This window comes from Bufo bufo, chromosome 5, assembly GCF_905171765.1.
Source record: "Bufo bufo chromosome 5, aBufBuf1.1, whole genome shotgun sequence".
Classification (NCBI taxonomy): Eukaryota; Metazoa; Chordata; class Amphibia; order Anura; family Bufonidae; genus Bufo; species Bufo bufo.
Genome location: NC_053393.1, coordinates 72,158,815 through 72,230,903, shown reverse-complemented (window position 1 = coordinate 72,230,903; position 72,089 = coordinate 72,158,815). Strand labels below are relative to the sequence as shown.

The 72,089-nt window shown below is 44.6% G+C and overlaps 1 protein-coding gene across 1 annotated transcript; it reads right to left on the bottom strand.

Annotated features, from left to right (window-relative positions):
• Window positions 1-26,965: 26,965 nt before the first annotated feature.
• Window positions 26,966-67,583, bottom strand: CTHRC1 (collagen triple helix repeat containing 1). Its single transcript, XM_040432449.1, has 4 exons — window positions 67,345-67,583; window positions 39,820-40,041; window positions 31,799-32,015; window positions 26,966-27,411 (listed from the first exon to the last, which is right to left on the bottom strand). The coding sequence occupies exons 1-4, from the start codon at window positions 67,465-67,467 to the stop codon at window positions 27,269-27,271; spliced, it is 705 nt and encodes a 234-aa protein (XP_040288383.1). The 5' UTR covers window positions 67,468-67,583; the 3' UTR covers window positions 26,966-27,268.
• Window positions 67,584-72,089: the final 4,506 nt, after the last annotated feature.

Below are 72,089 nucleotides of genomic sequence, written 5' to 3'. Positions count from 1 at the left end.
CCTAAAAGGAGTTTTTGGTCAGGTGACCGTGGTTTGATTTTTGTTCCAGAGTCCCCACCCTGAATGTACTGTAGAGTTAGTACGCATGTTGTGCAAAAGAATGTATGAAGCCCTGTACGCCATTGTGTCACATGCCATTTTTTGCGCAAAACATTTGTGCCTTTTTGTGATTTTATACCCAAAGTTGGTGGGATACTGGGTGTGGTTAGCTAGGCAAATAGGTGTATGCCAGATTTACATATTAAATGTTACTTTTTAAAAAGCTGGAAAATAGCTCAATTTCAGTCCAGTAGGGGATAGAGAAAAAAATTTGAGTACGATCTGTACAAATTTTAAAATGTTGGTGCAAGTTATGGAAACTCTCCTCCCAATTTTTTAGTATTGAACGGCCTTTTATTTCCAGGACACACGGTGAGGGTCAATGATAATTCACCGCCAGATGGACTATACCAGGGGTGGCCAACCTGCGGCTCTCCAGCTGTTGCAAAACTACAACTCCCAGCATGCGCAGATGTGGCGTGCCGGAACCGCAGGGGCTACACGTGAGGTGCACGGTGGGCCAATGAGGGGCCAATAATAATACAGTTCATCGGTTTACTCACGGTTAGCAGAAAGCCTCCCTGGGCCAGCAGCACAGTGATGAGGAAGACAGCACGAAATCCTCCGGGACACGCTCTGTGATAGGGAAGCACCAGCCTAGATGGAGGTTGAGGTGCCCTTAAAGGCAGTGGTGTTTAGGGTGCTTGTGGCGGCTGGGTCCCTTGGTGGTATTTGTCGTGACGCCAGTACCGTTAATGGTGGTACAACCAGTTGTAGTAATATTAAAGAATGCAGTAGACAGTGGTAGGATACAACTCACAACTTTTACTGTGGCTGGTTTTAGTTGCGGCATATACATCCAAACAGAATACAGTCTTTTGTTCTTTAGAGGAATTCTGTTGATCCACTGTTAATAGGTTTGGCTAGGTTTTGACTCAGGCTGTGGTTCTGTAGAGGTATTTCTGGTATACTTAGTCCTATTATTTCTGTATCTTCCAAGCCCATCAACAGGTAGCTAATCTGTCTTCTAATATGTATGGTGAGGCTGCCTGTAGCTAGATCTTCCTCCACCATGTGCAAAGGTGCCCATTAAGCCTTAGGTAGTGGCTGTTATCACCGATGTCTCTCGTTTAGCTTGGTTTTCTTCCAGGGACGCAACACTATCCTCTGGTTGTAGCATGTAAGGAACTAAGAGGATCACAGGAGGAAAATGCTCTCCTGCCCCTCATACATTGGCTCTACCTCATTGCTGCTTCAGACTTCACCCACTAACATGTGGAGTGTAGCCTCAGCTGAACTGAATCACTTCACTAGCAACCACAACAACCTCAACAACTACTCCTCACACTAGGCCTGACTAAAGTATATGGACTAAGTGCTATCCCCATCTAGTGGTGGGATGTATAAAATACACCTAACCAGCCTATGAACAGGGATACAACAGAATGACATGCAACACCGTAATGCAGTTTTACAGTAATTTTGCAGTTCCCACATGTCCTGAGTGGGACGCTGCACAGACAGCCTACAGCAAGGCATGGTGGGAATTGTAGTTTTACAACAGCTGGAGAGCCGCAGGTTGGCCAGCCCTGGACTATACACCAAGCAAAAGATGCAGACCAGTAAGGCCTCTTTCACACAAGCAAGTTTTCCGTAGGGATGTGATGTGTGTAGTGAACATGTAGCATCCGGACTAAGGCCTGACCCATTCATTTCCATGGTCTCTGACTTATGAGCGTCTTTCATGCACCCTCTCTGCGTTCAGAAGAAATCGCGGCATGTTCTATATTATGCTTTTTTCTTACAGCTCTGGCTCCTTACAAGTGAATGGGGTTTGTGTGAAAAACGGAAGGCATCCGGATGCAATGCGTTTTTCACTGAAGATGTAGATGGTTATTCAGTTTTTCTTCATACGCATAAAAAACACATGCAATCCGGATACAATCCGGACAGACAGAATACACACACTGAACGCAACGATTGAACTTATTTTTCCCTGACTCTATCTGTATCACTCGTGTGAAAGAGGCCTTAAAGGGGTTGTCTCACCTGCTGATTTCTGCTCTCCCAGGCAGCTCCCTAGGCGCACTCTCTGAGCTGCAGGGAGCGGTGCTTCTTGCTTCGAATAATTGCACAGGGAATCGGCGCTGGGATAATGTAATCCCTATCCCGCCCCTTGCCTGTGTGCGTGTGCTCCTGTGGCTTCACATGCCTTCAAATTGGTGCGATTTCTTCTCTTGTGGCTGCTTTTACTTCTCTTGAACAGTTCCCAGGCTACTGCAGCCCAAGACAGCATATACAAGGTGGCTGGAATGGGAGTGAACCAAACAGACCAGCACTTTACTACCCAGTGAGCAGACGCGGCCACCGCTGCTGGATTGCAACGGTGGCCGTAACCCCTGACAACGAGTATTCTCTAAGGGACTACAGGATGGCAATTATCCAGGAGAGGAGGCAGTATTGCAACATGGACTATATTAGTAAGTTCTTCATTATAGCAATATATTTAACATAGCATTGTGCCAAGTGAGACAACCCCTTTAATATTCACTTTGGCCTAAAAATAAGGTAGTTCCCGATAACATTAATGTTCTTGTATGATTCCGCTGTACAATATACGTAATAACCGGTTCCACAATTTGTGCCCATTACGGGGAATTCAATATAGGATATTAAAATTAAATTAAATTACTCAGTTACTAAAATAAGCTCATTATATCCAATGTACAAAGGAATTCAGGCAGATCATGTCTAGCAAATAGGATTATGAATGTCAAAATGGCAGGGATGATGACAGCAGCAGGCACATTAGTGGAGAAATGGAAGTATTGGCCATGAAGACGCGACCCGATGATAAGTGCTATGTTAGTGACTACGACTTACACTCCCAACCACACGAGCACTGAATATGGAGCCGTCTCAGGAAAGGAACCTGCATTTTTTTTTAAAACAAGCAGAATAACAGATCTCTCCATAGATCACAAGTTGTGGCCCTGCAAGAGCGGAAATAAGACCATGGGACTCAACTATGCACAAAAACATAGGAATTGGGGCACCCTAAAGCTAAAGGGGTTTTCCAGTTTGCATCAACATCCTGTAAAATAATGACTTATGAACACGCCTGTTATTTTGTAATGTATTCCTTTTACCTTCCATTCTGGGCTGTGGTCACATGACGTTGGGCATTGTTATGGTCGGAGTTGGAGTTGTGGCAGAGCAAGAAGAATTGCATCATGGGTTTGGTTGGATACAGCAAGTTCTACATACAGGATGGATACAAACCAGAGGGATTGGTTTACATGGTGAAAATGGGTCAGCAGTATGATTTTTTTTTTTTAAAAAGCATGGGGAAGATGTACATGAGGTAAACAACTACATGAGCATATACAGTATGTTAGAAAACAGTAATCCCAGAAAACCCCCTTAATTGGCATATATCGTCGTATTACATCTAGAACAGCAAAAGGTTTAATAAGGAGATCCCTGGTGGTATAGGGCAACAAGGGGATTCATAGGGGCATTCCTGTTGGTATAAGGCAGTAAGGTGTTTAAAAGGGTTTTTAGATATTATCTGCAATGTACCGTCCACCCAGGGCCGATCGGGTTCCAGGTCTATAAAAATGTCGAGTGGTGTGATGCGGCCCTAATAGTCTCTGTGTGTCACGGTGCTCCTACCTGTATATAGCCGATCCCCAGTGTTAGGCTACGAAGCAATAAAGGGGAGAGTAGAAGTAGGAGGTGGAGAATAAGTTGAGTCCAGACCTTTATAAAGTTCAACAGCTTTACTTGCATCAACCTGTATCCAGACAATATTCAGGATTCCTCTTGGTCCCAGCAGGTTTTGGCATGAACTCACAGGCAAACTTGAGTACTATGCTTTCTCTTTCTGCTGGGCTAAACTCGTCTCTATTCTGGCAGCTGGACTTTCGGTCTGTTCTCTATCTGTGGAGCGGGGTGCCTTTAGCTGTTGACCCCCTTGTGACCCCCTGCATGGAGTCAAGGTGCTCTATGAGCTGCTTCCCTCTGGAGAGACTCTGGATGCAGCAGGGGGCCTCCCCTAGCTGATACATCATGGCATGTCTGGCTCTGACAGTGCCCTGGCTTAGACTGACTATACTCTTCCTGCTGCCCCTCCCTTGGTAGGAAATGGGACTATCCCACTTCTGACCAAAAGGGGGAGAATGGAATTCTGTCTAAAGATATCTCTGCCATACATCCGCTGCCACCTACTGGTGAACCAGGCATATACATGTAATACAAGAAATAACAGTTTCATAGCAATATTAGGAATGAACAATGTAGGAGGACCTGGAATCAATACACAGATGACATTATTGATAGGTTTTCAAAGATAGTAGTGGGGTGTAGGAATGGTAATACCACTCTGGGGTATTACATATGCTCTGGATAGTCATCAGTATCTGATCGGTGGGGGTCCGACACCAGTGACCCCCCTCGATCAGCTGTTTGAGAAGGCACCTGCGGGGCTGAGTAGAAGAGCGCACTGTCCGAAGATAATTTTTTGGCCTGTCCTTGACCCGTACTCTCTCTCAGTCCAGCAGCTACGAAGACCTCACTGCAATGTGGCTGCTGGGGACAGGGAAATGTACTCCATGCATCAGGGGAACATCGCGAGATGAGTATTCATGTTTATTTTATTTACACCACAGGGCCAGATCTAATGTAAGGATTGTGGCACTAAAGGGGCAAAACCACTGTGTGGGGGCACTAAGGGGGTCAAAAGTACTGTGAAGGGAGCACTAAGGGAACATGCTACTGTGAGGCGGCATTAAGGAGACACAACTACTGTGTGGGGTCTCTAAAAGGCATAACTACTGAATGATTGGGGAGTTGTATAGCAAGCGTGGGTGGTCTTGACCAGCCACGAGAGATCGGGTTGCTGGAGGGGGAAAGCCCATTCAAATATTTGCTATATGGCCCAGCCTTTTCTAATTACGCCCCTGCCTGCACAGTATTTTTGCATATGTTTTTGTAACAACCAGCCCAGAAGAAGTGGCGCAGAGGATGGGAGTGGTAATGGCTCTGGCTGTAAAGGGTGTATTCGATTTTCTGGCAGATGATATGCTTAAAAATCATAATGGTGCCGGCGGCAGATCACACTGTGTAATAGCAATCTGCTGCCGGCACACTGCTGCCCTGCATGGGGACGAGCGATGGCATAGTGATCACTCCTCTCCATGCCACAGACGACATCGCTGCATGTTATAGCAGCTGTGTCCTCCACTAGCTATCTGACGATTTCCTTCCGACAATCGTCTGTGGAATCGGGGTGTCTAATACACACTTAACAGTCAATCACAGTGGCAATCCTCTCATTGATGCTCCCTAGGGCCAGGACTGTGATAGTAGGGTGCACCTTTTCTTCTCTTAGGGCCCACCCTGATGTTGAGACTCCTGTCTGACGGTAGTCGGGGTGCCCTTGATGTTGTAGGTTTAGTACGGGTGCAAGATAGGAGATGTAGGTGCAATGACCGACGTATGGTTCTGGAGTTAGTCAGGCCAGAGGTAGAAAACAAACATCTCTCTATACTAAAGTGCCGAATGGTAGCTGTAGTACATCCAACTGTATCAAAACACAGTTCCAGACAATTCACAGTGCAAAATCTGTATTTTCCAACTTAGGGATACAGAATTAAGATTGGACTGGCCAGGTCGTGTCCCAGTGTGAAGGCTGTACCAGCAATGTCCTTCTCACAGCAGTAAAGTCTAGCAGCTTTGATCAGCAAATGCCTTTCTGGCGGACTCCAATGCTTGGCCATGCAGACTCTGGACCTTCTTGGCTCTTTCGTTTTTCTCTCACTCTTCCTTGAGTACTGCAGAAATGTTGAGGTCTTTCAATCGGTACATGATCTTCAGAGAAGGTAATTCTCTGTTAATTTGGTACAGACCTATGAGGAGTGTAGGACATGTAGCAGCTTCCTCCCACTGCCTCTGCTCCTCAACTAACTAGACTGAGCTAGGGGTGGATCCAGGGGCTGTGCACGAGTTTCTTAACTCCATCATAACTATACTCGGAACTTACATTGCATAAAATAACATAACATTAAATAACAAAGCGACTTTGTGAGTACCCAGGTCTGGGGTAATGCATATGTACAATAAATAAAATATGTCAATCTGCAGATGCAATTTAACATAGGGGGCAGAAAACTTTACCTTGATACTTCTTCTCATGGAAAAGATAGGGAATTAACTTTGTGAGCTCCATTATTGACAGGGATTGATGTAAATGGTGACAATCTCTGTACAGTGCTGCAGAATAGGTTGCCGCTATATAAGGGGAAATAAGTTTGCATTGATGAAAGAAGATAGGAAGGATATTGTGGATTGTTTGTGGTGTTCTTTGGTTATATAGGGTACGGCAGAATAACATGTCCAATATCTTAACACCACTGGACTAAAATGATTGTCAGAAATCAATCTAGTCATTAACCGCTGCTGCTTCTGTCTGGTCACTTATTATCAACCAGTGTTTAATTTGCAGGTCGTACTCCATAATGAAGGATCCGTGATGAACGTGCCAGTCGTATCTTACAAGTGATTTACAGGTAGAGTATTTTCAGCAAAAACTCCCTGGCACCTAAATATGTAGCAGTGCTGAAGTTGTCATGTAACTCTATGCGTCATGGTTTGTGCATTGTAGATGTGTTAGGATTACCTGCAGCCCTACATCAAATCACAGATTACGAGGTCTGCTCTGCTACATTATATGACTGATGTCTTTGGTGGGAGGCCTCAAAACCGGTGCAAAATAAAGTTTTTTGGCCGGAGAAAATACAGCAGCATGCTGCGCTTTTTGCTTCGGTCAAAAATCCTGAACACTTGCCGCATCAACGGATCTGGAATAATAGCCCATTGAAATGTATTATTCCGGATCCGTCCTAACATCTTCAGTTGTTACGACGCAACGATGAATCCGGAAGTTGCGTCTGCGCCAGGAAGTAGGAAGGGCTTGGCTGGCGCGAAAAGAGACTGATCCGGAGATCCTGAAGCCAACATCAACGTTTTTTCCCCGGATCCGGCGTGTAATTCCGGCAAATGGAGTACACGACGGATCCGGACAACGCAAGTGTGAAAGAGTCCTAAGGCCCCATTTCCAGCTGAAGAAAAACAGCCCCTTGGCATGATGCTGCCACCACCATGCTTCACTGTGGGTATGGAGTTCTTTTGGTGATATGCAGTGTTGTTTTTGCGCCAAACATATCTTTTGGAATTATGGCCAAAAAGTTCAACCTTGGTTTCATCAGACCATAACACCTTTACCCACATGCTTTTGGGAGACTTCAGATGTGTTTTTGCAAAATGTAGCCTGGCTTGGATGTTTTTCTTCGTAAGAAAAGGCTTTCGTCTTGCCACTCTACCCCATAGCCCAGACATATGAGGAATACGGGAGATTGTTGTCACATGTACCACACAGCCAGTACTTGCCAGATATTCCTGCAGCTCCTTTAATGTTGCTGTAGGCCTCTTGGTCGCCTCCCCGACCAGTTTTCATCTCGTCTTTTCATCAATTTTGGAGGGACGTCCAGTTCTTGGTAATGTCACTGTTGTGCCATATTTTCTCCACTTGATGATGACTGTCTTCACTGTGTTCCATGGTATATCTAATGCCTTGGAAATTCTTTTGTACCTTCTCCTGACTGATACCTTTTAACAATGAGATCCCTCTGATGCTTTGGAAGCTCTCTGTGGACCATGGCTTTTGCTGTGGGATGCGACTAAGAAAATTTCAAGAAAGACCAACTAGAGCAGCTGAACTTTATTTGGGGTTAATCAGAGGCACTTTAAATGATGGCAGGTGTGTGCTGACTCCTATTTAACAGGATTGTGAATGTGATTGCTTAATTCTGAACACAGCTACATCCCCAGTTATAAGAGGGTGTGCACACTTATGCAACCACATTATTTTAGTTTTTTTGTTTTCTTCCCTCCACCTAAAAGATTTCAGTTTGTTTTTCAATTGAGTGGTACAGTTCATAGGTCACATTAAAGGTGGAAAAAGTTCTGAAATGATTTATCTTTGTCTAATTTTTTTACAGCACAGAAACCTGACATTTTAACAGGGGTGTGTAGACTTTTTATATTCTCTGTAGCTTCCGCCTCTCATTTTCCAGGGACATCTCAAACTGTAAGCAGTGGCCTGATTGATTACTATGGGCAACTGCTCCACTTATTCTTTGCATCAGTGTTCTTAACCCCTTAAGGACGTAGGACGTACCGGTACGCCCTGTTTCCCGAGTCCTTAAGGACTCAGGACGTACCGGTACGTCCTAAGTTTAAAAAAAGATTGCGGCTCAGCGGGGGTTAATTGTGACAGGATGCCCGCTGAAATCATTTAGTGGGCATCCTGTCACAACGCCGGGGGGGGGTCATGTGACCTCCCCGTATCAATTCAGACCTGCGGTTTGCGGCGGCGATCGGGCGGTGCCATCGGGTCCCCATGCGGCTGTAGGGGGGACCCGATGGCATGGAAGGCAGCGCGATGTCTAAGGAAGGCATCGTGCTGCCTTCCGGTGAAGAGCCTGTGAGATCCAGCCCCCTGGATCTCACAGGCCCCGGAAGCTGTATGAGTAATACACTGTCACGGCCTATGGTGTGTTTTGTGACACTTTCCTTCACTTGCGGTTGCCCGTGCCAGCGTGTGGTGTTGTGTGCATGTGGTGGCAGTGTCTCGGCCTTGTGGCTGTTTCCCAGGACATGGTTGCCTCGCATGCCGTTGCCGGCGGTAACAGGTGGAGTGTGATGTTTGTGTGTACACTTCACCTTTAAGTGCCTTTTTCCCTTGCCTGGTGTTGGAAGGGTTAATTCCCTTCCTAGTGAGTGAACACTGGGTGTGTCTGTGTGTGGGTGTGGCTACTTGGGCAATTTAGCCTCTGCTGGATGCCTGTAGCTGAGGGGTACTTCAGCCATGTTTATGCTGGAGTCATCCTCCTGGTATTATTCCATCTATCCAGTGAGGGCCACCCTTGTGGTCATAAGTTATGTTTAGACATAGAGGTTTTCCCCACCCTCCGTGACATACACACTGTATTACTTAACCGCCTCCGGACCGCCTAACGCAGGATCACGTTCCGGAGGCGGCAGCGCTGCGCAGAGTCACGCATATACGCGTCATCTCGCGAGACGCGAGATTTCGCTCAAAGCCGGCCCGCACATGCGCATCACGGGCCGGCAAAAGTTAAAGGACAATTTCGTCACCAGCCTGCCAGCAATGATCATTGGCTGGCAGGCTGGCGATTTTCAAAAAAAACGAATCACAAGCCATATAACAGATCATATTAGTAAATATGATCTGTTATATGGCTTGTCTGCTCCTCTGCTGGTCCTTTTCGTCGGTTGGATCCAGCAGAGGAGCAGGCTTCACAGTGAGTAGCACCAACACCACACTTTAACCCCAGATCACCCCCTGCACCCCAATTAACCCTTTGATCACCCCTTTGATCGCCCCTGTCAATCACTAGTGAAAGGAAAAAAGTGATCAGTGTAAACTGACACTTTTTTTTTTCACTAGTATTGGCTGTTAGGTTTTAGGATAGTTTAGGCCCCTTGGTTAGGTAGTTAGCGATCGGTTAGCGCCCAGCCCACCGCACAGCAGTCACTGATTCGCTGATTAGCGTATCGCTAATCAGAATTTGTACTTTTATAGTATCTGTAAGTGATCAAAACTGATCACGGTCAGATCTATAATAGTATTAGTGTCACTTTAGTTCGCCCTCCACCCAAAACGCAGTGTTTGCCCGATCAGGCCTGATCGGTCGCCCACACGTGCGTTCACCCACGCCCGCCCCACCGCAGTGCCAAAAAATATATATTTTTTGATCACTGCACATTCACTTTACAAGCACTGCGGCGATAAAAAAATCTGTTTTGATATTTTTTATCAACCGCAGCGGCCTCCGGTACTTCGCTAGCCTCTCCTTTGTAAGACAGGCTTGCTTTTTTTCTTGGGTAGTCTCAGGGAATACCCCTAAATTTAGTAGTCCAAATGGCAAACAGGGGGTATTCTTCTGAAGAGGCCTACAGGATTCTGACCCAGTCGGATGAGGAATGGGAACCCTCATCTGACGAATCTAGCGGGTCAGAATATGAACCTGTAGAAAGCAGTGGCTCTCTGACCCAAAGTTCGGACGAGGAGGTGGAGGTCCCTGAACCAGGCGTACCCGGCCCCGTGTCGCTAGACCACAGGTTGCGCAGGATCCGCTTCAAGAGCAACAGAGTGGGGCTGGCGCTGTCGGATCACATGGTGAGGCATACACCAGCAGCGCAGCCCTCCCTGGACCTAGTACCAGCACTGCAGTACAACATGGTGAAGTGGCGAGCACCAGAAGGGCAGTTGAAGCTGGTACGGTGGCACGTGCAGTAGTTACCCCGTCGCAGCCACCGCACAGACAGGCCCGTAGAGCCCCTAGAATCCCTGAGGTGCTGGCAAACCCTGATTGGCAGTCACCAACTTCAGCCGCACCTGTAGTTCCCCCTTTCACCGCCCAGTCTGGAGTTCGGGTTGAGACGGCTCAGATCGGTTCGGCCCTGGGATTTTTTGAGCTGTTCTTGACTGCGGAGCTCTTGGACTTGGCAGAGCTCTTGGACTTGTGTGGCAGAGACAAACCGGTATGCCACACAATTTATATCCGCCAACCCAGGAAGCTATTATGCCCAGCCTTTCCGGTGGAAACCAGTCCAAGTTTCCGAAATTAAAATTTTTCGGGGCCTTCTCCTCAACATGGGTCTAACTAAAAAGCATGAATTGCGGTCATATTGGTCCACGAACCCTGCTATGTCCAGGGCACGATTTGAGGCCATCCTCCGTTTCCTGCATTTTAGCGACAACACCACCTCCCGTCCCAGAGGACACCCAGCTTTTGACCGGCTCCACAAAATTCGGCCCCACCACTTCAACCAGAAATTTGCAGATTTGTATACCCCCGAGCAAAACATCTGCGTAGACGAGTCCCTAATACATTTTACCGGGCGCTTTGGCTTCAAACAATATATCCCAAGCAAGCGTGCCCGGTATGGGGTCAAATTGTATAAGCTCTGTGAAAGGGCCACAGGCTATACCCACAAATTTCGGATCTATGAGGGAAAAGATCAGACCCTGGAGCCGGTCGGTTGCCCTGACTACCTGGGGAGCAGTGGGAAGACAGTCTGGGACTTGGTGTCACCCTTATTTGGCAAGGGGTACCATCTTTATGTGGACAATTTCTACACAAGTGTGGCCCTCTTTAGGCATTTGTTTCTAGAACAGATTTGCGCCTGTGGCACCGCGCGAACTAGTCGCGTGGGCTTCCCCCAACGGCTCGTTACCACCCGTCTTGCAAGGGGGGAGAGGGCTGCCTTGTGTAACAAAGAACTGCTCGCGGTGAAATGGAGAGACAAGCGTGACGTTTACATGCTCTCCTCCATTCACGCAGACACGACAATACAAATTGAGCGAGCAACCCGTGTCATTGAAAAGCCCCTCTCAGTCCACGACTATAATTTGCTCATGGGAGGGGTGGACTTCAATGACCAGATGTTGTCTCCGTATTTAGTTTCCCGACGCACCAGACGCTGGTATAAGAAGGTGTCTGTATATTTAATTCAATTGGCTCTGAATAATAGTTTTGTTCTCTACAGTAAGGCTGGGAGAACAGGATCCTTCCTCAAATTCCAGGAAGAGATCATCGAGAACCTCCTGTATCCAGAAGGTTCCGTGGCCCCATCCACCAGTGTAGTTAGCCGTCTACACGAGCGACATTTCCCCAGTGTCGTTCCTGGTACCTCAACCCAACCGTCACCCCGAAAAAGATGTCGTGTCTGTAGCAGGAGTGGAATAAGGCGTGACACCCGCTATTTCTGTCCTGACTGTCCTGACCACCCTGCCCTATGCTTTGGAGAGTGTTTCCGGAAGTACCACACCCAGGTACACTTAGCATAGGGATTGCATCTCACAGGACAGGCACACAGGGCTATTAGGGCCCTTTTACTCACAGCTGCTGCAAACCTCTCCTTTCACCTGGGATAAAGTGCATAACGTACTTCGCCACATCTTTGGGCGATTTGCGCTTTGCACATTGTCCAATGGGGAAGGAGAGGTTTGTTCTATAAAGGTAAAAAAAAACTAAACAAAAAAAAAATTACCGGTAAGTAAAAAAGTTAACGTTCAGTTAAAAAAGTTAAAAAAAGTTTATATGTTCTGTTCAAAAGTTAATAAATTTATTGCGTTGCGGCCTGGTTTTTTCTTTTTTGTTTTGTTTTTTTTACCTTCCAGGTGGACCAACCGATCGACTAGCTGCAGCACTGATGTGCATTCTGACAGAAGCATTGCGCTGCTGTCAGATTACACGCAAGTCGGTGTATGCGGCGCTGCAAGACGAGATTTCTCCTCTGCAGTAAAAGATACGTTTGCCGAGGCATATGAGCTGAGGAGGTGGCGGTGTTCATATACTTTGGCAAACACTTTGTATATATATAAAAAAAAAAATCCCGGCAAGGATTTATTCATCCACATCGATTGATGTGAATGGAGAAATCTGGTTTGCCAGGGCATACGAGCTAAGTGGGTATGGATGTTGGGCGGAGCTCCTATGTCCTGGCAGACGCCTTTCCCCTCCTTTTTTTTTTTTGGCAGAGATTTTTTCATCCACATTGATCGATGCGAATGAAGAAATCTGTGCCATTCATTTTTTTCTTTCAGCCCAGAGGCTGAACGGAAAAAAAAAATCTCATTACTCGTATGCTCAATATAAGGAGAATAGCAGAAACTCCTAATGCTGGGCATACATGTAATGATTGCGGAGACCCTCAAATGCCAGGGCAGTACAAACACCCCACAAATAACACCATTTTGGAAAGAAGACACCCCAAGGTATTCGCTGAGGGGCATATTGAGTCCATGAAAGATTGAAATTTTTGTCCCAAGTTAGCGGAAAGGGAGACTTTGTGAGAAAAAAAACAAAAAAATCTATTTCCGCTAACTTGTGCCAATTTTTTGTTTTTCTATGAACTCGCCATGCCCCTCATTGAATACCTTGGGGTGTCTTCTTTCCAAAATGGGGTCACATGTGGGGTATTTATACTGCCCTGGCATTTTAGGGGCCCCAAAGCGTGAGAAGAAGTCTGGTATCCAAATGTCTAAAAATGCCCTCCTAAAAGGAATTTGGGCACCTTTGCGCATCTAGGCTGCAAAAAAGTGTCACACATGTGGTATCGCCGTACTCAGGAGAAGTTGGGGAATGTGTTTTGGGGTGTCATTTTACATATACCCATGCTGGGTGAGAGAAATATCTTGGTCAAATGCCAACTTTGTATAAAAAAATGGGAAAAGTTGTCTTTTGCCGAGATATTTCTCTCACCCAGCATGGGTATATGTAAAATGACACCCCAAAACACATTCCCCAACTTCTCCTGAGTACGGAGATACTGCATGTGTGACACTTTTTTGCAGCCTAGGTGGGCAAAGGGGCCCATATTCCAAAGAGCACCTTTCGGATTTCACCGGCCATTTTTTACAGATTTTGATTTCAAACAACTTACCACACATTTGGGCCCCTAGAATTCCAGGGCAGTATAACTACCCCACAAGTGACCCCATTTTGGAAAGAAGACACCCCAAGGTATTCCGTGAGAGGCATGGCGAGTTCCTAGAACTTTTTATTTTTTGTCACAAGCTAGTGGAAAATGATGATTTTTTTTTTTTCTTTCAAAGTCTCATATTCCACTAACTTGTGACAAAAAATAAAAACTTCCATGAACTCACTATGCCCATCACGAAATACCTTGGGGTGTCTTCTTTCCAAAATGGGGTCACTTGTGGGGTAGTTATACTGTCCTGGCATTCTAGGGGCCCAAATGTGTGGTAAGAAGTTTGAAATCAAAATGTGTAAATAATGACCGGTGAAATCCGAAAGGTGCTCTTTGGAATATGGGCCCCTTTGCCCACCTAGGCTGCAAAAAGGTGTCACACATGTGGTATCTCCGTACTCAAGAGAAGTTGGGGAATGTGTTTTGGGGTGTCATTTTACATATACCCATGCTGGGTGAGAAAAGCATATTAAGGTATATATATGACCGTACAGGTCTTATAAAGTGTATAAGAATCATGTAAGTATCCCCCCTGTTCACCTTATAACTACAGTAATGTGAAGTTTTATAACCTGCTGGAATCGGGTTCAATCTGCCCAAGGGGCGGTGTTTCACCTCAGCTTGCGCCCAGCCAGCCTCGCCACAACTGCCGTTTGAAGCGCCGCCCAGCTCATCAATATTCACTTCGCTGGGCGGCGCTGGGCGGCTAACTAGTGTCCCCGGCTATCTTCAGCGCATGCGCCCGGCACCCTCACTGGCCGGGATCGCATCGCGCCTGCGCACAGTCTCATTCTCATAGCTGGGGACACTAGTTAGCCGCCCAGCAAAGTGAATATTGATGAGCTGGGCGGCGCTTCAAACGGCAGGTTATAAAACTTCACATTACTGTAGTTATAAGGTGGACAGGGGGGATACTTACATGATTCTTATACACTTTATAAGACCTGTACGGTCATATATATACCTTAATATGCTTTTTGGCCCTGTCAGTGTCCCTTTAAGCTATGGGGGCTGAGGTGGTTAAACAGCCAATGCATTCCAATACAGAAGTATTGGAATGCATTGTAAAGGATTAGACCCCCAAAAGTTCAAGTCCCAAAGTGGGACAAAAAATAAAGTGAAAAAAAAAGTTGAAAAAATAAAGTTTTCCCCCCAAAAAATTAAAAGTTTCAAGTAAAAATAAACAAAAACGTCATTTTCCCCAAATAAAGTTAAAAAAAAATTGGTAAAAAATAGGGGGGGGGGGGGAAGTATACACATTAGGTATCGCCGTGTCCATATCGACCGGCTCTATAAACATATCACATGACCTAACCCCTCAGATGAACACCGTAAAAAATAAAAAATAAAAACTGTGATAAATAAACCATTTTTTTGTCACCTTATATCCCAAAAAGTACAACAGCAAGCGATCAAAAAGGCGTTTGCCCACCAAAATAGTGCCAATCTAACCGTCACCTCATCCCGCAAAAAATGAGCCCCTACCTGAGACAATCGCCCAAAAAAAAAAAAAATTTGGCTCAGAATATGGAGACACTAAAACATCTTTTTTTTTGTTTTAAAAAAGCTGTTACTGTGTAAAACTTACATAAATAAAAAAAAAGTATACATATTTGGTATCTCCACGTTCGTATCGACTGGCTCTATAAAAATATCACATGAACTAACCCCTCTGATCAACACCGTAAAAAATAAAAAATAAAAACTGTGCTAAATAAAAAAAAATTGTCACCTTACATCGCATAAAGTGGAATATCAAGCGATCAAAAAGTCATATGCACCCCAAAATAATGCCAATAAAACCGTCATCTCATCCCGCAAAAAATTAGACCCTACCTAAGATAATCGCCCAAAAAGTGAAAAAACTATGGCTCTCAGAATATGGAGACACTAAAACATGATTTTTTTTTTTTCACAAATGATATTATTGTGTAAAACTTACATAAATAAAAAAAATTTATACATTTTAGGTATCGCCGCGTCCGTATCGACCGGCTCTATAAAATTATCACATGGCCTAACCTCTCAGATGAACACCGTAAAAAATAAAAAATAAAAACTGTGCTAAATAAACAATTTTTTTGTCACCTTACATCACAAAAAGTGTAATAGCAAGCGATCAAAAAGTCACACACACCCCAAAATAGTGCCAATAAAACCGTCATCGCTATCCCGCAAAAATCATACCCTACCCAAGGTAATCGCCCAAAAACTGAAAAAACTATGGCTCTCAGAATATGGAGACACTAAAACATGATTCTTTTTTTTGTTTCAAAAATTATATTATTGTGTCAAACTTACATAAATAAAAAAAAGTATACATATTAGGTATCGCCGCATCCGTGACAACCTGGTCTATAAAAATATCACATGATCTAACCTGTCAGATGAATGTTGTAAATAACCAAAAAATAAAAAGTGCCAAAACAGCTATTTCTTGTTATCTTGCCTGTAAGTGTAATATAGAGCAACCAAAAATCATATGTACCCTAAACTAGTACCAACAATACTGCCACCCTATCCCGTACTTTCTAAAATGGGGCCACTTTTTTTGAGTTTCTACTCTAGGGGTGCATCAAGGGGGCTTCAAATGGGACATGGTGTCAAAAAAACCAGTCCAGCAAAATCTGCCTTCCAAAAACCGTATGGCATTCCTTTCCTTCTGTGCCCTGCCGTGTGCCGGTACAGCTGTTTACGACCACATATGGGGTGTTTATGTAAACTACAGAATCAGGGCCATAAATATTGAGTTTTGTTTGGCTGTTAACCCTTGCTTTGTTACTGGGAAAAATGGATTATAATGGAAAATTTGCCAAAAAATTGAAATTCTGAAATTTCATCTCCATTTGCCAATAACTCTTGTGGAACACCTAAAGGGTTAACGACGTTTGTAAAATCAGTTTTGAATACCTTGAGGGGTGCAGTTTCTTAGATGGGGTCACTTTTATGGAGTTTCTACTCTAGGGTTGCATCAGGGGGCTTCAAATGGGACATGGTGTCAAAAAATCCAGTCCAGCAAAATCTGCCTTCCAAAAACCGTATGGCATTCCTTTCCTTCTGCGCCGTGCCGTGTGCCCGTACAATAGTTTACGACCACATATAGGGTGTTTCTGTAAACTACAGAATCAGGGCCATAAATATTGAGTTTGGTTTGGCTGTTAACCCTTGCTTTGTAACTGGAAAAAAATTATTAAAATGGAAAATCTTCCAAAAATTTTTTAAATTGTATCTCTATTTTCCATTAATTCTTGTGGAACACCTAAAGGGTTAACGACGTTTGTAAAATCAGTTTTGAATACATTGAGGGGTGTAGTTTCTAGAATGGGGTCATTTTTGGGTGGTTTCTATTATGTAAGCCTCGCAAAGTGACTTCAGACCTGAACTGGTCCCTAAAAATTGGGTTTTTGAGAATTTCTGAAAAATTTCAAGATTAGCTTCTAAACTTCTAAGACTTGTAACATCCCCAAAAAATAAAATATCATTCCCAAAATGATCCAAACATGAAGTAGACATATGGGGAATGTAAAGTAATAACTATTTTTGGAGGTATTACTATGTATTACTATGTCCCACATAGAAGACTTATCAATAAACTGCAGTCATTGAGCATGGACTCCCATATTGTTGAGTGGATTAGGCAGTGGCTGAGTGACAGACAACAGAGGGTTGTAGTCAATGGAGAACATTCAAAACAAGGTAATGATACCAGTGGGGTTCCACAGGGATCTGTACTGGGACCGATTTTGTTTAATATCTTCATAAGTGATATTGCAAAAGGCCTCGCTGGTAAGGTTTGTCTTTTTGCTGATGACACAAAGATATGTAACAGGGTTGATGTTCCTGGAGGGAAACGCCAAATGGAAAAGGATTTAGGAAAACTAGAAGAATGGTCAGAACTCTGGAAACTGAAATTTAATGTGGATAAGTGCAAGATAATGCACCTGGGGCGTAAAAACCCAAGGGCAGAATATAGAATATTTGACACAGTCCTGACCTCAGTATCTGAGGAAAGGGATTTAGGAGTAATTATTTCAGAAGACTTAAAGGTGGGAAGACAATGTAATAGAGCAGCACGAAATGCCAGCAGAATGCTTGGATGTATAGGGAGAGGTATAAGCAGTAGAAAGAGTGAAGTGCTTATGCCGCTGTACAGAACACTGGTGAGACCTCACTTGGAGTATTGTGCGCAGTACTGGAGGCCATATCTCCAGAAGGATATAGATACTCTAGAGAGAGTTCAGAGAAGAGCTACTAAACTAGTACATGAATTGCAGGATAAAACTTACCAGGAAAGGTTAAAGGACCTTAATATGTATAGCTTGGAAGAAAGAAGAGACAGAGGGGATATGATAGAAACTTTTAAATACATAAAGGGAATCAACTCGGTAAAGGAAGAGAGTATATTTAAAAGAAGAAAAACTACCACAAGAGGACACAGTTTTAAATTAGAGGGGCAAAGGTTTAAAAGTAATATAAGGAAGTATTACTTTACTGAGAGAGTAGTGGATGCATGGAATAGCCTTCCTGCAGAAGTGGTAGCTGCAAATACAGTGAAGGGGTTTAAGCATGCATGGGATAGGCATAAGGCCATCCTTCATATAAGATAGGGCCGGGGGCTATCCATAGTATTCAGTATATTGGGCAGACTAGATGGGCCAAATGGTTCTTATCTGCCGACACATTCTATGTTTCTATGTTTCTATTATAGAAGTAGAGAAATTGAAACTTGGAAATTTGCAATTTTTTACAAACTTTTGGTAAATTTGGTATTTTTTTATAAATAAAAATGAATTTTTTTTACTTCATTTTACCAGTGTCATGAAGTACAATATGTGACGAAAAAACTATCTCAGAATGGCCTGGATAAGACAAAGCGTTTTAAAGTTATCAGCACTTAAAGTGACACTGGTCAGATTTGCAAAAAATGGCCAAGTCCGTAAGGTGAAATAGGGCCGAGTCCTTAAGGGGTTAAAGGCTCATGCACAGGACCATTGGATGTTTTGCGGTCCCCAAATTGCGGATCCGCAAAACACGAATACCATGTGTATTCCGTTTTTGCTCCACCAGTTATGAACCAGAGGGGAGAAAAGCTGCCCTTTAATTACATGGCACCAGATTAATGGTAGAAAGTATTTTATAGTGACCAATGCTATAATGAAAAGTATGGAAACCTTCATCTGATTGAGTATGGTTATCCGCATAACATCAGATGTTTGCCGTCTGTCCATTAGGTGGCAGTATCTCTCTGCGAACAATGAAAAACTACAATGTACAATAAAACTGTTGCCAGGACTGCTGTAAGACCGCCATAGACAACAGACACTGCTGGCCTGACATCCGTGTGTCCTGACTCCCCTGTAAAATACACATGTGGCTTGAAAATATTTGCATATTATTTCAGTAGAAGAGGAGAGATAAGTGGCTGCCAGAAACCTCTGGTGCTGCCAGTATCTACTATATTTAGGGCTCATGCACACAAACCTATTTTTTGTCTGCATCCGATCTGCATTTTTTGCAGGTCGGATACGGACCCATTCCCTTTAGTTGGGCCACAAAAGATGCGGATGACACTGTCCGCATCCGTATGTCCGGTCCGTGGCACCCGCAAAAAATAGAACATGTCCTATTCTTGTCTGTATTATGGACAGGGGTAGAACTGTTCTATAGCGGGCAGGGTGTTCTGTTCTGCAAAATGCGGAACGCACAGGACTGGTATCTGTATTTTATGGATCCTCAATCGTCGGACCGCAAAACAGGCTACGGTCGTGTGCATGAGACCAAACTCAGATTTTCCTGAATAGCTCATTTTCAAAACCACACAAAAAGTAGTAAAATAGTTTGAGACTCACGTAGGAAAACAAGACAAAGTGTGAGATGTTCAGAGCAACTGTTCTGATAGATCATCTGGATTGATTTCCAGACTTCTTCAAATCTGATTTTTAGGGCTCATGCACATGACCATATGTATTTTGCGGTCCGCAAAAAAAACGGATGACATCCGTGTGACATCCATGTTACATACTTTTTTTGCGGATCCATTGTAACAATGCCTGTCCTTGTCCGCAAAATGGACAAGAATAGGACATGTTCTATTTTTTTGTAGAACGGACTTACGGACATGAAATGCACACACGTTTTTTGCGGCCTCATTGAAATGAATGGTTCCGCATATGGGCCGCAAAAAAACCCCCGGAACAGACGGACAAAAAATACGTTTGTGTGCATGAGCCCTTATATACAGAGAGTGTTCAGGAAAACTAGCGTCAGGCAGCTGCTGTCAGGGCAAGTAAAATCATGGAAAGCGTCTACTGAGACATAGAGCATAGGCATCATGGAACATACACTGAGCAAAAATATAAACGCAACACTTTCGGTTTTGCTCCCATTTTGTATGAGCTGAACTCAAAGATCTGAAACATTTTCTACATACACAAAAGACCCATTTCTCTCAAATATTGTTCACAAATCTGTCTAAATCTGTGTTAGTGAGCACTTCTCCTTTGCCGAGATAATCCATCCCACCTCACGGGTGTGGCATATCAAGGTGCTGATTAGACAGCATGAATATTGCACAGGTGTGCCTTAGACTGCCCACAATAAAAGGCCACTCTGAAATGTGCAGTTTGATCACACAGCACAATGCCACAGATGTCGCAACGTTTGAGGGAGCGTGCAATTGGCATGCTGACTGCAGGAATGTCTACCAGAGCTGTTGCCCGTGCAATGAATGTTCATTTCTCTACCATAAGCCGTCTCCAAAGGCATGTCAGAGAATTCGGCAGTACATCCAACCAGCCTCACAACCGCAGACCACGTGTAACCACACCAGCCCAGGACCTCCACATCCACCATGTTCACCTCCATGATCGTCTGAGACCAGCCACCCGGACAGCTGCAGCAACAATCAGTTTGCATAACCAAAGAATTTCTGCACAAACTGTCAGAAACCGTCTCAGGGAAGCTCATCTGCATGCTCGTCGTCCTTATCGGGGTCTGGACCGGACTGCAGTTTGTTGTCGTAACTGACTTGAGTGGGCAAATGCTCAAATTCGATGGCGTCTAGAAAATTGGAGAGGCGTTTTGTTCACGGATGAGTCCCGGTTTTCACTGTTCAGGGCAGATGGCAGACAGCCGATCCAGAGCATCCCAAACAAGCTCAATGGGTGACATGTCCGGTGAGTATGCTGGCCATGCAAGAACTGGGATGTTTTCAGCTTCCAGGAATTGTGTACAGATCCTTGCAATATGGGGCCATGCATTATCATGCTGCAACATGAGGTGGTGGCAGCAAGTATGGCAGAACTACACTTAGAGAGAATGGAGCTTTCCATTCCATTCTAACACCCCCCTCTGTGGTTTGGTGAGCGTTTTCCACTTGCTGCAGGAAGGGTGGAGACCAGTTCTTGTCAGTCTAGCTTATCACCTGCAAGGGAAAGGTTTTATTTTAGCCCCTCCTAGGGGTAAGATGTGCAGCAGGTGCACGACCCTGTTGGACATGCCTTGCGCAAGCCAGCTGGAGCACCTTCAGCTCAGCTGGATATGGAGGCAGAAGCTTAAAGCCTCAGTTGCCAGGAGAGAGAGACTCCCTGGTGTAGCATAATTCTGAGTCAGACTACAAAGTGAAGTTGCAGCACCCAGAGAGTTAATGCCAAAGCCTGCTGGAACAAAGACAAAGCCTGTAAATCGTTTGGAAAAATGTTTATTGAGAGTAAAGCTGTTATTGAACTTCATCACACGGCCTGGACTCAATTTATTCTTCATTCCACCATTCATCAACTCCCTTTTTCATTGCTTCGGAGCCAACGCCTGGGGTCCAGCATATCCAGGTAGGAGCACGTGACACGTGCACCAACATTAAGGGACATGTAGGCCACCCTACACCACTCTGGCATTCCTACACCTGGGTACCATCTACTACATCACTAAAAGGGGCCCTGTGCTTTTGTTGCTTCACTGCAACTGGTGTCACGAAAACAAGTACTTTTTTCCCTCTTAAAGGGCCCTAGGGGGAGGCGCCCCTCGCAATATCACCTCTAAGGAATCTTTTTTCCAAGCTTAACAAGTCTGTGTTTTTTAACCTAGACGCCGCTGTATTTCTTCCTGGGTCAGACAGGGCACTTTTAATGGGGAATTAACTTTTACATTTTGCATTTCATCTGACAGTTTATTTTCCTCAGTGAATACATTGGAGAAAAAAATATTTAATAGCTTTGCTTTCTCCTCATCGCTCTCTGCAACTCCCCCCTCATTACTCTGTAGAGGGCCGACTCCCTCAGATTTATACTTTTTACCATTTATATAATTGAAGAAAATTTTAGGGTTAGTTTTGCTCTCTTTGGCAATTGATCTCTCGGTCTATAGTTTGAATGCTTTTATTTGTTTATTTACATATTCAATTTTTTTTCCTTATAGTTTTTCAGTGCTTCCTCACACCCCTCCTGTTTTAATGATTTAAATGCGTTCTTTTTGTCATTTATTGCTTTCTTTACAGTTCTATTTATCCACAGTTTTTTCTTGTTCCTTAACCTTTTATTCCCATAAGGAATGTACCTCTCACAATTAGATTTTACGATGCTTTTAAAAATATCCCATTTTGTGGCTGTATTTTTATTTTTGAGGACTTTGTCCCAGTTAGTTAGGCCTATAGCTTCTCTTAGTTGGCTAAATTTAGTTTTTTTGTAGTTTGGTATTTTTGTTCCTCCCTGAAGAAACAGTCTTTTGAATGATAATTGAAAGATAATTACTTTATGGTCACTATTTCCCAGGTGTCCCCCAACCTGCACATCTGTTGTTCTGTCTATTGGTTAATACTAAGTCCAGTATGGCCGTCCCTCTAATCGGGTCCTGAACCAGTTGGGAAAGGTAATTGTCTTTGTTTATTGCCAAGAACCTGTTTCCTTTCTGAGATATACAAGTTTCAGTTTCCCAGTCTATTTCTGGGTAGTTAAAGTCCCCCATAATAACCACCTTAGTAGTAGATTTTCTGTGGACTCTGGTATATTAGGTGGTTTATAATAAACTCCTATTAATAATTTATTATTGTTTTTGCCTGCATGTATTTCTACCCACAGTGACTCCACATGTTCATGTTCCTCACTTATATCGTCCCGGAGTGTGGGCTTTAGCCAGGACTTTACATAAAAGCAGATCCCTCCCCCTCTCCGGTTTTGGCAATCCTTTCTAAACAGACTGTACCCCTGTACATTACCTGCCCAGTCATAGCTATCATCCAGCCATGTCTCAGTAATTCCCACTATGTCATAGTCCTCCTCACACATCACTAATTCCAGTTCCCCAGTTTTATTAGTCAGGCTTCTGGCATTAGTATACATACATTTAAGAGGTTTATGTATATTTTTTACCCTACACCTTTCCTTCTGAACTATTCTAGTTCCTCCTTCCATTCCTCTTCCAGTCCTGTTACCTCACCCCCGGTCTCTATCTGCACTATCTTCCCATCTTATAACGTAGTTACCCCCCCCCCCCCCTTCCCCCAGTCCCTAGTTTAAACACTCCTCCAACCTTCTAGCCATCTTCTTCCCCAACACAGCTGCCCCTTCCCCATTGAGGTGCAGCCCGTCCCTACGGTAGAGCCTGTAGCCGATAGAGAAGTCGGCCCAGTTCTCCAGGAACCCAAACCCCTCCTTCCTACACCAGCTCTTGAGCCACTTGTTAATCTCCCTAATCTCCCGCTGCCTTTCTTGTGTGGCTCGTGGTACAGGTAGTATTTCAGAAAATACTACCTTTGAGGTCCTTGCCCTGTTTTTGACCTAAATCCCTAAAATCCCTAAAATCATTTTTAAGGATGCTCTACCTACTTTGTCATTGGCACTGATATGGACCATGACCGCTGGATCTTCTCCAGACCCTCCCAGAAATCTGTCAACCCGATCCGCGATTTGTCCAACTCGAGCGCCAGGAAGATAACACACCGTTCATCGATCCTGGTCTTTGTGACAGATCTCCCTATCGGTACCCCTAATAATTGAGTCTCCCACTACCAGCACCTGTCTGGCCTGCCCTGCTCTCCTGGTTCCCTGCTTACTGGAGCTGACATTCCCCTGACTGGCAGAGGAAGTGTCCGGCTGCGGCAGTGCTATCTCTGAACTGACATTCCCCTCATCTGCCAACCGTGCAAACTTGTTGGGGTATGTCAGATCAGGGCTAGCCTCCCTGGCACTCTTCCCTCTACCTCGCTTTCTTACTGTTACCCAGCTAGCTACCTCACTTTCCTCAGCCTCCTTGCTACCACCCTCCCCCACATCTACCCCATAGAGTGCTTGCTCAGTGAGCAGCAAACTCTTTTCCAAGTTGTCAACGTTTCTCAGGGTTGAAACTCGCCCGGTTAGATACGATCGATGTGCGATTCCAAACAGGCAATTTGCTCACATTTTGAACAAAGATATGCACCCTCAAACGGCTGTTCCAGAACACATACTAAATGGGGATTACGCAAGAAAAGAGAAAAATACAATATAGTGCAGTGATAAGAATCTAACTTACTGTAGTCCCCTCCTAAAGTCCCTGAATCTGAAGTCACATAATCTAAAGTCACACACTTAATGCAAACACACACTTAAAAATCGAACAAGCGAACGCTCACAAACTCTCGTTATTTTCCTGCTTGTATAAATACAGATCTCCAACCAGCCTGTTTTTTTTCCCCTCTGGATTCAAAAATTGTTAATGTGTTAATTAAAAAAAAAAAACACTCACCTTCTTCATATGCTCCTGCTGCTGACTGGAGGAGACGTCCTCAGGCTGGAGCGCAGGTCTTGTCCTGCATATCCAGTCAGCAGTAAGAGGTGAGTGCTTTTTATTTGTCAGAAGCAGAGAAGCGGGCACTAATGGGGGGCGTTATTCTTATGGGGGGCACTAATGGGGGCATTATTCTTGCGGGGGGCACTAATGGGGACATAATTCTCACTGGGGGCACTAATAAGAGTATTATTCTTACTGGGGGCACTAATGTGGGCATTATTCTCACTGGGGGCACTAATGTGGGCATTATTCTTGTGGGGAGCACTAATGGGGGCATAATTCTCACAGGGGGCACTAATGGGGGCATTATTCTCACATGGGGGCACCAATGGGGGCATTATTCTTACAGGGGGGCACTAATGGGGGCATTATGCTTACTTCGGTGCACTAATGGGGGCATTACTCTTACTGGGGGGGCACTAATGGGGGCATTATGCTTACTTTGGTGCACTAATGGGGGCATTACTCTTACTGGGGGGCACTAATGGGGGCATTATTCTTACTGGGGGCACTAAATGGGGGCATTATTCTTACTGGGGGTTACTAATGCGGGCATTATTCTTACAGGAGGGCACTAATGGGGGCATTATTTTTACTGGGGGGCACTAATGGGGACATTACACTTACTGGGGGCACTAATAGGGGCAGTATTAATTCTGGTGCGGTGCTAATGGGGGGCAATAATATTACTGGGGGCACACTAATTCTGGGGGGGACTAATTGGGGCATCATTAATGCTGGGGGGCACTAATGGGGGCATTATTAATTCTGAGTGGCAATAATGGGGGCATTAATAATTCTGGGGTGCACTAATGGGGAGCCACAGTATAACAGTGACTTAACACCCTGTGTTAAGCCATGACCCCCACAACCACATCCCATTTGGGGTGTGGCTTAACTTGGCCTGTATTTTTTTGTTGGGAAAGGTGGCAACCCTATGTTCAAGATGTAGCCTTATGAGGGATTTATAAAGGCATAATATTACATTCACATCACAGTTTTTTATGCACCTTAAAGGGACACTGTCACCTGGATTTCACTTACTGAGCTATTAACATCACCACATCAGTCTCCACGGTTTACATAAAAATATACTAGTATTCCTGCCCTGTGTCTTGTAATTTGTCTATAAAATCGCTTCTATTAATATGCTAATCACCTCAATAAGGAGCCCAAGGGGCTGTCCCTCCGGCCGTTGAAGCCCAGCCACGCCCATTACTTCGGAGCCCAGCACCGCCCCACTGCTAATTTATTCACTCCTCTTCGCCGACGTAATGTTTGTGCATGCGCCCTGGATACACATGTCAGCGCCCACATGGTGTCCTGGCATTGGCCTCACAGAACTCATTGCGCATGTGCCAGCTTCGCTCGACCCGGAAAGGAAGAGTTCTGTGAAGCCGATGCAAGGACACCGCACGGGCGCCTGCGCTGGATTACAGGCGCTCCACAAACATTACGTCGGCGAAGAGGCAGTAATACTAGTATATTTTAATGTAATTCTTGGAGACTGATGTGGTGATATTAATAGTTCAGTAAGGGCTCTTTCACACCTGCGTTCTTTTCTTCCGGCATAGAGTTCCGTCGTCGGGGCTCTATGCCGGAAGAATCCTGATCAGGATTATCCCCATGCATTCTGAATGGAGAGAAATCCGTTCAGGATGCATCAGGATGCCTTCAGTTCTGGACCGGAACGTTTTTTGGCCAGAGAAAATACCGCAGCATGCTGCGCTTTTTGCTCCGGCCAAAAATCCGGAACACTTGCCGCAAGGCCGGATCCGGAATTAATGCCCATTGAAAGGCATTGATCCGGATCCGGCCTTAAGCTAAACGTCGTTTCGGCGCATTGCCGGATCCGACGTGCAGCTTTTTCAGAGTGGTTACCATGGCTGCTGGGACGCTAAAGTCCTGGCAGCCATGGTAAAGTGTAGTGGGGAGCGGGGGAGCAGCATACTTACCGTCCGTGCGGCTCCCCGGGCGCTCCAGAGTGACGTCAGGGCGCCCCACGCGCATGGATCATGTGATCGCATTGGACACGTCATCCATGCGCATGGGGCGCTCTGATGTCATTCTGGAGCGCCCCGGGAGCCGCACGGACTGTAAGTATACCGCTCCCCCGCTCCCCGCTCCTACTATGGCAGCCAGGACTTTAATAGCGTCCTGGGTGCCATAGTAACACTGAACGCATTTTGAAGACGGTTCCGTCTTCAAATGCTTTCAGTACACTTGCGTTTTTCTGGATCCGGAGTGTAATTCCGGCAAGTGGAGTGCACGCCGGATCCGGACAACGCAAGTGTGAAAGAGGCCTAAGTGAAATGCAGGTGACAGTGTCCCTTTAAAATCTTTTTCCCTTTTTCACCAGAATACCCCAGTCCTTTTCTTGTTCTGCTGTCCCCAGTTTTATCCCATAATGTGTATGCAGCCGTACGATTACTGTGGCCTAGGTGCGTTACTGGCCCAGGCCGCCAGCTAATCTAGGTCTCTTTTAATATTTTTTTTACATCCCTCCTTCCTTTATACAATGCACTGATCTCTATATCTTAGATTACATTTTTTTTTCTTTATTAAAAACAAACTGGTAAGAAAGAAAAAAAATCCAACCATCACAGATTGACTATAAAAGGTACAAGATGCAAGGATTCCATAGTGAGATCATAAAGAAGAGCTGATAATGTCAATTGTCCTGCAATTTACTAGAAGCCAGCTCAGACAACAGGTTTATTAGCTGTAGTAACATGATGTGAGCACCGTATCATCGTATTTGTACAGTACGTAGAAGCTCATCCAGACCCCTCCCCAAGAGGTAAGAATTCCCAAACCTAGAAAAGATAATGTGCAATTTCAGTATTCTAACATGAAATATGGTGGTTTTTGACTTTTTTTCATTTTATTTAGGCAGCTCCTCAATGATGATCCGGGACACAGAGTTCCATCCTGTTGAGGCGTCTCCTCTTGGGTAGTCTGAACAGGTGCCCACCCAGACGGCGATGTCAACCAGTCCTGCGTTGATCCCTTCACACAGTCCTTCCACTTGAAAAAATATATATATGTAAGTTTTTTTTTTTAAAAGGAAATTCATGTATTGTTTTTTTTTATAGCTTTTTATCACATACTGGTAATGAGTTATGCCATGATTGATGTAAAAAATGAAAATCAGGCATCATATAGTACATGACCATCTCTATCTAACAAAGCTAGAAACAGCCCTGTACCTCACATGGATTCAGTGATCTCCCTATTTATTGCTCCTATTGTTCCGCTAGATATATTTCAGACTGGCAGCTCAGAGGGCGTGTCCTTTTTTAGTGGGTATGTCCTTTCTGCTGTAGCTCTCTCCCTCTAACTGCCACAGCTTCTAACAGAAGATATGTCTAGTGGCAGTTGAAGATTTAAACTGAGCACCTGCGACCACCGCAGTGAGGTGGACAAGAAATAATGAAAAGAACAAACAGCAGGTGGCGCTATACATATACATTTTATTGAATAGCTCACTGGCTATACTAAATTTTTAATTACATCCAATTAAAAAAAAGTATTCAGATCCAGGTGCTGGTTTGAAAAAATATAGAATATTTTTCATGGCACAACTCCTTTAAGAAATGCAATAACTGACATATTGACACCTGAAGGGCTTGTCTGATGAAGGCGTTTGCATTTATTCCACAGAACAGCACCACTCTTGGCCATGAGCTGTGTCTGGTATTGCAGCTCCATTCAAGTGATTGGGGTTTAGAGGCAATAACAGACACTGTTTATGGCTGTCCATTCCAATGAATTAACCCAGGCATGCTCAACCTGTGGCCTCTCCAGCTGTTGCAACACTACAACTCCCATCATTCCCGGACAGCCTACACAAGAGCATGGTGGGAGTTGTAGTTTTACAACAGCTGGAGGGCCGCAGGTTGAGCATCCCTGAATTAACCCATCTCATGTATATTATAGCTGTGGTGGTTGTTAAAGGGTCCAGATGACTCAAAGAGATTGTCCAAAATTTTACAAGTGACGCCTTTCCTCAGGATAAGCCATCAATACCCCTGCCGTTCAACACAACTATACAGCAGGAGAGAGTGCCAGAGCTACTCTGCAAGAGCTGATCAGTGGGGGTGCAGGGTGTCGGACCCCTGCAGATCAGATATGGATGGCCTATCCTGAGGATAAGCAATCACTTATAAAAATCACTTTACAGCCCCTTTAAGAGATTGTCATACTTTTAATTGATGGCTTATCCTTAGAATTGGTGGCGCTTGACTAATGGGACCCTCATGATGAGCAGAATGAAGTGGCTGGGGCAATACTATACAATTCAAAGGAATATTTTGCTTTTCCAACAATTTACAATTTACATAAATTGCACAGTAACTTTGCAAATTATTTCCTTTACTAATTTTGAAGTCTATTGTTGTTGCGCATGCGCCGTGCGCGGCTGTATTCGGCGCATTTGAGATCTCAGCTAGGAGCGGTCAGACATTCAATGCGCATGCGCGGCTGTATTCGGCACATGCGCATTGAATGTCTGACCGCTCCGAGCTGAGATCTCAAATGCGCCGAATACAGCCGCGCACGGCGCATGCGCGAGAACTCGTCCGCTGCGTCACACGGAGGAGGACATGGGCGGGCTGGAGGGACGCGCTGGGCGGCGGCTGTGTATGAAGGTAGACGGAGCCTCTAGGTGCTAATGACGCCCACATAGCACATAGAGGCTCATTAGCATATTTATAAAAGTTAGTTTTTTAGCAAAACCGCTGCCCCACAAGTGATTATAGTAGGATGGTTGGCCAGAGCAGACACTAGCAGATCGCTAGTGTCTGACAGCTATTTATGTCATACGAAGTGATAGAAACCCTTTAAAGGAGCACTCTAAGGTAAACAAGGGATCCAAAGAACACTGGAAAGTGAATGCCTTTTCTTTTCTTGCCCTGGGGAACACTTGTGTATTAGTTTTGCTTAGGGTGTCCCTTTAAATAAAATTTGCCCTTTTAGTGCATAATCATATTAAAACTATTTATCACCTAACCACAAAATGATAAATATTGGATCACACACGGATTGACTGCAGGCAACCCCAGCAATCCCAGGAGTGAAGGTTCCCCTTCTCAGGATTGTGGGGGTCCCAGTAATCATACCCCCTGTAACAGCGGCTGCTGTGCGCCGCTGTTCCCCTGCTTACCGCCGCAGTCCGGGCGATGTGTTCAGCGGTGTTCTGCCGCCAGTGTTTCCTTTCAGCCCTGGCCACAGCATGCCTGCTGCTTGTTACCTGCAGTATTTCCTTAAAGGGGTTATCCGAGTTAACTTAATTTCTCTCTATGGCTTTATTTCTCCTATACATTAGTTTTCCTAAATCACTTGCAGTACCTATCTTGTGCCGTTTCTCTGCTACACTAAACAGTCATGTGACCGCCCACGTCATCAGCTGTGACGTTCCGTTTACATGGAGCTCTCTGCTTGTCGGAGTGACTAAGCCATGTAAACGGAACGTCATCAGCCTTGGCCACGCCCCCACCTCTCTGGATTACAGTCCGTGCGGCTGTGAGTTGATCGCGCATGCGCGATCCTCACTTGTGCCGCGGCTACCTCAAAGTTCCTCCCTGCGGCTAATAGGTGATCGCATATGCGCGATCATCAGGCCAGGCAAAACCAGCAATAGCTTGGGGCCCCGAACTGGTTGGGGCCCCGAGCTGGCCAAGCAGAGTAACAGTCAGAAGATCCAATGGTATAAAATATTCTAACCCCCAGGCGTTCCCATGGTGACGGGGACGCTTGCCTGGTTAGAATATACCATCGGATCTGAGTTTTTCGAGCTCAGTGAGATCGTAAAAAACTCAAATCCGATGGTATATTCTAACTCCCAAGCGTTCCCATGGTGAGAGGGACGCTTGCCTGGGGGTTAGAATATACAGGGCGCTGTAGTGAGCTCTTTACTTGCATTATTACAGGATATCTCTTAGCTCTGTACTCCGGTAATAGCAGAGCAGGCAGTTCGGGGGGCGGCGCTCACTCACTGACGTCACGCGCCTGCTCCTCCCACTAGGCAGAGCAGGCGCGTGACGTCAGTGAATGAACGCTGCCTGCACTGCCTGCTGTTGTTACCGGAGCTCAGCCAAAGTAAGAGTCAGAGACTCTGAGATTTCAAAATAATAAGAAAATACCTCTGCATTGAGAAATTAAGTGACTGATTAGTACTGCTGCTGTGAGCGTCGGGGAGGGGGATCTGTGGATGGCACTGTAGGGGGATCTGTGGTCTGTGGATGGCAGGCAGTGCCATCCACAGATCCCCCTACAGTGCCATCCACAGATCCCCCCTAAACAGTGCCATCCACTGATCCCCCCTCCCCTAAACAGTGCCATGATCATCATGATGGCACTGTTTAGGGGGGATCTGTGGATGGCACTGTTTAGGGGAGGGGGGATCTGTGGATGGCACTGTTTAGGGGAGGGGGGATCTGTGGATGGCACTGTTTAGGGGGGAGATCTGTGTGGATGGCACTGTTTAGGGGAGGGGGGATCTGTGGATGGCACTGTAGGGGGATCTGTGGATGGCACTGCAGGGTGAGGAGAAGGTCAGATCAACCCCTCCCACAAATATTCATGAGGGAGAGATGAGTCATTGTTGTTACTGCTGCATGTAAACACAGCAATAACAGAACCTAGAAAAGGTGTAAAGATCGTTTTTTTTGTTTTTTTTAATTAAGCTTGACTAATGTATATGTATATCCTGATTAATTTGGTTAGGTTTTATTTTTTTTCCCATAACTCGGATAACCCCTTTAAGGGCTTGAGCACGTCACTCCCTGTGTTTTATGGGTTGGGTCATGTGACCTCGCCAACCAATCCTAGCCCTCCTGCACATATATAAGTGGCTCAGCCCCCTTCCCAGATGCCTCATTGTCAAGGTCCTTGTGTCCTGCTAAGGTTCCTGATATCCGCATGTGTTCCTGACTCATACTTGTGTTCCTGACTCATACTTGTGTTCCTGGACTCTGCTACCTGTTTGATCCCTGCCTGCTTGCCTTGACTCTCCTGTTGCTGATCCGGATTGCCTGACCTACACCTGTGCCGCCTGCCCTGACCTATTGCATGTCTGACTTCGCCTCTGCCTCATCCTTCGGACCTGCACTGTTGCTCTTGGTAACGACTCAGCCTGCTGACTACGCCTGTACCTCTGGTACCTTTCTCAGGTACACCTGGTCTGCCTGGACCAATTGCCTTGTGTGCCTATCCTCCTCAAGAGTTAGAGACCTGGTGTTCCCCTCGGGAAAATCTATCCCCACCATTGGGGTACTGTGAAGATCAAGGAGTTCACTTAGACAACGCTCTTAGAGGAGGTAGGACATGTGGCACAGTTGGTTCACACCCGCTGGTTCGTGACTTCCCCATGTATTTCCTGATATCTCTTCAGCCAGGACTCATCTCATTGTACCTGTTGAGGTCCGGTGGATATTTATTGTAGAGTTGATCTCTGCACTGCCTTGATCCAGATAGATAATGGCCTCGATGGGTAAGGGGCCAGCACACTCAGCCCCATTAAAGGTGAAGTACCAGCGCTGGCAGCAGGCAGTCTTACACTTAAGGCGCAGGGAGCCACTGAACACGACCCTCAAAGCACTGTGAGAGCGCATCTTCGTGAATGTACATTCCTAAGAGACAATCAGAATACAGTAAAATTCCTTCAGTTCGGCATCGTTCAGTCCAGAAATTCTATTGCAGACACTAACATTCAAAGTTTTCCATTAATTTTCAAAACAATACTGTAACAATAATTTTTGTAATATAATTAAGTGATTTTGCAAGTAAAAGAGGTCCCTGAAGCCTGGGTCTTCCTGAAGTGCTTTTCACTGCAGCACATACAGAATAAGTACACCATAGTCGTGTATGTGGTGTACGTGTAGTACCCCAGACCTGGGGACACTACTATGGTGTCTGCAATTGTCTACTGTTTTATATGCAATGTGAATGTAATGACTTGCAAGACACCTTGTGCACCAGCAAATGGTGTATGGTTGGCAGTGCTTGGTAACAGGAATGGAACTTACCATTCCATTCCATCCCTCTTGGTAGGATTGGGCTGGTACAACTTCCTCCCAAGGGTGGGCCTTAGGTATAGAGAGTGAGTTTAGAGGGAAGAGTGAAAATGTGATCCATCTCCAGCTCCCCCAGGCCATGTGGACCACAGAAGTGGCTTACACAGGAGGACGTAATTGCCCCAGGAAGATGGCAGGGTCCTAGGCCACAGAGGAATTGCAAGCTTCGGTGTATTAGAGTCAGGAGAGTGATCAAGTAATCGTGCTATCAAGACTCCACTGCAAAGTGGTGGGAAACACGTTAAGACACCATCACGAAAGTTCAAGACAGGCATAGCTAGAAGGCTGCATCATTCAGTGGACACCTACAGCCACAGGTGCCAGAGTAAAGTCGTAGGGAAAGGAATCCAGAGAGACAGTGTCAGCTAACAAGTTTCTGAGTGTCATCTTTGCCACATTGCCAGCCACCATATTCCACCATATTGGGAGGAGAGAAATTGCACTTTGTATGAACTGCTGCTAGATGCGCTGCTAACCATTTTTCGATGGAAAGGAAGTTCTTTTTTCAACAATCTCTGCCTGGTTCCTTTCATCACCTTCTTTCACTGCATCAAACCCCAGTGAGTGATGCCCTGAGGTAAGACACTGTGACACAACACCAGTTCATCAGAGCTACTACCACTCCCATTATCTGTACTGGTTCCTCGGGGGCTCAATGTATGCAAATTCTACTTTCTACAATGTGCTCTGCAGTGAGAGGTATACTAGCAGGAGCACACGTCGCTGCTCCTGCCTCTGCTCTCCGCTGAAACCTCTGCCATAGCACATTGCTGCGGGATACCCTGCACCTATGCCAGGTTTAAGCAGAGACGAGTGAGGATAAGCAGAAGCAGCAATGTTCTATGTCAGAGGTTTTAGCAGGGGACACAGACAGGAGCAGCGATGTTCTATGTCAGAGGTTTCAGCAAAGAACACAGGCAGGAGCAGCGATGTTCTGTGGCAGAGAATTCAGCGGAGGACACAGGCAGGAGCAGCGATGTTCTGTGGCAGATAATTCAGGGGAGGACACAGGCAGGATCACTGATTTTCTGTGTCAGAGGTTTCAGTGGAGGACACAGGCAGGAGCATCGATGTTCTGTGGCAGAGAATTCAATGGAGAACACAGGCAGGAGCAGCGATGTTATATGTCAGAGGTTTCAGCAGAGGACTCAGGCAAGAGCAGCAATGTTCTCTGGCAGAGAATTCAGAGGAGGACACAGACAGGAGCAGTGATGTTTTGTGGCAGAGAACTCAGTGGAGGACACAGGCAGGAGCACTGATTTTCTGTGTCAGAGGTTTCAGTGGAGGACACAGGCAGGAACAGCGATGTTCTGTGGCAGAGAATTCAGTGGAGGACACAGGCAGGAGCAGCGATGTTCTATGTCAGAGATTTCAGTGGAGAACACAGGCAGGAGCAGCGATGTTCTATGTCAGAGATTTCAGTGGAGAACACAGGCAGGAGCACTGGTTTTCTATGTCAGAGGTGTCAGTGGAGAACACAGGCAGGAGCAGCGATGTTCTATGTCAGAGATTTCAGTGGAGAACACAGGCAGGAGCAGCGATGTTCTATGTCAGAGATTTCAGTGGAGAACACAGGCAGGAGCACTGGTTTTCTATGTCAGAGGTGTCAGTGGAGAACACAGGCAGGAGCAGCGATGTTCTATGTCAGAGGTTTCAGTGGAGGACACAGGCAGGAGCAGCGATGTTCTATGTCAGAGGTTTCAGCGGAGGACACAGGCAGGAGCAGCGATGTTCTATGTCAGAGGTTTCAGCGGAGGACACAGGCAGGAGCAGCGATGTTCTGTGGCAGAGAATTCAGTGGAGGACACAGGCAGGAGCACTGGTTTTCTATGTCAGAGGTGTCAGTGGAGGACACAGGCAGGAGCAGCGATGTTCTATGTCAGAGGTTTCAGTGGAGGACACAGGCAGGAGCAGCGATGTTCTATGTCAGAGGTTTCAGTGGAGGACACAGGCAGGAGCAGCGATGTTCTATGTCAGAGGTTTTAGCAGGGGACACAGACAGGAGCAGCGATGTTCTATGTCAGAGGTTTCAGCAAAGAACACAGGCAGGAGCAGCGATGTTCTGTGGCAGAGAATTCAGCGGAGGACACAGGCAGGAGCAGCGATGTTCTGTGGCAGATAATTCAGGGGAGGACACAGGCAGGATCACTGATTTTCTGTGTCAGAGGTTTCAGTGGAGGACACAGGCAGGAGCATCGATGTTCTGTGGCAGAGAATTCAATGGAGAACACAGGCAGGAGCAGCGATGTTATATGTCAGAGGTTTCAGCAGAGGACTCAGGCAAGAGCAGCAATGTTCTCTGGCAGAGAATTCAGAGGAGGACACAGACAGGAGCAGCGATGTTCTATGTCAGAGATTTCAGTGGAGAACACAGGCAGGAGCAGCGATGTTCTATGTCAGAGATTTCAGTGGAGAACACAGGCAGGAGCACTGGTTTTCTATGTCAGAGGTGTCAGTGGAGAACACAGGCAGGAGCAGCGATGTTCTATGTCAGAGATTTCAGTGGAGAACACAGGCAGGAGCAGCGATGTTCTATGTCAGAGATTTCAGTGGAGAACACAGGCAGGAGCACTGGTTTTCTATGTCAGAGGTGTCAGTGGAGAACACAGGCAGGAGCAGCGATGTTCTATGTCAGAGGTTTCAGCGGAGGACACAGGCAGGAGCAGCGATGTTCTGTGGCAGAGAATTCAGTGGAGGACACAGGCAGGAGCACTGGTTTTCTATGTCAGAGGTGTCAGTGGAGGACACAGGCAGGAGCAGCGATGTTCTATGTCAGAGGTTTCAGTGGAGGACACAGGCAGGAGCAGCGATGTTCTATGTCAGAGGTTTCAGTGGAGGACACAGGCAGGAGCAGCGATGTTCTATGTCAGAGGTTTCAGCGGAGGACACAGGCAGGAGCAGCGATGTTCTGTGGCAGAGAATTCAGTGGAGGACACAGGCAGGAGCAGCGATGTTCTATGTCAGAGGTTTCAGTGGAGGACTCAGACAGGATCAATGATGTTCTGTGACAGAGAATTCAGCGGAGGACACAGGCAGGAGCAGCGATGTGTTCTCCTGTCAGTACAGTGCTCACTACAGCACATATTGTAGAAATCAGAATACGTACAGCACATACATGGTTGTGGTATATTTATTCTGTATGCGCTGCAGAGAAGAGGGGGGAGGCCTGGGGGACTCTTTTGCTTTTAAAACAATAAAATCAATAAATAAAGTAAATAAGTTTACGTACACTTTAACCATATTTTTTATCCACTACAGCACTTTTTGATTTTACCACTAGGTGCAAAATTGTACCCTTTATGGTGCTCTCCCTACTAATATACAGTAGTAATTTCAGTGCTTGTCGTACATGCACTGTAGGTTATCCTATGCAACGCAGGGCTAAGGATCTGATACCTTGTACCTAACTGTGTTTATGGTAGCTCATGGAATATGCTGTATGCTTTACTAGCAAGTATGACATTTGGACTACAGAGCAATAGTGCATTGCAAGTCAAGCCCCACATTCCAGTCTGAGGGTTTCCAGTACAGTTTGGGTCCTTTTACACTAGCAATTTCATCCCATTCTGAATGAGTGCCGATTGACAATACACAAGTCAATCATCGCATTACATGGCCTGATGCAGACTGATTGGGGGTTGGGGGACAATGATTGTTATTAAAGAGGTTTTCCCCTTTTAACTGTTGATGACCTATTCTCAGGATAGCGAAGAAATCGAAGATGACAGCAGCATATCCAAATGAGGGTCCTTTATTCACTGAACATCCATGAAACAATGTACAAAAAAGTGCAACGTCTCGGCTCCACAGTAACCTTTATCGAGGCTACAGTGTACCCGAAACGTTGCACTTTTTTGTACATTGTTTCATGGATCTTTGGTGAATAAAGGACCCTCATTTACATATGCTGCTGTCATCTTCGATTTCTTCGCTGATCTGTTGACCATTGAGGATCGGTGGTCTGGACAAGCTGCTGCATTCCGAGGGAGTCATACAAGGTGCATTGGTGCTGCTCTAAACTATTTATTACTGCACTATCCTCAGGATAAGTCGGCAATATCAGATCAGCGGGGGTCTTACACCCTGCACCCCCGCCGATCAGCTGTATGAAGAGAAGGCAGCGCTTATATGGGCACTACCTTCTCTGCTCGCCGCAGCAATTACAGTGGTGAGCAGGAGTAATTACAAGTATGACACCCCCATTCACTTCTATGGGACGGCTCTGTCTGTTCAAGTGAATACTCACAGAAGTGAATTGGGATGCCTTTGTGGAGTGGACATATGGATGCACAAAGCACACAGTCATCCGTATGTCTCTTCTGCAAAATATACATGTCCTAGACTTGTACACAACATGCTCACTGTGGACCCTTTGAAGTCAATGAGTCCACAAAAAAATGCAGATGGCACAAGGACCGCTTCCATATTTTGTGGCTACGTGGTTTGTGGACTGCAAAATTCTTACGGTCGAGGCCTAACTGCGAGTCATGGAGAGTTACTAATACATGCAGGATCTACACAGGGGGAAGACTAACGGCAATTCTTTTGTTTTTAAAATGTAAATATTAACGGGGTTGTTCCAATGTATTATGGCATCTCAATTAGACACGTTACAAAAGTTGGATCAGTGGGAGCTTTCATAAGTCCTAAGAATAAGGTGGTCCCGGTCCTAGCCACTAAAGCTAAGTCACTCTAGTGAAATCAAGGTACATGTTAAAAGTCAACTCTAGGGCTACCCCTTTAAAGGGTTTCTGAGAAGGGGATGAGCCCCTAGCTATATGCCCTATTTGGGCTACTATTGACTATTACTATTTTTCTCTATAATCTTTTGCACCCGTTTTTCGATCTTTTATTAATTAGAATCTAAACCTGTTTTATACGGTGATCCTGACGCACAGGGGAGCGTGTTAAACCATTCAGTGTCAGTTCATCTGAAAAAAATGCAAATGATTCAGAACTATGGTTACAAAATATATGACCCCATCATACTTGCAGCCATAAATGTCAAAAAGGATTTTTCGTGACACATAAATACCATTGCGACAATATCATGTGGGTGTGGAGCCTGTATGGCAGCCCTGGGAGTACCAGTGAGGGCCAACAACTGAGGGGCCCATCTCCACATAGAATAGATTCACTGATACATAATATTGATTTTGCCGTCAGTAAAATCTGAATTGTCTCACTGTCTAGTTTGGACGGTTAAAAAGAAAACATGAAATCTTTATTGCACTTGTAATAAATAAAAAAGAAAAGGCTTCACCCTTTGTGTTCATATACAGTATAAAGAGTGGAACAGCAGCTTCTGTGATTAACTCTATTGCTGCTATCCAGAAGAACACAAAAGTCCGATCGTAGTGGGCTAAATAGATAGTTGCACATATACCAACTACCAGACCAGAACAAGAATGTTATTACCATTATTGGTCTGGAGATATCGGACCCATTAGGTATGGTAACAAAAACAAGCAGTTTGGCCAATGTATTATATGGCAATTAAACTGCTGTTACCAATGTATCCATACATGCACAAAGCACAAGTGTAAATAAATATGTCAGGGATTAGTTTAGCAACACCCTGATTTAGCAAGGAACACTGGATATGCACTACGTGCCCCCAATGTGCCTCATTCAATATGCACAGCCCAATGCAAGTGGGGGCAGTGTACCAAACAGCTCATAATAAGCTGTGTCTAATTATCTAGCATACTCTCCAATCCCGCTCAATGCGTTTCACGTATCCATGGAGCGGACACAGCACTGATTACTCTATTACAAAATCAGTGCTGCTGCTTTACATATTACTGCCTATTGGGAATTATTGTTTTAGGTTGATTACCATATCGACCACACGTGTCAATTTTGATTGCCTTGCAATGTGGATATATATTTTTCGATACTATCACATCTACTTTGTGTCGATACACTTGTTACAGGACATTGATACAACTTAGAACCCCATCTATCCCTTTTTGAAATTGGAGGACTAATTATCATTACTGCTGCTATAGAGACATTTAGTGCCTCAGTGGATACCAACCTTGGTTCATATATGCTGCTAGGGTATAGTTTTGTACCTTACTCTAATTTTATGCTATTTTTAAGTGTGTTATAGATTTTTGATTTTAGACATTAAATACGTACTCCATATGTAAGTGTGCCTGCTACTATCTGTTTAGTGAAATATTAAATGCAGCCCCATTCTAAGATACAGTATATCATTGAGCCCCATGGTTACCTCTGCGCTGTTCCTTCTCTATGGCATTACTTTTGTAGTATCTATGTACTGTGACATCACTGTGCATAATATCCCTGTTCTGTGATATCACTGCCTACATTATATCTGTGCAGTGACATCACTGTGTGCATTATTCCTGTAATGTGACACCACTGTGTTTATTATTCCTGTAATGTGACATCACTGTTTATTATCCTTGCACTGTGACATCACTATTTATTATGCCAGTTCTGTGACATCACAGTGTTTATTATCCCTTTATTGTGATCTCACTGTGTGCATTATACCTATGCTGTGACATCACTGTGTTTATTATCGTGCATTATCCTGGTGACGTGACGTCACTGTGTATATAATGTCTGTACTGTGACATTGTGTGTGCATTACACTATCATTATATGTTGATTTCCTGTCTTATGTCACCATGTACACAATGACCTTTTGTGTGTGCATAATTCCTGTGCTATGACATCACGAACTGCCTTATCCCTGTCCTGTGATATCACTGGTGGTACCTGTGCTATAACATCACTAAGTAGAGCACTATGTTCACTATCTATGTACTGTGACCTCACTATGTGTATTTGGCCTTGACCGTGACATCAATGAGCTTATTATCCCTGTAATGTGACATTATGGTATAATTTCTCTGTTAGAACATTTCCACGTGCATTGTCCCAGTATACTGACATCACTGTGTGCATTATCCCTTTACTTTGACATCACTTTGTGCATTATTCATGTATATTAAGGAGAACAGAGTCATAAGCTTTTCACGTTCTGAAAGTGACACTTGTGGAGAGTGGAGCCTCATTCCAGGATTTGTTGCTGCCTAGAACAGTACCTTGCGATGTTGCAATGGAAGACTATAGAACATGGAGCGACTTTCTTACAGGTTGGGTTCCTCAGTCATGTTCACACTTCACAGTGCCATAGTAGCCTGATACTATCACCGAGAAAAGCATAAGGAAGTGGGATCTATGGTATGACTGTGGCGTCATCTCAAGCCTCCAATGCAACCTAGGGTGGTGTCCTATACTGTACTATATGCTTACGATTACACTTGCCAATAAACAAAAATGATGACAATAGAAACCAGTTAGATGATAAACCACCACATACTGCAATTTTCCCCAGATCAATGCCATAGTTGAGAGCACTCCAGGCACATTGCTTAAAGTTGGGTGTCCAGGACTCTTCTACACTCTCTCTCATACATTCTCCCTTTTCTCCTTTAATCCCATCACGTCCCGGAATTCCTGGTGTTCCTGGGATGCCATTCACTCCTGGAGTGCCGTCTCGGCCAGGAGGACCCATGCTGCCTTGCATACATAATCCATTGTACTGCAATAGAAGAAAAGATAAGGTTAGCCATACAATATAATGATAACATTGTTCAGGCAGGTCACGATCTGAGCATGTTCCTTATACCCAGGGCAAACAAAGGATTAAACACGAGATATGATGTTGGACTTAAAAAGGTTGTTGGTCCTAGGAGCTGACAACCCCTATGGTCCAAACTAGGCTTGAGCGAACCGACCTTCAGATCATAGATCCGAAGTCGATTCGTTCAAATACTTCGGGAGCTAAAGTTCTTCTCGCACGAGACTTCGGTGAATTCCTACTGTATTCATATCTGCATATATAAATCCAAAGTGGGCTATGTTACCGAGGCACCAGCCAGTACCAAAGCCCAGTTCGGATTCCTATTTTAAATTGTTTTTCAATACACAGATATGAATACAATAGGAATTTACTGAAGTCTCGCGCAACTTCAGGCAAAACAAACTCTGGCAGTGGCTCCACAGAGCCAATACTTTTTAATACTGTTTGGAAACAGTATTAAAATATAAGTATTTGAACGAATCGACTTCAGATGTATGATCCGAAGGTCAATTCGTTCAAACCTAGTCCTAACATATACCACATAAAAAGAAAAAACATACTCACCTGTCCGCGGTCCCGCCGTTCCCATGCTGCTGCCCTGTTACTGAAAGCTTTGGATTGGATTGGTCCTGTGACCGCCTCTGCCAATCACAGGCCTCAGTGGTCATATCCGCTTGAATGATATGTCCGGGGCGGACTGGGAACTTAAAGTGGCCCTGGAATCAAAAAAAGTGGCCCCATGTTGTAGAAGGGTGCAAGCTGACAGAAGGCGGGGCCAGCAAGACCTTAGTGCCACACAAAATACTGCCCCAGCAGAACCAAATACCACAGTGCAGAACAATAAACTGCCACCCTCGCTATACAACTATACTACTGTCCTGAGGATGGCAATACAGTTGAATTCAGCAGGGAACCTGCATAAGTCCCTGATGGTCCTAGCGTTAATAAATGCTGAGAGCATCAGATCACTATGTACCCGGCTGTCGGCTGTGAGGGGGCTCGGGCAGCCCCGTGGGCACTGGCTTGCAAATTTTTGTTTTTGTTTTGTGTCTACAGCTCCCAAGTAGACTCTCTATGGATCTCCATTCAGACTACAAACAAAGTCTGTGTAGTCAGATACTGTAGTCATACTTCCTTTTTTATCTGTTCCCTAGTTATCACTAACCTTCCAAATGCATTTTAAAGGGGTTATCTCATCCACTTAGGAACAGAGGCGTAGCTATAGGGGTGCAGAGGTAGCAGTCGCTATCGGGCCCAGTAGCCTGAGGGGTAGAAAGATTCATGTGTCACATAAGAAGACACTGATATTATGGAAAACGCATGCTGGGAGGGCTCTGTTATAGATTTTGCACTGGGGCCCAGACTGTTCAAGTTAGTCCATTGGCTGGAGGGAAGGGGTTAGGTTAAGAATTTGGCATGTTTAAATTTTTGCCTCAGGCAGCACGAGGGCTATGTGCTCCCCCTCCCCTGGCCACAAAGCACGGAGGGAAGGGGGGGCCCCTAGCTGAACTTGCATCAGGGCCCATGAGCCTTTAGCTATGCCTCTGATTAGGACCATCTTTATAAGCTAGAATGAAGAGCCACTAGGTAAGAGTTGAACCCGCTCATTCAGATGTGGCCCATCCATGCGTTCCATGGCTGATCATTTATGTGACAACATCTTGTGCTATAGTTCTCCTGCTGAAGAGACGACCACCTTGGCAAGACATAGAGCACAGATGGACAAGAGTATGACTGCAGGATCAGACTTATACAGGATTTGTTTGTAAAAATCAATGAGAAAATCCAGTGTGGTAGCGGAGCTGCCAGAAGGCCATATGAGGGCAATTGGAGTGGTGTATCTCACCCAGAGCAAGCTAGGTGAGAACAAAGGCTGGTAATGAGGATGATTAGCAGCCAGCTGAGGAGCTCGAATAAATGTGGGCTGAGCTCCTCAATCAGGGCTCCCAGTCTGAGGAAGGAACAGGCTGCGCCAAGGCCTGTGGGAGCCAGGACCCTCTAACCCTGTGTGGGGTAAGCACCATGTTGTGTTTTGGGGAGCTGGGTGGTAGACCCAGATCCCGATAGAGAGGGAGAACTTCTGTTTAGTCAGTGGCCAGACGGCCAAGGTTTTATGTTTATGCTTTAAGTTTTTGGTCTGCTTTAAAAGTGATAATAAAGCTGGCCGTGGCCAGTCTACACCCAAATCTGCAGTGTTGGAGTGGCTTCTTGAGGTCTAAGCGGAGAAGACGGCGATCCTGGAGAGCTAAGTAACCCCCGAGTTGTCACACCAGCTCTTTTATACAACAGGAAACACTTTATTTATGCGCAAGAGACAATCTACGCGTTTCGGACCCTCATGCTTCGGTCCTTAATCATGACCGGATTTGTTTGTAGCCTGTTACCATGGAAATACATAGAACTGCACCGGAACTGTGCACACAAACATGTAGGAGTTTTGTTTGTTTTTTAAACTACCTTGCACAGTTGCTTTTTTTAATTTTAGATGCATTAGAGCAAAATAAATAAATATGGCTGCAAAGTAACTTAGGGATGATTATTGTACAACTGATGTGGCTATGAATTGTGAAAAGACTTGCTCTTTACCAGATTTTGGCATCATATGTTAGATTATGAACTCTTTATACCATTTACCCTTAGGGTGCTTTTGGTTTAGTTCCTTTAGAAGGGAATATGCATTTCCAACAAAAACATAAACCCTAGACAGTGAAGTCACTGTGGCCGTGTCACTCCTAAAAAGTCAAGACTGAGGCAAACTGTTGATTTTACCTTGAAAGCAGGAGTTAGGAAGAAATACCCTGGGCTGTGAATTTCAGTGTCTGAGCTGGAAAATGTGAGTCAATTAGCTGCGAAATAAAAAATAATGAAGAGAGCAGAAATCTGCCAGAAGACAGAGGAGCCCAAGACGCTCTCCCGGCCAAAAATTACTTATGATACAGTGAACCAAGATATATGAGTACTTCTATACAGTTCCTGGTGCCAGACATCTCATTGACTGTGTGTCTACTATGAATGCCTCCAGACATTCTCTGGTCCATCTGAAATAGAAAATAAAATAAAAAACGAAAAAGAAAAAGAAAAAGAGAAAGAAAATAGAAAGGAAATGAGAGGAATAATATACAGTAATAGAAAATAAAGACATGAAAGATGGGATAAGAAGAGTCCAAAATAGATAGCCATATGTTTTCTTTCACTATATAGGAATAATATATAGAAGTTCTTTTTAGTGAACATAGTATGTATAATTACTTAGTTATAAAACCACAGAAATGGTCCATCATATGAGCTTAAGGTCTATAATAGATAAACCATCTGTTTTCACCAAAAAACGCACTAAAAACTTAAGTGTGTTTTTTGATATATTATACTGATAGATGCCAATTAGTGGGGAAGTCTCTATAGTCCTTCTAATAAAGGGGTTTTATCATCTTAGACAATGGGGGCATATCGCTAGGATATCCCCCCATTGTCTGATAGGTGCGGGTCCCACCGCTGGGACCCGCACCTATATCGAGTACGGAGCGGGGAGCGCTGTGGCTGGAGGACCCCATGGTGGTGGTCCATCCACCACCAAGCGTTAATCACCGCCTCTCCCATAGAAGTGAATGGGAGTGTGCCGCGCATGTGCGGCCCATGCTCTCATTCATTTCTATAGGGCAGACGACAATAGCCGAGCCAGTGCTCGGCTATTTTCGGCGGCCCCATAGAAATGAATGGAGGGCGGCTGCGCACGCGCAGTGCACTCTCCTTCACTTTCGGGGCTGCGTTCTCGATATAGGTGTGGGTGCCAGTGGTGGGACCCGCACCTATAAGACAATGGGGGCATATCCTAGCGATATGCCCCCATTGTCTGAGATGATAAAACCCCTTGAATGGAGGTATGCAAAAAGGGATAATGAACAACTAAAATATGTCTAACTATTGACCCTTGTGGCAAGATTGTATAGATCCACAATGTCTCAAGAAGAGAGAATTTATTCTGTATCTCTTTATTTTTTATTTATTTTTTACTTTTGAAGAAATATATGTATACAACATACCAACACTATATAGAAAACGCAGTCGCGTTTTCAGTAATAAGTGGAACTAGACTGGTATGTTCAAATGGATATCTCCATAATTGGTCCACTTTTTTAATATATATTTTAAGTATATCAGTATATTTATTGAAGGTATAATTATATGGACGTTAATGTGAGGATCCATCCCACCTTTTTGTAGAACCTCAAAGAGAAGCCATTGAAGGAGCTTCTCGCTCTGAAACGCATATGGTACGACTACACTAATGCAGAGAGATCTCCGGTCACTGCTCGATACAATAGCGCAACATCTGAATGCGCGACACAAGGATCTGAGATATATCAATTAACAGCGCGCTGCATCGGAGATCAAGCAAATAGTCCGATCACGTGGGACGCCGAACACAGGGGATGCACCGACTGACATGGGCAATCAGGAGGTTCGAACCGGTCTAGGAGTAAAACACTGCTTGAACAGAAGACCTACTCCAGAGAAGCCAACAATGTGGTAAAATGTAACCATTTGCAAGAAAGAAACTCACACTACTTGTACAAATAGCTAAAGCACAGTGACAACAACTGCCTAATCTTTTAATTATACTCTCATCCACATCTGTTAAGGAATATAATATATATACACCGTGAATTATGAACACTGATTAATAATATCTGGATCAAGTTACCTTTTTATGTTGATAATCATGTGCATTGATTTTTGAATGAAATTGGACCAGTTAAATTAGAATTTACATCTTGAAGAATATAATTATCTATTATGAGTATTGATTCCTAAATCAAATTGCATACAACATTGGGATCAAGTTAATACTTACTGTATACAATCATGGACATCAATTAGAAAATGAAATGGAGTCATGATGAATTGACGTTATTTACGGTTGCTCGCAATTAATGAACATAGATTTTTTTTTTCGGGATATAAAAAAGGACTTTTCTAATTGGATTTACATGATTATTGGATGAAATAGACATATTAGGATCATATTGAGCTTCCCCTCTTTGGATCACCTATATTGTACCTATTGATCAGGTTGTGTCCCTGTCTTCCTCAGTCGCAGTCTGTGAGTTAGACAGGAGAACACATAACTGATTTCTGTGTATATTTTTTTCACTTATTTTTATTTTTACTTTTATTTTACACAAATAAATATATATATATATATATATATATATATATATATATATTATATATATATACAGGGTGGGCCATTTATATGGATACACCTTAATAAAATGGGAATGGTTGGTGATATTAACTTCCTGTTTGTGGCACATTAGTAAATGTGAGGGGGGAAACTTTTCAAGATGGGTGGTGACCATGGCGGCCATTTTGAAGTTGGCCATTTTGAATCTAACTTTTGTTTTTTCAATAGGAAGAGGGTCATGTGACACATCAAACTTATTGGGAATTTCACAAGAAAAACAATGGTGCTCTGGGTTTTAACGTAACTTTATTCTTTCATGAGTTATTTACAAGTTTCTGACCACTTACAAAATGTGTTCAATGTGCTGCCCATTGTGTTGGATTGTCAATGCAACCCTCTTCTCCCACTCTTCACACACTGATAGCAACACCGCAGGAGAAATGCTAGCACAGGCTTCCAGTATCCGTAGTTTCAGGTGCTGCACATCTCGTATGTTCACAGCATAGACAATTGCCTTCAGATGATACGAGATGTGCAGCACCTGAATCTACGGATACTGTAAGCCTGTGCTAGCATTTCTCTTGCGGTGTTGCTATCAGTGTGTGAAGAGTGGGAGAAAAGGGTTGCATTGACAATCCAACACAATGGGAGAGCACATTGAACACATTTTATAAGTGGTCAGAAACTTGTAAATAACTCATGAAAGAATAAAGTTACGTTAAAACCAAGCACACCATTGTTTTTCTTGTGAAATTCCCAATAAGTTTGATGTGTCAAATGACCCTCTTCCTATTGAAAAAACAAAAGTTGGATTCAAAATGGCCGACTTCAAAATGGCCGCCATGGTCACCATCCATCTTGAAAAGTTCCCCCCCCCCTCACATACACTAATGTGCCACAAGTAGGAAGTTAATATCACCAACCATTCCCATTTTATTAAGGTGTATCCATATAAATGGCCCACCCTGTATATTTTAATGTCTGTATATTGTTGCTAATATTGATTTTATTTGCATTTTGTTACAATAAATATCTGTTTTCGGTACAGTTCCTGGTGATTGAGTGCCTGTTAACATTGTTGTAATATTCTCTGCCAAGTCCTTTCTATGCCTACCATCAATTAGATGCATAATCTAAGGTAACACTATAAGGGATTCACTCGTTTATTTAAATCATTGATTTTATGAATTGATGTTCATTTAATGGTGCAGATGTTAACCACCTCCGGACCGCCTAACGCAGGATCGCGTTCCGGAGGTGGCAGCCCTGCGCAGAGTCACGCATATATGCGTCATCTCGCGATGGCCGAGATTTCCTGTGAACGCGCGCACACAGGCGCGCGCGCTCACAGGAACGGAAGGTAAGAGAGTGGATCTCCAGCCTGCCAGCGGCGATCGTTCGCTGGCAGGCTGGAGATGTGTTTTTTTTAACCCCTAACAGGTATATTAGACGCTGTTTTGATAACAGCGTCTAATATACCTGCTACCTGGTCCTCTGGTGGTCCCCTTTGTTTGGATCGACCACCAGAGGACACAGGCAGCTCAGTAAAGTCCCACCAAGCACCACTACACTACACTACACCCCCCCCCGTCACTTATTAACCCCTTATTAGCCCCTGATCACCCCTGATCACCCCATATAGACTCCCTGATCACCCCCCTGTCATTGATTACCCCCCTGTCATTGATCACCCCCCTGTAAAGCTCCATTCAGATGTCCGCATGATTTTTACGGATCCACTGATAGATGGATCGGATCCGCAAAACGCATCCGGACGTCTGAATGAAGCCTTACAGGGGCGTGATCAATGACTGTGGTTATCACCCCATATAGACTCCCTGATCACCCCCCCTGTCATTGATTACACCCCTGTCATTGATCAACCCCCTGTAAAGCTCCATTCAGACGTCCGCATGATTTTTACGGATCCACTGATAGATGGATCGGATCCGCAAAACGCATCCGGACGTCTGAATGAAGCCTTACAGGGGCGTGATCAATGACTGTGGTGATCACCCCATATAGACTCCCTGATCACCCCCCTGTAAAGCTCCATTCAGATGTCCGCATGATTTTTACGGATGCACTGATAGATGGATCCGATCCGCAAAACGCATCCGGACGTCTGAATGAAGCCTTACAGGGGCATGATCAATGACTGTGGTGATCACCCCATATAGACTCCCTGATCACCCCCCTGTAAAGCTCCATTCAGATGTCCGCATGATTTTTACGGATGCACTGATAGATGGATCTGATCCGCAAAACGCATCCGGACGTCTGAATGAAGCCTTACAGGGGCATGATCAATGACTGTGGTGATCACCCCATATAGACTCCCTGATCACCCCCCTGTAAAGCTCCATTCAGATGTCCGCATGATTTTTACGGATGCACTGATAGATGGATCCGATCCGCAAAACGCATCCGGACGTCTGAATGAAGCCTTACAGGGGCATGATCAATGACTGTGGTGATCACCCCATATAGACTCCCTGATCACCCCCCTGTAAAGCTCCATTCAGATGTCCGCATGATTTTTACGGATGCACTGATAGATGGATCGGATCCGCAAAACGCATCCGGACGTCTGAATGAAGCCTTACAGGGGCGTGATCAATGACTGTGGTGATCACCCCATATAGACTCCCTGATCACCCCCCTGTCATTGATTACACCCCTGTCATTGATCAACCCCCTGTAAAGCTCCATTCAGACGTCCGCATGATTTTTACGGATCCACTGATAGATGGATCGGATCCGCAAAACGCATCCGGACGTCTGAATGAAGCCTTACAGGGGCGTGATCAATGACTGTGGTGATCACCCCATATAGACTCCCTGATCACCCCCCTGTCATTGATCAACCCCCTGTCATTGATCACCCCCCTGTCATTGATCACCCCCCCTGTCATTGATCACCCCCCTGTAAGGCTCCATTCAGACATTTTTTTGGCCCAAGTTAGCGGAATTATTTTTTTTTTTTCTTGCAAAGTCTCATATTCCACTAACTTGTGTCAAAAAATAAAATCTCACATGAACTCACCATACCCCTCACGGAAACCAAATGCGTAAAATTTTTTAGACATTTATATTCCAGACTTCTTCTCACGCTTTAGGGCCCCTAGAATGCCAGGGCAGTATAAATACCCCACATGTGACCCCATTTCGGAAAGAAGACACCCCCAGGTATTCCGTGAGGGGCATATTGAGTCCATGAAAGATTGAAATTTTTGTCCCAAGTTAGCGGAACGGGAGACTTTGTGAGAAAAAAATTAAAAATATCAATTTCCGCTAACTTGTGCCAAAAAAAAAAAATTTCTATGAACTCGCCATGCCCCTCATTGAATACCTTGGGGTGTCTTCTTTCCAAAATGGGGTCACATGTGGGGTATTTATACTGCCCTGGCATTCTAGGGGCCCCAAAGCGTGAGAAGAAGTCTGGTATCCAAATATCTAAAAATGCCCTCCTAAAAGGAATTTGGGCCCCTTTGCGCATCTAGGCTGCAAAAAAGTGTCACACATCTGGTATCGCCGTACTCAGGAGAAGTTGGGGAATGTGTTTTGGGGTGTCATTTTACATAAACCCATGCTGGGTGAGATAAATATCTTGGTCAAATGCCAACTTTGTATAAAAAAATGGGAAAAGTTGTCTTTTGCCAAGATATTTCTCTCACCCAGCAAGGGTATATGTAAAATGACACCCCAAAACACATTCCCCAACTTCTCCTGAATACGGCGATACCACATGTGTGACACTTTTTTGCAGCCTAGGTGGGCAAAGGGGCCCATATTCCAAAGAGCACCTTTAGGATTTCACAGGTCATTTACCTACTTACCACACATTAGGGCCCCTGGAAAATGCCAGGGCAGTATAACTACCCCACAAGTGACCCCATTTTGGAAAGAAGACACCCCAAGGTATTCCGTGAGGGGCATGGCGAGTTCCTAGAATTTTTTATTTTTTGTCACAAGTTAGTGGAAAATGCTGATTTTTTTTTTTTTTTTTTTCATACAAAGTCTCATATTCCACTAACTTGTGACAAAAAATAAAAACTTCCATGAACTCACTATGCCCATCAGCGAATACCTTGGGGTCTCTTTTTTCCAAAATGGGGTCACTTGTGGGGTAGTTATACTGCCCTGGCATTCTAGGGGCCCAAATGTGTGGTAAGGAGTTTGAAATCAAATTCTGTAAAAAATGACCTGTGAAATCCGAAAGGTGCTCTTTGGAATATGGGCCCCTTTGCCCACCTAGGCTGCAAAAAAGTGTCACACATCTGGTATCTCCGTACTCAGGAGAAGGTGGGGAATGTGTTTTGGGGTGTCATTTTACATATACCCCTGCTGGGTGAGAGAAATATCTTGGCAAAAGACAACTTTTCCCATTTTTTTATACAAAGTTGGCATTTGACCAAGATATTTATCTCACCCAGCATGGGTATATGTAAAAAGACACCCCAAAACACATTCCCCACCTTCTCCTGAGTACGGAGATACCAGATGTGTGACACTTTTTTGCAGCCTAGGTGGGCAAAGGGGCACATATTCCAAAGAGCACCTTTCGGATTTCACAGGTCATTTTTTACAGAATTTGATTTCAAACTCCTTACCACACATTTGGGCCCCTAGAATGCCAGGGCAGTATAACTACCCCACAAGTGACCCCATTTTGGAAAGAAGAGACCCCAAGGTATTCGCTGATGGGCATAGTGAGTTCATGGAAGTTTTTATTTTTTGTCACAAGTTAGTGGAATATGAGACTTTGTATGAAAAAAAAACAAAAAAAAAACCATCATTTTCCACTAACTTGTGACAAAAAATAAAAAATTCTAGGAACTTGCTATGCCCCTCACGGAATACCTTGGGGTGTCTTCTTTCCAAAATGGGGTCACTTGTGGGGTAGTTATACTGCCCTGGCATTCTAGGGGCCCAAATGTGTGGTAAGGAGTTTGAAATCAAATTCTGTAAAAAATGACCTGTGAAATCCGAAAGGTGCTCTTTGGAATATGGGCCCCTTTGCCCACCTAGGCTGCAAAAAAGTGTCACACATCTGGTATTGCCGTACTCAGGAGAAGGTGGGGAATGTGTTTTGGGGTGTCATTTTACATATACCCATGCTGGGTGAGAGAAATATCTTGGCAAAAGACAACTTTTCCCATTTTTTTATACAAAGTTGGCATTTGACCAAGATAATTATCTCACCCAGCATGGGTATATGTAAAAAGACACCCCAAAACACATTCCCCACCTTCTCCTGAGTACGGAGATACCAGATGTGTGACACTTTTTTGCAGCCTAGGTGGGCAAAGGGGCCCATATTCCAAAGAGCACCTTTCGGATTTCACAGGTCATTTTTTACAGAATTTGATTTCAAACTCCTTACCACACATTTGGGCCCCTAGAATGCCAGGGCAGTATAACTACCCCACAAGTGACCCCATTTTGGAAAGAAGAGACCCCAAGGTATTCGCTGATGGGCATAGTGAGTTCATGGAAGTTTTTATTTTTTGTCACAAGTTAGTGGAATATGAGACTTTGTAAGAAAAAAAAAAATCAAAAAAAAAAATCATCATTTTCCGCTAACTTGTGACAAAAAATAAAAAGTTCTATGAACTCACTATGCCCATCAGCGAATACCTTAGGGTGTGTACTTTCCGAAATGGGGTCATTTGTGGGGTGTTTGTACTGTCTGGGCATTGTAGAACCTCAGGAAACATGACAGGTGCTCAGAAAGTCAGAGCTGCTTCAAAAAGCGGAAATTCACATTTTTGTACCATAGTTTGTAAACGCTATAACTTTTACCCAAACCATTTTTTTTTTACCCAAACATTTTTTTTTATCAAAGACATGTAGAACAATAAATTTAGAGCAAAATTTATATATGGATGTAGTTTTTTTTGCAAAATTTGACAACTGAAAGTGAAAAATGTCATTTTTTTGCAAAAAAATCGTTAAATTTCGATTAATAACAAAAAAAGTAAAAATGTCAGCAGCAAAGAAATACCACCAAATGAAAGCTCTATTAGTGAGAAGAAAAGGAGGTAAAATTCATTTGGGTGGTAAGTTGCATGACCGAGCAATAAATGGTGAAAGTAGTGTAGGTCAGAAGTGTAAAAAGTGGCCTGGTCTTTCAGGGTGTTTAAGCTAGGGGGGCTGAGGTGGTTAAAGGGGTTGTCTCACTTCTGCAAGTGGCATTTATCATGTAGAGAAAGTTAATACAAGGCACTTACTAATGTATTGTGATTGTCTATATTGCTTCCTTTGCTGGCTGGATTCATTTTTCCACCACAGACATTATACACGGCTCGTTTCCATGGTTACAGACCACCCTCCAATCCATCAGTGGTGGTCATGCTCGTACACTATGATAAAAACTGCCAGCCTCTCTGGTGGCCGGGACCATGGAAGCTCACGTAGACTGGTGCTTTTTCCTATATTATGCAAGCACGACCACCGCTGATGGATTGCAGGGTGGTCGTAACCATGAAAACGAGCAGTGTATAATGGGATGGAAAAATGAATCCAGCCAGCAAAGGAGGCAATATGGACAATCACAATACATTAGTAAGTGCCTTGTATTAACTTTCTCTACGTAATAAATGCCATTTGCTGAAGTGACACTTAAAGGCGTTCTTCAGCTACATTTGTTTCTAGATTCTGATTGTTACCATAGTCTGAGGTGGGGCTTGCCAAGCTGCTTCTTTCAATCTTTGCTATAAACCTAGTGCCCAAACATACAACTATAGGGGTAGTAGTGGGCATTGTTCCAAGTAGTTCAGATGCCTAGGGGACTCACAAGCCCCCATCTCATCACTGATGTACTTAGGATGAATATATTGGTTTCTAAGGGGCCAATCTTGATAAAATTAATAAAATGAAGAACAATACAGTAATAAAAGAGAAGCCCATACCGTCAAGGCTATTGCAATGAAGCGATTGGCGGGACAAGTGCCCTAGGTAGTGGATGCTAAGAGGGCACCACCAAAGCACAGTGCCTTAGACAGGTTATTTAGATACAGGGTTAATGCTGAAGTCTTTGACTGGGTGAAGGTATTAGTAGTCAGCTGTATTGACACAACTATATTCTATTTTGTTCATACTTTCAAGTATTTTCAGTGAGAAGAAGACGCCACTTACAGTGACTTATCTTCCGTAGAACAATGAATCAAGTATTTGCTGTTGAGGAAGAATTTGAGACACCACCTTTACTTTAGGTGGTTGTCTAATCCAGCTGAACTTGGTGGGCTTGGCCAATATTTATCTACTATGCATGGGCACCTACAGCAGGGACAATCAAGATGTAGGAGACAGACAGACAGAAGAATGACTGCAGGATCAGACTACATCAGCAGATTTGGTTTCCAGCACCATCTCTAAGCCGACGATACCCAACTATATACTTCTTCCCGTGATATCACCCCTACTGTAGTATACTACAGAACACCAGTGACTGTCTCTAACATCATGGCCTCTCTCTATCTGACACTGAATCTTTAAAAAACTTCTCCTTCCACTAACCTACTTAAACCTGATCTCAGTGTGTGGCACTATATAACTCCGAGGCAGCACACCCGCTGTCTCTGTGTAATGTTTAACCCCCTATAATCAATCTCTCGCCCGCTCATGCCGTCTGCACCTCAAAAACATCTCTAGAATCCACCTCTTTTTTAGTGTGGAAACAACAAAAACTTTCATTGTTCCCCTGATCCATTCCCATCCCGATTACTGTAACTCGCTGTTAATTGGTCTCCCCCTCTCCAATCCATCCTGAACGCAGCAGCCAGGCTCCTAACCGCTACTTCGATGCCTCCGCCCTGTGCCAGTCATTGCACTGGTTACCGATACAGTATAGAATCCAGTATAAACTGCTTGTCCTCACCCACAAAGCTCTCCACAGTGCTGCATCCCCTCCATCTCCTCCCTACATCACCCTAGGCCGTGCTCTCCGTTCAGTTGAGGACTTGCAACTGACATCCACCATAATCCGAACCTCTCACTCCCGTCTCCAAGACTTCTTCTGAGCTGCACCAATTCTCCGGAATGCCCTACCCCAAGCAATTAGGTTAATCGATAACATCCATAGTTTAGACGCTCCCTAAAAACACATCTTTTTAGGGTAGCCTATTGCAGCCCCTGATCCATTCACCGCTCCCCCCCTCCAGAATTATTCCTATCAGCGTCCACCACACCCCATACACTCAGAAGCACTACACGTATCAGCTGATGATGGCTCGTGCAGCCTTATATCCACTCCCCCATTGTGTTAACATGGCCAGACCATTGTATAAAACAAGCACTTTCTACCTTTTGTGTCACCCCCATCTCCTCATAGATTGTGAGCTCTTACGAGCAGGGCCCTCATTCCTCTTGCTTTAATCGTTGACATGTTTGTTGACATGTTATTTATGACTCTGATTGTACTTGAACTCCCTGATTGTAAAATGCTATATAAATAAAGATTATTACTATTATTATTTTGTAGTCTGTTACTATGGAAACATGTCACAGAAAACTGTAGAAGATTTTTTATTTGGATTTCATTTGATTCATTTATCAGTTTAGTCATTTAAGAGATGTTTACTATATTATTGATGTCAATAAGAACTGTGATAAGAAATAAATGCTTGCAGAATAAATTCTAGGAGTTAAAAGGGCTTTATTAATAAAAAATCATAAAGGATTAAAAATAACAAAGAAGCATTACCCACCTCCACCGATCCCCTGCTGCTGCTGTTCCAACACTGCTCTGGTCCCAGCTTTCCACTTTCTGTCCCAGCTTCACATAACAGAAATGGCAGGAAAGGCCTGCCGGGACAGAAAAAGGAAAGCAGCTGGGACCGAAACAGCATTGGAATGGCAATTTCGGGGGATCGATGGAGGCGAGTAATGTTATTTTTAACCCTTTATGACTTTTTTTTTTTATTGTCTCCCTGGAAAAACAGACATAGGTCCATCCAGTTCAGCCTGTTATCCTGCAAGTTGATCTAGAGAAAGGCAAAAAACAAACCCTGTGATGTAGAAGCCAATTTTCCTCACTTTAGGAGAATTTTTTTTTTTCCTTCCCGACTCCAATCAGGCAATCAGAATAACTCCCTGGATCAACGACCCCTCTCTAGTAGCTATAGCCTGTAATATTATTACACTCCAGAAATACATCCAGGCCCCTCTTGAATTCCTTTATTGTACTCACCATCACCACCTCCTCAGGCAGAGAGTTCCATAGTCTCACTGCTCTTACCGTAAAGAATCCTCTTCTATGTTTGTGGTGTCACACATACTTTTTGGGGTAGTTTTTAATGCAGTTTTTTATTTAAAGCCAGAAGTGGGTTAGAAGGGAACGGGGAATGTAAATTAAGGACTTCTACTTCTCCTTCCTGCTGGATCCACTTTTGGTTTTGGCTAAAAAAACTGCATCAAAAGCTGTCTCAAAAATCTCTTTCCCCCCCCTCCACTGTAACTGTAACAGATAGGAAGAGCAGACATTGTCCAGCAGAAGCCAAAATATTACGTGGGTTCATGAACTTGCTGTGCAATGTACCATGAAATGAGTCGAGACCTCGGCTAAATTAATAGTATGTTCATGTCAAAATACCTTTTGTTGGGCGGGTTATACTGCCTCTTTAAGGATTAGCCTCACCATAGCAATGCAAGTTACACTGAGTGACAGCCGCACACAGGACTCCAGGTAATAAATTGTGAGACATTTTGCGGTGCAGCACAATTAAAAGAATTAGCTAGCATGTCATCACTGGCTGAATCACAGGCCTGGAATGTGAGGGGTGGGAGAAGAGGGAGGAACAGGCTCTCCAAATGTGGTTTCCCAACAAAGAAGGTGAATATTTGGTGTTGAGTGAGACCCTTGCCTTCTGCTTATTGAACCACTTCACATTCCTTTACAGAACGTATTAATAATGTCGTGACTGAAGTGGTAGCAAACGTTTAGTTCTCCTGATGCCACCAGCTTTTTGATCATTTATTATTATTGAAGCATTCACAACTAATGTACAGTCATGGCCAAAAGTTTTGAGAATGACACAAATATTAGTTTTCACAAAGTTTGCTGCTAAACTGCTTTTGTTTCAGTTGTTTCTGTGATGTAGTGAAATATAATTACACGCACTTCATACGTTTCAAAGGCTTTTATCGACAATTACATGACATTTATGCAAAGAGTCAGTATTTGCAGTGTTGGCCCTTCTTTTTCAGGACCTCTGCAATCCGACTGGGCATGCTCTCAATCAACTTCTGGGCCAATTCCTGACTGATAGCAACCCATTCTTTCATAATCACTTCTTGGAGTTTGTCAGAATTAGTGGGTTTTTGTTTGTCCACCCGCCTCTTGAGGATTGACCACAAGTTCTCAATGGGATTAAGATTTGGGAAGTTTCCAGGCCATGGACCAAAAATGTCAACGTTTTGGTCCCCGAGCCACTTTTGCCTTATGGCACGGTGCTCCATCGTGCTGTAAAATGCATTGTTCTTCACCAAACTGTTGTTGGATTGTTGGAAGAAGTTGCTGTTGGAGGGTGTTTTGGTACCATTCTTTATTCATGGCTGTGTTTTTGGGCAAAATTGTGAGTGAGCCCACTCCCTTGGATGAGAAGCAACCCCACACATGAATGGTCTCAGGATGCTTTACTGTTGGCATGACACAGGACTGATGGTAGCGCTCACCTTTTCTTCTCCGGACAAGCCTTTTTCCAGATGCCCCAAACAATCGGAAAGAGGCTTCATCGGAGAATATGACTTTGCCCCAGTCCTCAGCAGTCCATTCACCAAACTTTCTGCAGAAGATCAATCTGTCCCTGATGTTTTTTTTGGAGAGAAGTGGCTTCTTTGCTGCCCTTCTTGACACCAGGCCATCTTCCAAAAGTCTTCACCTCACTGTGCATGCAGATGCACTCACACCTGCCTGCTGCCATTCCTGAGCAAGCTCTGCACTGGTGGCACTCCAATCCCGCAGCTGAATCCTCTTTAGGAGACGATCCTGGCGCTTGCTGGACTTTCTTGGACGCCCTGAAGCCTTCTTAACAAGAGTTGAACCTCTTTCCTTGAAGTTCTTGATGATCCTATAAATTGTTGATTGAGGTACAATCTTAGTAGCCACAATATCCTTGCCTGTGAAGCCATTTTAATGCAACGCAATGATGGATGCACGCGTTTCTTTGCAGGTCACCATGGTTAACAATGGAAGAACAATGATTTCAAGCATCACCCTCCTTTTAACATGTCAAGTCTGCCATTTTAACCCAATCAGCCTGACATAATGATCTCCAGCCTTGTGCTCGTCAACATTCTCACCTGAGTTAACAAGACGATTACTGAAATGATCTCAGCAGGTCCTTTAATGACAGCAATGAAATGCAGTGAAAAGGTTTTTTTTTGGGATTAAGTTAATTTTCATGGCAAAGAAGGACTATGCAATTCATCTGATCACTCTTCATAACATTCTGGAGTATATGCAAATTGCTATTATAAAAACTTAAGCAGCAACTTTTCCAATTTCCAATATTTATGTAATTCTCAAAACTTTTGGCCACGACTGTACAACTAATAGAGTAGCCCAGATCTAGAAAATATGTGTGTGGGCAGAGCGCCAGGGCTTGTACAGAGCGACGGGGAAATCTTACTGCCATAGCCACACCGCTCAACCATAATGCCACCCACAGAGTACTGTCTACAGCGTCGGAATGGTCCACCAGAGTACCAGAGGATCCTTTGGTGGGCTCAGGTTCTGATACCACAGTGGACTCCACAGGTCCACAAGAAAAAATAAACAGTTTAGAGCCAATAACTTGCCATCAGAGCCCTGAATCAAAATCTATTAAGCTTTATTGATGATATGGAGAATAATTTCCTCTGTTGGGCCCAAGGAACCCCAGTTCGACGTTGAGTGTATGTATTGCATATATCGTACAGGGCTGGCCAACCTGTGGCTCTCCAGCTGTTGTAAAACTACAACTCCCACCATGCCCAGCTGTAGACTGATAGCTGTAGGCAGACTGGGCATGCTGGGAGTTGTAGTTTTGCAACAGCTGGAGAGCCGCAGGTTGGCCATCCCTGATATAGAAGATTGCGGTTCTTGCCAAAAATAGTATGTCAATGCTTTACTTTTCCCTTTGCTGTTGTGGTGAGAGTAAGTAGAGTAAGTCCAGGACCACCTTATGGCTCTTCACAAAACCCACTAGTCATTTTGGAAAAATGTCTAACTTTTCATGATACAATGAATAAACTTTATTTGCTGAAACTGTAACGACCCTTTAAGGTTTTCCTGCTGATTATCTAAAAAATCAGGAGATTAAATCCAGATTTTGTTTGGGTCAGCTCCGTCATGGACACAGTCCATTTGTTTAAATCAACAAAGTTTTTAACCAACTTTCCAGGAACTTGACTTAAGCTGTGGGCATAACACATTCATTAGCTATCTCTCCCGACTCTATCCCAGCTCCCCCATGCACATAAACAGGTCCTTCTCAAAAAATTAGCATATTGTGATAAAGTTCATTATTTTCTGTAATGTACTGATAAACATTAGACTTTTATATATTTTAGATTCATTACACACAACTGAAGTAGTTCAAGCCTTTTCTTGTTTTAATATTGATGATTTTGGCATACAGCTCATGAAAACCCAAAATTCCTATCTCAAAAAATTAGCATATTTCATCCGACCAATAAAAGAAAAGTGTTGCACTCAATACTTGGTCGGGAATCCTTGCGGACCTGCTGTTTGCAGGCCGCAATACGGGCTCGACCTCCACGCATACGTGTGCACAAGCCCTAAGTGTGAATTGAACCGTTTACTTTATTGAGTCAGCTTGCTATGCGATTGCAATCCGGAGAGCACGCAGATGGAAATTACCATCCCCTGAATCTGGCTTAATAGGCTTAATTTGAGGTGTGAAAGGGCCCCCTTACTTATTGGACCCAAAGGCAGCTGCACAGGTTGCACATAAGCCCCTTGTGTGCCCTACTGGGGTCTGGGACTAATATGACAGATGATGAAAAATGAATAAACAGCACTTGCAGCCCCCCCGACAAGTTCTTTGTACTGATGATAGTCAGTGTGAACACTGGAATTTTAAGATGTGCGGGATGAATCATTCATGAATCAGCCCCACTATGTGACTGCAGGCAATATATACGAACATCATGACAAATAGACATAATAATACTGAGGAGAAAGACAGATTCTTAAGAAACTGGATCTGCCTGGTTATAATCTAGAAAACACAGACTTTGGGTACGTTCACACAGACCGCAGTTTTGCCACGTTTGGTGGCCATGTTCCTTTTTTTAAAATAAAGAAGCCAGTCTTAGAACTGCTTACATGGGAAACCAACGCCTGAGCTCCCAGGGGGCATGGAATGAAACTTACCAGGCAAGAAGTGGTATAACTAGAGTCGAATGGGCCCCACTGCAAACATTGGACCGGTAATCTCACCTGAACCCCAACTCCACTCCCTATTCAATCCATAAACCCCTGCCTTCTCACGAAGCATGCCACAATCAGTACGGTCACAATGAATCATCGGCAAGATCTGCATGTACTACTTGAGGATATTGAAGCACATTTCACTCCCTGCATCGCAAAGGGTGAAATCTATAGCAGAAATCTGCAGAATAAATGGGCATGCTCTGGGGATATGTGGAAATTGTTGAGAGTTAGGAGAGTATTACCATCTTATCAAGTGATGGCATATTGCAAGGATATGCCATGACTTTATGACTGGCGAAGGTCTGACTTTTGGTTAATGGGAGAAGCCCCTTCTCCATACAACTGGTAGAGGAAAAACTGTGAAGCGCTAGTTAAAGGGGATCACGGGGAATAATGGTTTTCTTGCAAGTGCCCCCAGCCTGCCTCTGTAAACAAGATTCATACTTACCTGCTCCCTGCTGCGATGGTCCTCCGTGCTGCCTCCCACATGTCAATGTTCCTGTCCAGGGATCACATCTGCCGCAACATGGGCATGGTCACATGCTCCACTGCAGCCATTGACTGGCTTCAGCGGTGACATGCTGCTTGTGGCCACAGGTTGGGGGCAGTTGCAAAAAGAAAATCATTATTCCCGTTGAACCCCTTTAAGCCTCTTTGCTCTGAAAATGTTAGGGTCCCACCAGTCAAACATCCACCGATCAGCACAGCATATCCCATTGATATGATGCTACTTCTGATAGAAGAAGCCCTTTTAAAAAACTGGAATAGGAGGGTCCTGGGCACTTTCATAGCCGGTGCACATAAGGTTGCCATCAGGCCGGTAAACCACCTGCCCAGTTGCTGCACACACTCCAGCTTTACCTGGAACACACAGACCTAAGCATGTCAGTAGTGTCTAAACTAGGTCAAGAGGGTAGGAAAAAATTGCCATCACACCATTGACACTGTTCCTTATGTTACAAGTTTTATGCCTCTGTATGTCAGATGCAGTGATATAACTAGAAGTGACTGGGCCACACAGCAAATTTCTGAACAGGGTCCCACCTCAGTCCCCCTAATGCAGTCCTCAGGTCATAGTGCACTCCTACGCACACTATGTCCCGTCCTGAAGCTGTGCGGAGAAGACCAGAGAGCTGTGAGTAATACCAGTGCTAGGACTGGCAGCACCATACTCACCACTCCCTGGGCCCTAAAAATAAATCAATTTGTCCTCCTCCCGGGTCCCTTCTTGAGCTCAGGCCCCATAGCAGTGGCATCCCCTGCTTCCATGGTATCTACACCCCTGGTCAGATGTGAAACCACTATGATTGTGTACCTCTGCTTGTCAGAAAATTCTACGCTTAGGTCCCAGTAAATGTGATTGTTCAATCTGTAAGGGCTCTTTCACACGAGCGGATGCCGTGCGGGTAATCCGCTGCGTGAAAGAGAGCCAAGCCCCGCTCTGGACAGCAGAGACACGGAGCATTAACATGATTAATAATGCTCTGTGCCCCTCTGTGATCTTTTTACTACAAAATCACAGCGAGATAAAGTTGTCACCGTGATTTTGTAGTAAAAAGATCACAGAGAGGCGCGGAGCTTTATCAATCATGTTACTGCTCCGTGTCTCTGCTGTCCAGAGTGGGGCTTGGCTCTCTTTCACGCAGCGGATTACCCGCATGGCATCCGCTCGTGTGAAAGAGCCCTAACAAGACCGACCCACCATCTACCCAGCACCATTGCCTGGGTAAAAATGGAGGTATGTCCGGGTTCAGCTCTGAACCCGGACATACCTCCATTTTCACCCAGGCAGCCCCCCTGACTTAAGCATCTGAGCAGTTCATGCTCCGATGCTCTTCCAGTGATGAACCGGGCTCTCCATGGGGCTGCCAGGAAGCCCGGTGATTTCACCGGCACTGGTGGGCGGGCTTTAGCTCTGCCCTAGCCAGTAAAACGGCTAGGGCAACGCTAAAGCACACCCATCAGAGCCGGTGACGTTACTGAACACACTGCCGCCCGGCAGTGTGTTATTGTAAACAAAAGAGCCAGTGCCCTGCGCAGTGTAGCGCAGGGCAAGGGAGCGCATCGGAGCATGAGATGCTCCTATGCTAACATCAGGGGGGCTGCCTGGGTGAAAGTATGGGTATGTGTAGTGTCCCACTAGGTAGGGGTGGGCACTACACAAGGGTCAATTGGGTCACGTGTTACTCCTACTCCAAAAGGGACAGTGATATTATATTTAACCATGTACTTTAATGTATTTTCTATGTGCTTTTGTGTATATTGTTCCCCTGTTACATGCATAGCAGGCCTATGAGGGTGTAGTTAGGCATCCTAGACACTAGAGGAAGATAGGGAGCTCCTAGTATAAATGTTCAGGCCCAGACAGGGAGGAGTTAGTCTGTAGTCAGGAGTCTGTGGACACAGAAGTGAGAGGGCATCTTAGCCAGAGATATGCTGAGGGCCTCCTCCTGACATGCAGCTAGATAGTCCAGGCTGCTAGTTGCTACCAGGAGGCTAGTGAAGAATGATAGCCTGCCTGTTGATACAGTGAGCCACAGTTAGCTCAGAAGATTACCCCAAGAGAAGAAGAACTTGCCTCCTGGGAGAAACCTGCAGACACCCACCAACCAAGCAGTGCCAGTACAACCAGCTCAGATAAGTAAGCTGATGGGCAGAGGTACTATAAAGTGAGAGCAAGGGTCAATACGGGAGGAAGATTTATTACCAAGGATTAAAAGCCAGCATTTAGGCATCCGGGCCTTGGGATACAGCCAGCCAGAATAGCTGTGGAGATAGTGCAGCCTGGTCTGTGAAGCATTAATTGTTTACCCTCCAAGTATCTTGCAAGATTATTACCTGCCATTATTGAATGTAAGCCTGCTTGTGGAACTTATGCTAAAAGGGACTGCATCATTACCAGCTGTATGTACAAAGTTTGGACTGTTTAAAGTAAAGCAACGTTTGGTTCACTATACCACCTGTGTACCTCACTTATTGCTACTGGAAACCGGTGTGCCACCGTTACAGGCACTGGCGTCACGATTCTTAAAGGGACCTTGCCCCAGGCACTCAAAACAGCCGCAACATCCAGGGCACCTCATCCACCATCAGGCCTGGTCCCTACATACAGAGTGTGCCCCAGAGGAACTTTGTGTCAGCCTCTCCTTCACTGCCGCATGCCTGCCCAGGGTTCTCCTCCAAACAGTGAGTAACCTTCGATTGCCCATAACCGTGACCTCACTTCGCAATACCCTGCAGGTCTGGCGTGCTGCATAAATTGGCGTCACGAACAGGATATGATCATTCCTGCGCCATTGTTGGAATACAAAAACTGTGTGCCCTTATCTACCTAAAAAGTGAACAAGCTCTACTGTTTATTGAAATTTTTTGGGCCAAAGGACTGTAATAATTGCGGTGTGAAGATTATATTATTGCATGGACTGTTTTGCTGTTTATTAAGCCACCGCTTGCTGTCAGTGAATAGACAGCGTTTTGCTCAAAGATGGCCGCTTATCCTGACTGGATTTATTGCTGCGTCATCTTCATACTTTTCTGGCGGGAAAAATTGGCGCCTTCTGCTGAAAAGTGCGGGAAAGGCTATATGTCCGCGCCATCGCCCTGTCTGGACATTTGCATGTCTGCTATAATGGACTCCGCCTCCCCTATGCTGGAGTACCTGGGGGGCGGCCTCCCGGAGCAATGGGAGGATCTGTCTATAATTATTAGTGCCGCCCTGTCGCTCTCCAGAGAAGGATCGAGCATGTTGACTAGTGAAGACTGCTCTGCAGGGATGTCGGCACCTGGCGATTTGAAAATGAATCCTACGATCTGAAGCAAGAAGATGCTCCACCGGCCTACTCTCCGGGACCGGAGAAACCCACCTGCCCGCCACCGAGGATGCAGCCTGAGCCCTACTATGGCTCATGGAGAGACTTTTACCAGCCCTCATTTAAGTGGTCAGCACTTATGGCAGAGATACGGGAGGCCGCGATAAAAAAGACGACCAGAACCAAGATCTATTTTGAAGAACTGGCCAAGTCCGTGCACGAGCGCCACACTGACAACCAACCCCACCTGGAAAGGAGAAGGGGGTTGGTAGTGGCCTTTGATAAAGACAGAGGCTTCGGCTTCATAAAGGATTATACTACCGGCAGGGATCTCTATGTTAACCGGAGGTCCGTCAAGCGGAGCTACCTCCCGGAATACATGCACAACCTCCGCGAGGGAGAGGAGGTGGAATTTACCCCTGCCGAGGGCCTGCTGTGACCCGTCCCAAAAATAAGCCGGAGGACTGGGAAGAAGACGAGGACTATACTGGCTGCGAGCGCGGACCTGAGCGCTCTCCAGAACCTGCCCATAATGCCTTTCAAGAGCGGGGCTCCTTCATTGGCCCGAACGTCTTCTGGAAACCAACAGTGGTGGAAAAGTGGGTGAGCCCGTATCCGTCCCCTGAGCTGCCCCGCAGGGAAAAGACTATAAAAGAGTTAGAAAACTTGGAGCGATTTCATGCTACCCTGGAAAACATCCGAAAAGGGAAAAGACCAGACGCCCCACCTGAAACTGCAGCGGCTGCGCCGGATGCCTCAACTACTCCACCTGTGCCGACAGTGTCATCGGAAGACAGCGACGCTGAGCCCGAGAGCCTGGATGACCAAATCGTCCGACTAGAGGAACAGCTGTGAGGCCTGCGCTGGCTTGCTACCGCCAGGATCCGGACTCCACCAAGGAAAGAGGAAAGTAGACTCCAGTACTCGGACATCGCTGGGTCTGAGGTAAGGGTACCTGTCCCTGCCAGTCGGCCACCCATAGTGTCTGCAGCTGCAGTAAGGCCCCCAAGGAGGCCCTCTTATACCGTACACCGCTGCGTAGAGTCAGTCATCCCTGAACCTACAGAACCGCTTGCAGCGGCGGTGCCCAGACCAGTGCAGCAGCAGCCCACGATAATTATGCCTGGACCGATGCGGTCACCAACTGTAATTACCCCTAGGCCTATGGGGCCAATACCATTTAGGGGTCCTTTTATGCTGCAGTTACCTCCCAATACCGTTTTGTGGGCCCATCCATCTGTCGAATCCCAATACAGGCCCAATTTGCAAGTGGAGCCAGGGAATACCACTGTTATTCCAAGTGGATTTGACAAGCCCCTGTGAGTAGGCCTGCCAGGCCACTACGTGATTACTTTTTGTCAAGGGACCCTATCAAAGTGGATTAACCCTTTCAGGACAGGAGTCCTTTGTTTTGGTCCTATGTTGCTGCTGCCAGTTTTTCCATGGCTCAGTGGTAGTGGTCAGCCACTGAAAATACCAAAGGCATCAAGGCCATATTGTTAACAGGATTACCTGCCTGCTTCCAGAACTAAAGAGCCAAGTTGTGCTCATTCTTGTTTGCACCTTTAACCCTTTTTAACCCACTTTTCAGGTTGATTAAGGGACATTGCAGCACTTATTTTATACGCCATTTTTTAATAATGTGGACTTTTATTGTGCTGTGACTTTTATATGCAACTTATGCTCCAAGGAAATGTGCCCAGGGATAGACTCTAATGTACGTGAGCCTCTGAGATTTTTGCTATTTTAAAGAAATGTGCCCCGAGATGACTAACATATATGGGCCTCTGAGATGTTGCTCTGCTATTATATCTTGGCAATCCTCCAGTATTAATCACTTTCACTATCTATTATAAGAAGGAAACCTGGGTACGGACTCATTTATATACCTTGAGCCTCCAAGAATTGTTATTTGATATTTACATTTTCTATGGGACTACTGTGTTTTATTATAGACAATTGCACTTCAATTTTATTATGGACTATCCTGGTATTTCGTGATACGCTGCACCAGGTCAGCGCCCCCTGTTCCCTTATACTATCCTGAGAGAAGAGAACGACGCCCCTTTTCCCCGAACTTGCTCCTCAGCCAGCAGAACTGCCTGATATATATATATATGTATTTGCAAATGTAGATGTATGTTCCTGCTTTGCATTATTTTTGTCTTCCAGATGCAGTCTCCAGCTGGGCAGGGCCCCTTTATGTTGCGCCGAGGACGGGCAATGTTGTAGCATGGGGGTATGTAGTGTCCCACTAGGTAGGGGTGGGCACTACACAAGAGTCAATTGGGTCACGTGTTACTCCTACTCCAAAAGGGACAGTGATATTATATTTAACCATGTACTTTAATGTATTTTCTATGTGTTTTTGTGTATATTGTTCCCCTGTTACATGCATAGCAGGCCTATGAGGGTGTAGTTAGGCATCCTAGACACTAGAGGGACATAGGGAGCTCCTAGTATAAATGTTCAGGCCCAGACAGGGAGGAGTTAGTCTGTAGTCAGGAGTCTGTGGACACAGAAGTGAGAGGGCATCTTAGCCAGAGATATGCTGAGGGCCTCCTCCTGACATGCAGCTAGATAATCCAGGCTGTTAGTTGCTACCAGGAGGCTAGTGAAGAATGATAGCCTGCCTGTTGATAAAGTGAGCCACAGTTAGCTCAGAAGATTACCCCAAGGGAAGAGATGTACCTCCTGGGAGAAACCTGCAGACACCCACCAACCAAGCAGTGCCAGTACAACCAGCTCAGATAAGTAAGCTGATGGGCAGAGGTACTATAAAGTGAGAGCAAGGGTCAATACGGGAGGAAGATTTATTACCAAGGATTAAAAGCCAGCATTTAGGCATCCGGGCCTTGGGATACAGCCAGCCAGAATAGCTGTGGAGATAGTGCAGCCTGGTCTGTGAAGCATTAATTGTTTACCCTCCAAGTATCTTGCAAGATTATTACCTGCCATTATTGAATGTAAGCCTGCTTGTGGAACTTATGCTAAAAGGGACTGCATCATTACTAACTGTATGTACAAAGTTGGACTGTTTAAAGTAAAGCAACGTTTGGTTCACTATACCACCTGTGTACCTCACTTATTGCTACTGGAATCCGGTGTGCCACCGTTACAGGCACTGGCGTCACGATCCTTAAAGGGACCTTGCCCCAGGCACTCAAAACACCCGCAACATCCAGGGCACCTCATCCAGCATCAGGCCTGGTCCCTACATACAGAGTGTGCCCCAGAGGAACTTTGTGTCAGCCTCTCCTTCACTGCCGCATGCCTGCCCAGGGTTCTCCTCCAAATAATGAGTAACTCTCGATTGCCCATAACCGTGACCTCACTTCGCAATACCCTGCAGGTCTGGCGTGCTGCATATGTCCGGGTTCAGAGCTGAACCCGAACAACCCCTTTAATAATACTTTGTTTTGTTTGCATTAAGTCCAACCTATAGCTACTCCCCTAGTCTAGGGCAGTGGTTAAAGGGAACCTGTCACCTGGATTTTGTGTATAGAGCTGAGGATATGGGTTGCTAGATGGCCGCTAGCACATCCGCAATACCCAGTCCCCATAGCTCTGTGTGCTTTTATTGTGTAAAAAAACGATTTGATACATATGCAAATTACCCTGAGAGGAGTCAGAGCTTGAAAATATGACTCTTCTCTGGTCACACAAGTAAGATATGACTCTTATGTTAATTTGCATAAAAGGCGGAAGTACAAAAATGCATAATACTTATTGAATTCGTCTGCAAATGAAATGAAAAAAGTGTCATTTATATGTTTAGGGTAACACAATGAACATTTAGAAATGCTCAGTGAGGGTAGCATAGTAGAGGTGACAGGTTCCCTTTAAGTCCAGTCTCAGATCGCTCTAGGACAGTGTTGGCGAACCTATGGCACGGGTGCCAGAGGCAGCACTCAGAGCCCTCTCTGTGGGCACCCACACCATGGAAAAAGTCTATGGTGTACCAATATGCCTTAGAATTTTCCTGCCATTCATCAGTTCAGGACGCGCTATGAACAGCACAGGCAGCGCACTGAATGTAGGCAGGCTATTATAGCTAAATGATAAAGTACATGGAAGATTTACTATATTGGACTGTTGTATTCAGGGTAAATTGCCGTGTTGGCACTTTACGATAAATAAGTGGGTTTTGGGTTACAGTTTGGGCACTCGGTCTTAAAAAGGTTCACCATCACTGCTCTAGGAGGTCCAGTCCCTGACCCATTAAAGTCATCCCAGAACACACATAAATATCATTATAACTTACATTCTGATTAAACAAGCAAATTAAACATGTCCCTAATTTCTAATCTTGGGTGCACTTAAAAAATGTACTACAGACAGAATCCACCCAAGCACTAAATATGGTCTATATGTTCTTCAGCTTATAAAGATTTTTAAATGATATAAAAAGTAATATTTTGGAGTAAAATGTACATAATCCTGATTATATAAACACATTCCAAGCTGAAATACTACCATGATGCCAATGAAGTGGGGGGGGGGGGGGCAGCAAATGCTGTACTAGCATGATAAACACATCTGCATCTACTTAGGACACGTCCTCCATCCACGTATCACACAGTATACATACATAATGTGTGTATCAAGCACGCAAGACCACATTATACTAGATATTGTTTGATGCAGAAGCAGGAGACATTGAGAACATCATATTGTGTCTACCGGTGGCTGACCAAAGGACTTATCAGAACCTTCTAAATGGTCATGAAAGGTTCTTCAAGGAAAAACAACCTTTAGGGAAATTTTCGAATATATTCTAAAAATGGGATGTGGCAGCGGATATATGGGATATTGGTTTGACTCACTCTTTCTATGATGTCCAGGTCCTTTTGTCGCAGCGATCTCTGTTTCTTTTGTGTGCCAGGCTCAGACTCAGAAGGGAGAAGAAGACATGACGTGACGAGAAGAGCAACCCAAAGTGATAACATCTTAGAAGAAGATAGAGTTTGGTAAGGGTACTTTCAAGCACAGAGAAATAACTGTGCAGAAGTGAATGGAGGTAGTGAGGGCTGCAGCTGAATCCCACACTGTCTGCGTCTACTGAAGGACTGTGTTATTACATCTATGACTGGCCAACCCCAGGGGGATAGAGGAATTTTCAACTCCTGAATCTTAACTCCTCACCACAGAGAGCACGTGAAAACACTGAGGACCTACAAACCTTTTATTGTTGTTATATACATACATATATTTTTTTTAAGTAGGGGGTTCAAAGCAAACTAACTTTTAAAGAGATAATTGAAATACCATATACATCACACATGTGAAAAATGCCAACCTCTCAGTAATTATTTATTTAATGCACCTATATAGGGCTACTATATTCCGCAGCGCTTTACAGACATTAGCATCCAACTGTCCCCAATGGGACTCACAATCTAAGGTCTTTGGAGTGTGGAAGGAAACCGGAGAACCCAGAGGAAACCCACACAAACTGCATGCAGATGTTGCCCTTGGTCGGATTCGAACCTAGGACCCCAATGCTGCTAGGCACCAGTGCTAACCACTGATCCACCATTAGTTGACCATTAAAGAGAATCTGTCAGCAGTTGTTGCAATGCTAAACTACTGACAGTACCAGGAAGAATCTGGTAAGGGCATTACAAATATACAATTTGTGGATCTTTTCTCATCAGGTGTAGGGTGAATATGAAGCTTTATTCTGCCAGATTCTGCTCTTTCAAGTGCTCTTTACATTGAGTCGCTTCACTGCCCCTCCCCTCTGCTCTGAGTGACAGCTCCTGGTTGGATGTTATAGTTGACGCTCAGATCAGGGGGAAGGGGCTGTGAAGCGGCTTACTGCAGGGAGCACTTCACAAAGAAGCTCCATCGTGGGCACTTGCGAGAGTAGAATGTGGAAGAATAAAACCTCATATTTTCATTACTTCTGATGAGAAAGGTTCCACAAAAGGAATGTTTTTACTGTTAACCCCAGACCACACCTAGTGCTGCCAGCAGTTTAGGCTACTTTCACACCTGCGTTCGGGCGTCCACTCGTGAGCTCCGTTTGAAGGGGCTCACAAGCGGCCCCGAACGCATCCGTACTGCCCTAATGCATTCTGAGTGGACGCGGATCCGCTCAGAATGCATCAGTCTGGCGGCGTTCAGCCCCCGCTCCGCTCAGCAAGCGGACACCCGAACACTGCTTGCAGCGTTCGGGTGTCCGCCTGGCCGTGCGGAGGCAAGCGGATCCGTCCAGACTTACAATGTAAGTCAATGGGGACGGATCTGTTTGAAGATGACACTATATGGCTCAATTTTCAAACGGATCCGTCCCCCATTGACTTTCAATGTAAAGTCTGGACGGATCCGTCTGAAGCTACTTTCACACTTAGAATTTTTTCTACAATATAATGCAGACGGATCCGTTCTGAACGGATCCCAAGTCTGCATTATATGAGCGGATCCGTCTGGGCAGACATCAGACGGATCCGCTCTGAACGCTAGTGTGAAAGTAGCCTTAGCATGGTCAGAACTGCTGATAGACTCCCTTTATTACGGTACTCAAAATGGAGATTAATCTGAATATTCAACCTGTTCAATACAAAAACTGCACTCCAGGTGTGTCAAAATATCCCATGGGACCATCTACATATAATAATAAAGATAATGCAACATATGCCCACAATGTATAATGATAATAAAAAAGTGCTTACACAATATACAGTAACTCAAAATGGTTTTCTAAAGAGTTAGGGCAAAAAGTATCAACAATATATTGTATGTGCAGTGTTCTTCTCATTGTGAAGAAAGTAAGTGGCTGCTGTACATAAAAGAAATACTGAAGCCTATAAAGGGAATGTGTAATGATTAAAATGAGTAAATGTTTAAATCACGTTTTTATGTTATATTTTATTTTTTTATTCAGATTTTTATGGGAGACTTTTCTAGGCATGCTCTGTGACCTGTGATGAGGTCAGGAGGGGGTAGACAAGCTGTGATATCACCTATGGTGAATGGTGGATCCTGTGTTATCTATAAAGAGATATTATCTGTCATGGTAATTCTGCTTGTGGTGATAATGATAATGGCTACCTATACAGATCAGGAAATCGTGTCCTAGTGGCCAGTATGAAAATTGCAGGATTATATACTTTAAAAAAATATATAAATAGCACCATGGAAAAATAAAAAAAACTCACCAAAAAAGAAAAAAATTTTTAACATTAAAACCTGATTTAAACAATAAGTCATTTTCTGATGACACATTCCCTTTAAGCTTTTCTGAGACCATCTGGAGGTCCCACAATGCTTCTGGTCAGAATGTTATATGGACAGATGAAACAAAGTCCCAATGCTATGCCTGGAGGATAATGAACACTGCACATCAACACCTCATCCCAGGGTGGAGGGAACATCATAGTTTGGAGGTGCTTTACTGCCTTGGGGCCCACACACTTTATGATCATTGAGGACAGGGGCAGACTGGGAACTTAAAGTGGCTCTGGAAAAAAAAAAAAAAAAAAAAAGTAACCCCATATTGTAGGCGGGTCCAAATTGACAGAAGTCGGGACAACAGAAATAGACAGGGCCAGCAATACCATAGTGCAGCAAAAAAACTACCTCAGCAGAACATTTATGTTGAGAGCATCAGATCATTTTTTCCCTGGATGGCGGGCAAGAGGAGGGCAAGAGGATGCCCTCTGGGCATCTGCCCACCTGGAAATTTCCCTGCCAGTCCGCCCATGATTGAGGACACAATGAATCTTGAGGTGTATAGAAACATTCTACATGAGATTGTAAGGGCAACCATCCATGACCTCAAGCTGGAGAGACATTAGTGATGCAACAAGACAATTATCCAAGCACGCAAGTAAATCAACTAAGAATGGTTGAAAAAGAAGATCTCTGTTTTGGAATGGCCAGGTCAGGGTCCTGACCTTTACCCTACTGAGATGCCTTGGTATGACCTAAAGAGGGCTGTACACACAAGGCCTCTCAGGAAATACTGAAGACCCAAAACATTTGCAGAGAGGGATCGTCTAAAATTTCTCCTCAACATTGTACAACTTGTATTTGCAGCTAGCGGGAACATTTGGTGGAGGTCATTGATGCTGAACTGGATCTACAGGTTATCAAATTCAAGGGTTCACATACTTTTTTCTCCTTGCATTGTAGTCGTCTGCTCAATGTGCTCCATAAAAGACATGAACAGTACAACTGTTCGTGTGTTATTGGATTAGATTGTGATTGTCTATAATTCAGACCACAATTTTTTTTTAGTAGTCAATACAGAAACTCAAAATTCCAAAGGGTTCACTTACTTTTACTTGCAACTGCAAATACTATATATGATACAATTTGATTTCTAAGTTATAGCCCCCCCCCCCCCCAAAAAATAAAATAAAAAAAATGCTGTTTTTTTACGGCTCTGAACCCTATGTTAAGTGCCTATTATAATTAATAGATTTATAAAGGGCTGACCAGTATTGTTTCCAGAAACAGTGCCCCACCTGTCCATGGGCTGTGTCTGGTATTGCAGTTCAACCCCATTCACTCAAAAAGGGATACACTGGATGGCCCCTATCATCCATAAAAAAATAAAAATGTATGCATATTTTTTGGGCTTGAATAAACATTATTCTTCCAACATATCAGGTTTCCGTATCCTGCTTTTGCTGTACACCAGCTGTTCTCAGCATGTGCTGTGCAGAGAAGGGAGGAATAATTCACTACAGCCCATGATCATCTGCCTCATGAGAAACAACTCCCATATGTACTACTTGATAACATGCACAAAAAAAAATACATTGAAAATATAAATTTAAAGAGGACCTGTCAACTCTCCTGACATGTCCGTTTTCCCCAGGTAAAAACAATTCTGGAGCATCTATTCTTAAGGGCTCATGCACACGCCCGTATGCCCTCCGAGAGATATGCGATCCGTGAGCGGGCCATATGTCCCAGAGCAGCATTGATCGTGCGCACGGGAGCGCACAGCATCATATATTACAATGATGCTGTGCACGTCGGGCCGCCCGCGGGGACATTGTCCTGCACTCATAAGATCGAGCGGCCCGACATACACAGCATCATTGTAATCTATGATGCTGTACGCTCCCATGCATACAGCATGAAGGTTTTCTGAGAGATGCTATCTTAGAGCATCTCAACGGAAATAAGCAAATAACACCATATCAGCAAGGCTTTGTGAGGGATCGGTCATGCCAAACTAATTTAATCAGTTTCTATGAGGAGGTAAGTTCTAGACTTGACAGCGGCGAATCAATGGATGTCGTATATCTGGACTTCTCCAAAGCATTTGACACTGTACCGCATAAAAGGTTAGTATATAAAATGAGAATGCTCGGACTGGGAGAAAACGTCTGTAAGTGGGTAAGTAACTGGCTCAATGATAGAAAACAGAGGGTGGTTATTAACGGTACATACTCAGATTGGGTAACTGTCACTAGTGGGGTACCTCAGGGGTCAGTATTGGGCCCTATTCTCATTAATATATTTATTAATGATCTTGTAGAAGGCTTGTGCAGTAAAATAGCAATTTTCGGAGATGACACTAAACTGTGTAAAGTAATTTACACTGAAGAGG

Bases quoted from the DNA above. Each gene is read 5' to 3' on its own strand.
- CTHRC1 (XM_040432449.1), bottom strand. From the start codon at position 67,467: ATGTTATCACTTTGGGTTGCTCTTCTCGTCACGTCATGTCTTCTTCTC. The intron at 40,042-67,344 runs GTGAGTCAAACC...CTTCTATTGCAG, and splicing joins ACCTGGACATCATAGAAAGA to TACAATGGATTATGTATGCA. The intron at 27,412-31,798 runs GTACAATGAGAT...TATTTTTTCAAG, and splicing joins TATCCACCGGACCTCAACAG to TGGAAGGACTGTGTGAAGGG.